This window comes from Cetorhinus maximus, unplaced genomic scaffold (genome assembly GCF_964194155.1).
Source record: "Cetorhinus maximus unplaced genomic scaffold, sCetMax3.hap1.1 HAP1_SCAFFOLD_603, whole genome shotgun sequence".
NCBI classification, from domain to species: domain Eukaryota; kingdom Metazoa; phylum Chordata; class Chondrichthyes; order Lamniformes; family Cetorhinidae; genus Cetorhinus; species Cetorhinus maximus.
In genome coordinates this window covers 149795-221883 of record NW_027596545.1, presented here as the reverse complement: position 1 = coordinate 221883, position 72089 = coordinate 149795, and the positions used below count along the sequence as shown (strand labels likewise).

The 72089-nt window shown below is 52.9% G+C and overlaps 2 protein-coding genes and 2 pseudogenes across 2 annotated transcripts; all 4 read left to right on the top strand.

Moving 5' to 3' along the window:
• Positions 1 to 12373: 12373 nt before the first annotated feature.
• Positions 12374 to 16346, top strand: LOC144674275 (erythroblast NAD(P)(+)--arginine ADP-ribosyltransferase-like). Its single transcript, XM_078535701.1, has 2 exons — positions 12374 to 12437; positions 15476 to 16346. Exons 1-2 carry the CDS (start codon positions 12374 to 12376, stop codon positions 16330 to 16332), a joined length of 921 nt encoding a protein of 306 aa, XP_078391827.1. The 3' UTR covers positions 16333 to 16346.
• An 11720-nt stretch (positions 16347 to 28066) lies between these two features.
• On the top strand, positions 28067 to 32496 carry LOC144674274 (erythroblast NAD(P)(+)--arginine ADP-ribosyltransferase-like; the record flags this gene model as incomplete). The annotated part of the gene is made up of 2 exons (XM_078535700.1): positions 28067 to 28130; positions 31640 to 32496. Coding segments are annotated over exons 1-2 (921 nt in total), but the record flags the coding sequence as incomplete, so codon positions are not given.
• A 12583-nt stretch (positions 32497 to 45079) lies between these two features.
• Positions 45080 to 48269, top strand: LOC144674267 (erythroblast NAD(P)(+)--arginine ADP-ribosyltransferase-like; annotated as a pseudogene).
• Positions 48270 to 59776: 11507 nt separating this feature from the next.
• On the top strand, positions 59777 to 66202 carry LOC144674272 (erythroblast NAD(P)(+)--arginine ADP-ribosyltransferase-like; annotated as a pseudogene).
• Positions 66203 to 72089: the final 5887 nt, after the last annotated feature.

Below are 72089 nucleotides of genomic sequence, written 5' to 3'. Positions count from 1 at the left end.
GGGATCAATGGACAGTGATCAGGAGCAGGAACACTGGCTGATTCCCCTATCTATTTCTCTCTCTCCCTCTCTCTCTCTAACCCAGGGATCACTGGACAATGATCGGGAGCAGGAACCCTGACTGATTTTCCCATTTCCATCTAACACCGGTACCACTGGTCAGTGATCAGGAGCAGGAACCCTGGCTGATTTCCCCTCTGTCTCAAACCCCAGGATCACTGGACAGTGATCAGGAGCAGGAACCCTGGCTGATTTCCCCTCTGTCTCAAACCCCAGGATCACTGGACAGTGATCAGGCAAAGGAATCCTGGCTGATTTCCCATCTCCATCTTACACAGGAACAACTGGACAGTGATCAGGAGCAGGAACCCTGGCTGATTTCCTGTCTCACTCTAACCCAGTGATCACTACACAGTGATCAGGAGCAGGAACCCTGGCTGATTTCCCCTCTCTCTCTAACCCAGGGATCACTTGACAGTGATCAGGAGCAGGAACCCTGGCTGATTTCCCCTATGTCTCTAATCAGGGATCACTGGACAGTGATCAGGCAAAGGAATCCTGGCTGATTTCCCATCTCCATCTTACACAGGAACAACTGGACAGTGATCAGGAGCAGGAAACCTGACTAATTTCCCCTCTCTCTCTAACCCAGGGATCACTGGACAGTGATCAGGAGCACGAAACCTGGCTGATTTACCCTCTGACTCTAAACCCAGGATCACTGGACAGTGATCAGGAGCAGGAACCCTGGCTGATTTCCCCTCTCTCTCTCTAACTCAGGGATCACTTGACAGTGATCAGGATCAGGAACATTGGCTGATTTCCCCTCTCTCTTTCTAACCCAGGGATCACAGGACAGTGATCAGGAGCAGGAACCCTGGCTGATTTTCCCATTTCCATCTAACACCGGTACCAATGGTCAGTGATCAGGAGCAGGAACCCTGGCTGATTTCCCCTCTGTCTCAAACCCCAGGATCACTGGACAGTGATCAGGCAAAGGAATCCTGGCTGATTTCCCATCTCCATCTTACACAGGAACAACTGGACAGTGATCAGGAGCAGGAAAACTGGTTGATTTCCCCTCTCTCTCTCTAACCCAGGGATCACTGGACAGTGATCAGGAGCTGGAAACCTGGCTGATTTCCCCTCTCTCTCTAACCCAGGTTCCACTTGTCAGTGATCAGGAGCAGGAACCCTGGGTGATTTCCCCTCTCTCTCTCAAACCCAGGGATCACTGGACAGTGATAAGGAGCAGGAACCCTGGGTGATTTCCCCTCTCTCTCTCTAACCCAGGGATCACTGGACAGTGATCAGGAGCAGGAACCATGGCTGATTTCACCTCTCTCTCTCTAATCCAGGGATCACTGGACAGTGATCAGGAGCAGGAACCCTGGCTGATTTCCCCTCTCTCTCTCTAACCCAGGGATCACTGGACAGTGATCAGGAGCAGGAACCCGGGCTGATTTCCCCTCTCTCTCTCTAACCCAGGGATCACTGGACAGTGATCAGGAGCAGGAACCCTGGCTGATTTCCACCTTCTCTCTAACCCGGGATCACTGGACAGTGATCAGGAGCAGGAACCCTGGCTGATTTCCCCTCTCTCTCTCTAACCCAGGGATCACTGGACAGTGATCAGGAGCAGGAACCCTGGCTGATTTCCACCTTCTCTCTAGCCCGGGATCACTGGACAGTGATCAGGAGCAGGAACCCTGGCTGATTTCACCTCTCTCTCTCTCTCTAACCCAGGGATCACTGGACAGTCATAAGGAGCAGGAACCCTGGCTGATTTCACCGCTCTCTCTCTCTCTAATCCAGGGATCACTGGACAGTGATAAGGAGCAGGAACCCTGGCTGATTTCACCTCTCTCTCTCTCTCTAACCCAGGGATCACTGGACAGTGATAAGGAGCGGGGGTCCTGGTTGATTTCTCCTCTTAACTTTAACCCAGGTATCACTGGACAGTGATCAGAACAGGAACACTGGCTGATTTCCCTTTCTGTCTCTTTCTCTCTCTCTGACCCAGATATTAGAGGACAGTGCTCGGGATGATTTCCGCTCTGTCTCTAGCCCTGGGATCACTGGACAGTGATCAGGAGCAGGAACCCGGGCTGATTTCCCCTCTCTCTCTCTCTAACCCAGGGATTACTGGTCATTGATCAGGAAAAGGAAGCCTGGCTGATTTCCCGTCTCTCTCTAACCCATTTCACAGTGTTCAAGAGCAGGAACCCTGGCTGATTTCCCCTCTCTCTCTAACCCAGGGATCACTGGACAGTGATCAGGAGCAGGAACCCTGGCTGATTTCCCCTCTCTTTCTAACCCAGGGACCACTGGACAGTGATCAGGAGCAGGAACCCTGGCTGATTTCCTCTCTCTCACTCTCTCTCACTCACTCTCTCTCTCATTTTCTCTCTTACACTCACTCACTCACTCTCTCTCACTCACTCTCTCTCACTCATTCTCTCTCACTCACTCTCTCTCACTCACTCTCTCTCACTCACTCTCTCCCTCTCACTCTCATTCCAACATCATTGGACAGTGATCGGCAGCAAGATCCCTGGCTGATTTCCCAACTCCATCTAACACAGGAACCAATGGACAGTGATCAGGAGCAGGAACCCTGGCTGATTTCCACCCTCTCTCTAACCCGGGATCACTGGACAGTGATCAGGAGCAGGAACCCTGGCTGATTTCCACCCTCTCTCTAACCCGGGATCACTGGACAGTGATCAGGAGCAGGTACCCTGGCTGATTTCCCCTCTCTCTCTCTAACCAGGGATCACTGGACAGTGATCAGGAGCTGGAAACCTGGTTGATTTCCCCTCTCTCTCTCTAACCCAGGGATCACTGGACAGTGATCAGGAGCAGGAACCCTGGCTGATTTCCCCTCTCTCTCTCAAACCCAGAGATCACTGGACAGTGATAAGGAGCAGGAACCCTGGCTGATTTCCACTCTCTCTCTAACCCTGTGAACACTGGACAGTGATCAGGAGCAGGAACCCTGGCTGATTTCCCCTCTCTCTCTCTAACCCAGGGATCACTGGACAGTGATCAGGAGCAGGAACCCTGGCTGATTTCCACCTTCTCTCTAACCCGGGATCACTGGAGAGTGATCAGGAGCAGGAACCCTCTCTGATTTCACCTCTCTCTCTCTCTCTAACCCAGGGATCACATGGTCAGTGATAAGGAGCAGGAACCCTGGCTGATTTCCCCTCTCTCTCTAACCCTGTGACCACTGGACAGTGATCAGGAGCAGGAACCCTGGCTAATTTCACCTCTCTCTCTCTCATCCAGGGATCACTGGACAGTGATCAGGAGCAGGAACCCGGGCTGATTTCCCCTCTCTCTCTCTCTAACCCAGGGATCACTGGACAGTGATCAGGAGCAGGAACCCTGGCTGATTTCCACCTTCTCTCTAACCCGGGATCACTGGACAGTGATCAGGAGCAGGAACCCTGGCTGATTTCCCCTCTCTCTCTCTAACCCAGGGATCACTGGACAGTGATCAGGAGCAGGAACCCTGGCTGATTTCCACCTTCTCTCTAACCCGGGATCACTGGACAGTGATCAGGAGCAGGAACCCTGGCTGATTTCACCTCTCTCTCTCTCTCTAACCCAGGGATCACTGGACAGTCATAAGGAGCAGGAACCCTGGCTGATTTCACCGCTCTCTCTCTCTCTAATCCAGGGATCACTGGACAGTGATAAGGAGCAGGAACCCTGGCTGATTTCACCTCTCCCTCTCTCTCTAACCCAGGGATCACTGGACAGTGATAAGGAGCGGGGGCCCTGGTTGATTTCTCCTCTTAACTTTAACCCAGGTATCACTGGACAGTGATCAGAACAGGAACACTGGCTGATTTCCCTTTCTGTCTCTTTCTCTCTTTCTGACCCAGATATTAGAGGACAGTGCTCGGGATGATTTCCGCTCTGTCTCTAGCCCTGGGATCACTGGACAGTGATCAGGAGCAGGAACCCGGGCTGATTTCCCCTCTCTCTCTAACCCAGGGATTACTGGTCATTGATCAGGAAAAGGAAGCCTGGCTGATTTCCCGTCTCTCTCTAACCCATTTCACAGTGTTCAAGAGCAGGAACCCTGGCTGATTTCCCCTCTCTCTCTAACCCAGGGATCACTGGACAGTGATCAGGAGCAGGAACCCTGGCTGATTTCCCCTCTCTTTCTAACCCAGGGACCACTGGACAGTGATCAGGAGCAGGAACCCTGGCTGATTTCCTCTCTCTCACTCTCTCTCACTCACTTTCTCTCTCATTTTCTCTCTTACACTCACTCACTCACTCTCTCTCACTCACTCTCTCTCACTCATTCTCTCTCACTCACTCTCTCTCACTCACTCTCTCTCACTCACTCTCTCCCTCTCACTCTCATTCCAACATCATTGGACAGTGATCGGCAGCAAGATCCCTGGCTGATTTCCCAACTCCATCTAACACAGGAACCAATGGACAGTGATAAGGAGCAGGAACCCTGGCTGATTTCCACCCTCTCTCTAACCCGGGATCACTGGACAGTGATCAGGAGCAGGAACCCTGGCTGATTTCCACCCTCTCTCTAACCCGGGATCACTGGACAGTGATCAGGAGCAGGAACCCTGGCTGATTTCCCCTCTCTCTATCTAACCCGGGATCACTGGACAGTGATCAGGAGCAGCAACCCTGGCTGATTTCACCTCTCTCTCGCTCTCTAACCCAGGGATCACTGGACAGTGATAAGGAGTGGGGGCCCTGGTTGATTTCTCTTCTCTAACTTTAACCCAGGTATCACTGGACAGTGATCAGAACAGGAACACTGGCTGATTTCCCTTTCTGTCTCTTTCTGTCTCTCTGACGCAGACATTAGAGGACAGTGATCGAGGTGATTTCCCCTCTCTCTCTAACCCAGGGATCACTGGTCATTGATCAGGAAAAGGAAGCCTGGCTGATTTCCCGTCTCTCTCTAACCCATTACACAGTGTTCAAGAGCAGGAACCCTGGTTGATTTCCTGTCTCTGTCTCTGACTCTGTCTCTGTCTCTGTCTTTGTCACTCTGTGCCAGACATCACTGGTCACTAATCAGGAGCAGGAACCCTGGCTGCTTTCCCATCTCCATCTAACACAGGTACCACTGGACAGTGATCAGGAACAGGAACCCTGGCTGATTTCCCCTCTCTCTCTAACCCAGGGATCACTGGACAGTGATCAGGAGCAGGAACCCTGGCTGATATCACATCTCCATCTAACCCAGGGATCACTGGACAGTGATCAGAAGCAGGAACCCTGGCTGATTTCCCCCCTCTCTCTCTAACCCAGGGATCACTGGACAGTGATCAGGAGCAGGAACCCTGGCTGATTTCCCCCCTCTCTCTCTAACCCAGGGATCACTGGACAGTGATCAGGAGCAGGAACCCTGGCTGATTTCCCCTCTCTCTCTCTAACCCAGGGATCACTGGACAGTGATCAGGAGAAGGAACCCTGGCTGATTTCCCCTCTCTCTCTAACCCGGGATCACCGGGCAGTGATCAGGAGCAGGAACCCTGGGTGATTCCCCCTCTCTCTCTAACCCAGGGATCACTGGACAGTGATCAGGAGCAGGAACCCTGGCTGATTTCCTCTCTCTCTCTCTAACCCATGGACCACTGGACAGTGATCAGGAGCAGGAACCCTGGCTGATTTCCTCTCTCTCTCTCTAACCCATGGACCACTGGACAGTGATCAGGAGCAGGAACCTTGCCTGATTCCCTCTCTCTCTCTAACCCAGGGATCACTGGACAGTGATCAGGAGCAGGAACCCTGGCTGATTCCCCCTCTCTCTCTAACCCATGGACCACTGGACAGTGATCAGGAGCAGGAACCTGTGTGATTTCCTCTCTCTCTCTAACCCAGGGACCACTGGACAGTGATCATAAGGAGGAACCCTGCCTGATTCCCTCTCTCACTCTCTCTCACTCTCTCTCAATCTCTCTCACCCTCTCTCACCCTCTCTCACCCTCTCTCACTCTCTCTCACTCTCTCTCACCCTCTCTCACCCTCTCTCAACCATTCTCACCCTCTCTCAACCTCTCTCACCCTCTCTCACCCTCTCTCACCCTCTCTCCCCCTGTCTCACTCTCTCTCACTCTCTATGACCCAGACATCACTGTACAGTGATCGGGAGCAGGAACCCTGGCTGATTTCCAATCTCCATCTAACCCAGAGACCACTGGACAGTGATAAGGAGCAGGAACCCTGGCTGATTTCCACAGTCAATCTAACCCGGGGATTCACTGGACAGTGATAAGGAACAGTGGTCCTGGCTGATATCTCCTCTCTCTCTAAACCCAGGTGCCCAAAGGACAGTGATCAGGGCCACGAGTCCTGTCGGATATCCCTTCTGTCTCTCTCTATCTCTCTCTAGCCCAGGGATCACATTACAGTGATCGGGAGCAGGAACCCTGGCTGATTTCCCCTCTCTCTCTCTAACCCAGGGATCACTGGACAGTGATCAGGAGCAGGAACCCTGGCTGATTTCTCCTCTCTATCTCTAACCCAGGGATCACTGGACAGTGATCAGGAGCAGGATCTCTGGCTGAATTCCCGCTCTCTTCTTATCACAGGTATCACTGGATAGTGATCAGGAGCAGGAACCCTGGCTGATAGCTCCTCTCTATCTCTAACCCAGGGATCACTGGACAGTGATCAGGAGCAGGAACCCTGGCAGATTTCCCTTCTCTCTCTCTCTAACCCAGGGATCACTGGACAGTGATCAGGAGCAGGAACCCTGGCTGATTTCCCCTCTCTCTCTAACCCAGGGATCACTGGACAGTGATCAGGAGTTGGAAACCTGGCTGATTTCCTCTCTCTTTCTAACCCAGGGATCACTGGACAGTGATCAGGAGCAGGAACCCTGGCAGATTTCCCCTCTCTCTCTAACCCAGGGATCACTGGTCAGTGATCAGGAGCAGGAACATTGGCTGATATCCCCTCTCTCTTTCTAACCCAGGGATCACTGGACAGTGATCGGGAGCAGGAACCCTGGCTGATTTCCCCTCTCTCTCTAACCCAGGGATCACTGGACAGTGATCAGGAACAGTTTTGATCTCCCTCTAGTGTCCGAACATTGCCAGGGCAGGTACAGGACATTGATAAGGAGTAAAGCTCCATCAACATTCTGCACATCCAACGCATCAAACCCACCTTCCTCTGATTTCCCCAACTCCCACTTTCTCCCCATCATCCTCAATCCCACCTGCTCCTCATATCCTTCATTCCCACTTTACGAAACATCCCTCAATCCCAGCATCTCCCCGTATCCCTCAATCCCACCTTCTCCCCGTATCCCTCCATCCCACATTCTCCCCATATCCCTCAATCCCACCTTCTCCCCATATCCCTCAATCCCACCTTCTCCCCATATCCCTCAATCCCACCTTCTGCCCACGCGCCCCAATCCCACCTTCTCCCCATATCCCTCAATCCCACTTTCTCCCCACGCCCCCCAATCCCACCTTCTCTCCATATCTCTCAATCCCACCTTCTCTCCATATCCCTCAATCCCACCTTCTCCCCATATCCCACAATCCCACCTTCTCTCCATAACCCTCAATCCCACCTTCTCTCCATATCCCTCAATCCCACCTTCTCTCCATATCCCTCAATCCCACCTTCTCCCCGTATCCCTCAATCCTACCTTCTCCCCATATCCCTCAATCCCACCTTCTCCCCATATCCCTCAATCCCACCTTCTCCCCACGCCCCTCAATCCCACCTTCTCCCCATATCCCTCAATCCCACCTTCTCCCCATGTCCCTCAATCCCACCTTCGCCCCACGCCCCTCATTCCCACCTTCTCCCCATGCCCCTCAATCCCACCTTCTCCCCACGCCCCTCAATCCCACCTTCTCCCCATATCCCTCAATCCCAACTTCTCCCCATATCCATCAATCCCACCTTCTCCCCATATCCCTCAATCCCACCTTCTCCCCACGCCCCTCAATCCCACCTTCTCCCCACGCCCCTCAATCCCACCTTCTCTCCATATCCCTCAATCCCACCTTCTCTACAAATCCCTCCATCCCACCTTCTCTCCATATCCCTCAATCCCAGCATCTCCCCGTATCCCAAAATCCCACCTTCTCCCCATATCTCTCAATCCCACCTTCTCCCCACGCCCCTCAATCCCACCTTCTCCCCACGCCCCTCAATCCCACCTTCTCTCCATATCCCTCAATCCCACCTTCTCTACAAATCCCTCCATCCCACCTTCTCTCCATATCCCTCAATCCCAGCATCTCCCCGTATCCCTCAATCCCACCTTCTCCCCATATCCCTCAATCCCAACATCCCCCCCACGCCCCTCAATCCCTCCTTCTCTCCATATCCCTCAATCCCACCTTCTCACCATTACGTGTGTTTTGGACACTATCATTTTTTGCCTCCATTTCTATTCACCTTCAGGTGAAGCACAGATTCTGTCTTTGAAACTGGATAAGGTTATTCCCTGGAAACTGGCTCCATTTTTCCGAGATGAAGGATCTCTCAGCACTCCGCCCTGTACGGAGAATGTCGTTTGGACTGTTATGGAGTGCCCCATGTCTATGAGTATCTCACAGGTACAGTTCTGTTAGCAACCCTCCGCACGTCCGCGACAGAGACCAGGGGAGAGATCGATGCATTGGGGTAACTTCAGATCATGTGGAGAGAGGAACAGGAGGAGGCCATTCAGCCCCTCGAGCCTGATATCTCTTCCAATCGGCCATGGCTCTGAACCCCCAGATTTTCAGCAGAGGGTCCGATGATCTTCTCCTGCCCCGAGAGACAGGTCAGGCATTTACCGACCTCACTGAGTGAGACTCAGTGCAGAGGAAGACTCTGGCTCATTCCAGGCAGTTTGTGGAGAGCTCACCTGAGATAACACAGCCTGATGTACACCATTGCATCGAGGTGGTCACAGACACCATGTTCCCAAAGACGTGGAATATCATCACCTTCCTACAGGATAACCACAGTCGAATGGATACAGCCTATGGGTAGCCTATGCTCATGTGTTAAGGGGTGATCGTGCTAACCACTCGCTCTAAAACAGGTCATTTCTTGAAATGCACTCAACTCCTCCTCACCTCCTCAACTCCTCCTCACCTCCTCAACTCCTCCTCACTGAACTGTACTAGCCATGTAAATACTGTGGCTACAAACGCAGTTCAGCGGTTGGGAATCCTGTGGTCAGTAACTCACTTCCTGTCTCCCCAAAGCCTGTCCACCATCTACAAGGCACAAGTCAGGAGTGTGATGGGATACTCCCCACTTGCCTGGATGAGTGCAGCTCCCACAACACTCAAGAAGCTCGACACCGTCCAGGACAAAGCAGCCCCGCTTGATGGGCACCACATCCACAAACATTCACTCCCTCCACCAACACAGCATCCGAGGGTTTCCAACCTCCAATCTCCAAGACCTCGTCTTGAGGGCACTCGCTTGAGGGGGCAGGCGGAGGCAGAGAGTGTGCGCTGGGCGCCGGCAGTCGGAGGGATGTTGGAGACCAGGGCCATGCTGGGTCGAAACCGGATGATGAGCCTATGGAGTTGTCCGTTAGGCGTCAGATGCTGGATGTGCAGTGGTATGTCCGGGAGGATCTGGTGGAGATCCGTGTGGGTCTGAGTGCCAGGCTCTCTGCTGTGGAGGAGTCCATGTGAAGCATGATCACTGCGTTAACCCTCACGGCCGAGCGTCCTGACTCCTCCATTGAGAGAGCGGCCACTCACATGGAGAGGCAGCACCAGCGACAGAATCAGGGGTTCCTGGGGATGCGCTCGGACCTGCAAGCCCTCAACACAGGCACTGACCTCAGGTGGTCAGTGCCCGTGTGGGAGATGGATGAGGCACCCAGCATCCCAGTGAGGTGCCCGTCCGTCAATGGTGAGCCGGGAGGTCCAGAACGACCTCGCGTTGGCGCACAAGCTGTCTGACATCTCTGCGGGCTCCTCTGTGACCTTCAGAGCCACTGGCATTGGGTGTCCACCCACACAGTCAGAGCTGATCCCAGTCCCACTCATCTGTCCAAATGGAGGTCACTGTCTCCCTGGAGAGACGAAGCCTCCTTCGGCACTGCACCTCGGACATATTGAGGTAGCTGCATCGCCGCCTGTAAACTCTGGCAGCAGGATAGCAGCGCTCTCTGCGGACCCTTCCGACTTAGACTACCAGCTGGCCCTGCTCCCCTTGTGCCAGCGCCTCTCCTCCCCACAGGTACCCTCCCCTGGAAGCTGCATTGGGATACCCGGCCTCCTCTCCCTTCTTCCCCTCTCTCCCTCCTCAGGCGGGGTGCGTCCAGCGGAGACCACAATCCCCATTCCCAGGGTGATGGAAGGCTGTCTGGTAACTGGAAGGGTCCCACACAGTCTGAATCCTCCGGGGTCCTTGGAGACACCAATGAGGCCTGAAATGAAGCCTGGAAATGCTCAGAATGAAACCCCGAATGGAGATGAAGCTACCAAGTACCAAAAACACACCAACAGCAAACGATCTCCTGAACTCCTCACGACTCGCGCTGGCAATGCTGCTGACCCTTTTTATCCCACCCGTGGAGGAGGGTTTTGAAATTGTCGGCTGCCCACCTGCCCGTTTTGCCCATGCGACAAGGGCAAATTCGCACTCAGGCAACGCGGAATCGGATTTTAACGGCTTAAGTGACCTTTTAATTGATGGCGGGTGGGGTTTTTCTGACTTTTCTCTCTTTCTAACTGGACTCCTGTTGCTAGGTAACAGCACAGTTTTTTTTTCTACCTTGTGCTTGTGAGACCTTCCCTTCAAGTGTCGTAAAACCTCATTAGTAATGCAGGTATACAAACAGAGCATGGAGATGCAATCTCCACTGAAAAATGAAACTGGGCCACTGGTTTCATCTTTTAACCCACAAATAGGGAAAAATATACATTAAACTATCTCTAGATCCTAACACCTTGAGCTAACTGACCCCTCCTGGACCATATAGAGTCCAGGATACACTCCCCGCTCGGATCAATTCCTGCCATATCTGTGAGCAGTGCTTCGTTCAACTTTGACCTTTCTCCTAGTTTGACCTCCTGGTTAAACCACTCAGTGAGAGACGTGCTCAGTTCCTGTCTCCACAAACTGTGCTGAAACCACAAGTGCTGGGCCATGACCAGGTCTCCACTTCACCTGTGTCTCTCCCCTATCTCATCTGCTCCATGAAACTGATTCTCTGTTTATATCTCGCTCTCTCATTCCCCCCACCACCAGCAATCCCAATCGCTCACCCGGGCTATCTCTCTGTCACATCCAGGACCTACAAACATCCCCATCTCTACAACCAAATCCAGCCCCTACAACCCTCCCTATCTCTGTAACCTCCAGCCCCTACAACACCCAATATCTCTACAACCTCTTCCAGCCGCTACAACCCCCGCAATCTCTGAAGTCTCCTCCAGCCCCTAAAACACCCCCTATCTCTGAAGCCTCCTCCTGACCCTACAACTCTCCCTATCTCTATAGCCTCCTTCAGCCCCTACGACCCTCCCTATCTCTGAAACCTCCTACAACCCTCCCTGTCTCTATAACCTCCTCCAGATCCTACAACCCTCCCTATCTCTGTAACCTCCTCCAGATCCTACAACCCTCCCTATCTCTGTAACCTCCTCCAGATCCTACAACCCTCCCTATCTCTGTAACCTCCTCCAGACCTTACAACACTCCCTATCTCTGTAACATCCTCCAGCCCCTGCAACCCTCCCTATCTCTGTAACCTTATCCAGACCCTACAATCCTCCCTGTCTCTGAAACATTCTACAGCCCTCCCTATCTCTGTAACCTCCTCCAGCCCCTACAACCCTACCTATCTCGGTAACCTCCTCCAGCCCCTACAAAGTCTCTCTGTCTCTGTAACCCTCCTCCAGCCCCTACAAACCCTCCCTGTCTCTGTAACCTTCTCCAACCCCAACAACCATCCCTGTCTCTGTAACCGCCTCCAGCCCCTACAACCCTCCCTATCTCGGAAACCTCCTCCAGCCCCTAAAACCCTCGCTGTCTCTGTAAACCTCCTCCAGCCCCTACAAACCCTCCCTGTCTCTTTAACCTTCTCCAGCACCTACAAACCTCCCTATCTCTGTAACCTCCTCCAGCCCCTACAACCCTCCCTAACTTTGTAACCTCCTCCAGCCCATACAACCATCCCTATCTCTGTAACCTCCTTCAGCCCCTCTTGTTTACACACGAATCGGGGTTCCAGGAAGTACAGTGCACCGAAGGATTGTGCACGTTTCTCAGTGTGTGGGTTAAACAAACTATCACAAAATGTAGGTGCAGCTCAGAGCCAGGTACTGGTCACGTACAAGATCAGAAATGAGAAAATCAGAGTGAGGTCCATTTCCAGGAATGTGAAAGTTTAATGCATCAAATGTGGAGATTATACAAGATGAGGTGGTTCATTTACGTTTACCTCCTGATAGGCTGTGAGTATTTACACACTGACTGCAAACCTCAAAAGAATCCGTCCCTTATCTTTGAGGTGGTTATCTTTACAACATTTTGGTCTCTATCTCACTGGGTTTTACTGTCCCTCTCTCTCTCTCGTAAACGTGACTCTGAAACTGGTGGGTTCGGGACCTGCACAGTGACAAGTCCAGACAGACATCCCCAGGCATTTTCTGATGGGGGTTCATACGGACTCGAAACGTTAACCTGGCTCCACTCTCCACACACGCTGCCACATCTGCTGAGTTATTCCAGCATCTTCCGTCTTTATTTCACATTTCCATCATCAGCAGGATTATGCTGCCTGTACTGAGGGAGTGCCGCACTGTCGGTGGGTCAGTACTGAGGGAGTGCAGCGCTGTCGGAGGGTCAGTGCTGAGGGAGTGCTGCACTGTCGGAGGGTCAGTACTGAGGGAGTGCAGCGCTGTCGGAGGGTCAGTACTGAGGGAGTGCCGCACTGTCAGAGGGTCAGTACTGAGGGAGTGCCGCACTGTCGGAGGGTCAGTACTGAGGGAGTGCTGCACTGTCGGAGGGTCAGTACTGAGGGAGTGCTGCACTGTCAGAGGGTCAGTACTGAGGGAGTGCCGCACTGTCGGAGGGTCAGTACTGAGGGAGTGCTGCACTGTCGGAGGGTCAGTGCTGAGGGAGTGCCGCACTGTCGGAGGAACAGTACTGAAGGAGTGCTGCACTGTCGGAGGGTCAGTGCTGAGGGAGTGCAGCACTGTCGGAGGGACGGCACTGAGGGAGTGCAGCACTTTTGGAGTGTCAGTGCTTAGGGAGTGCTGCACTGTCGGAGGAACAGTACTGAGGGAGTGCCGCACTGTCGGAGGGACGGTACTGAGGGAATATAGCACTGTTGGAGGGTCAGTACTGAGGGAGTGCTGCACTGTCGGAGGGACAGTAGAGAGGGAGTGCAGCAGTGTCGGGGGGAAGGTACTGAGTGAGTCCAGTGCTGTGGGAGGAACAGTATTAAGGGAGTACAGCACTGTTGGAGTGACGCTATTGTGGGAGTGCAGCACTATCGGTGGGTCAGTACTGAGGGAATGCAAGACTGTGGAAGGGACGGTACTGAGGGAGTGCTGCACTGTTGGAGGGACAGTATTGAGGGAGTGCAGCACTGTCGGATGGTCAGTGCTGAGGGAATGCTGCACTGTCGAAGGGTCAGTACTGAGGGAGTGCTGCACTGTCGGAGGGTCAGTACTGAGGGAGTGCTGCACTGTCGAAGGGTCAGTACTGAGGGAGTGCTGCACTGTCAGAGGATCAGTACTGAGGGAGTGCCGCACTGTCGGAGGGTCAGTAATGAGGGAGTGCAGCACTGTCGGAGGGTCAGTACTGAGGGAGTGTTGCACTGTCGGAGGGTCAGTACTGAGGGAGTGCCGCACTGTCGGAGGGTCAGTACTGAGGGAGTGCTGCACTGTCGGAGGGTGAGTAATGAGGGAGTGCCGCTCTGTCGGAGGGTCAGTACTGAGGGAGTGCTGCACTGTCGGAGGGTCAGTACTGAGGGAGTGTTGCACTGTCGGACGGTCAGTACTGAGGGAGTGGTGCACTGTCGGAGGGTCAGTAGTGAGGGAGTGCTGCACTGTCGGAGGCTCAGTACTGAGGGAGTGCCGCACTGTCGGAGGGTCAGTACTAAGGGAGTGCTGCACTGTCGGAGGGTCAGTACTGAGGGAGCGCCGCTCTGTCGGTTGGTCAGCACTGAGGGTTTGCAGCACTGTCGGAGGGTCAGTTCTGATGGAGTGCTGCACTGTCGAAGAGTCAGTACTGAGGGAGTGCTGCACTGTCAGAGGGTCAGCACTGAGGGAGTGCTGCACTGTCGGAGGGTCAGTACTGAGGGAGTGCTGCACTGTCGGAGGGTCAGTACAGAGGGAGTGTTGCACTGTCGGGGGGTCAGTACTGAGGGAGTGCTGCACTGTCGGAGGGTCAGTAGTGAGGGAGTGCTGCACTGTCGGAGTGTCAGTACTGAGGGAGTGCCGCACTGTCGGAGGGTCAGTACTAAGGGAGTGCTGCACTGTCGGAGGGTCAGTACTGAGGGAGCGCCGCACTGTCGGAGGTTCAGTACTGAGGGAGTGCCGCACTGTCGGAGGGTCAGTACTGAGGGAGTGCTGCACTGTCGGAGGGTCAGTACTGAGGGAGTGCTGCACTGTCGGAGGGTCAGTACTGAGGGAGCGCCGCTCTGTCGGAGGGTCAGTACTGAGGGAGTGCCGCACTGTCGGAGGGTTAGTACTGAGGAAGTGCTTCCTTGTAGAAGGGCCAGGAATCAGAGGACAATGCACTGCAATGCACTATCTCTGTAATCTTCCTTCAGACCCTACAACACTTGCTACATCTGACACCTCCCCCGGATTGTACAACCCTACTTATCTCTGTAACCTCATCCAGCCCCTACAAACATCCCTATCTCTGTAACCTCCTCCAGCCCCCTACAACCCTCCCTATCTCTGTAACCTCCTCCAGCCCCCTACAACCCTCCCTATCTCTGTAACCTCCTCCAGCCCCCTACAACCCTCCCTATCTCTGTAACCTCCTCCAGCCCCTACAACCCTCCCTATCTCTGTAAAATCCTCCAGCCTCTACAACCCTCCCTCACTCTGTAACCTCCTCCAGCCCCTACAACCCTATCTGTGTAACCTCCTCCAGCAACTACAACCCTCCCTATCTCTGTAACACTCCTACGACCCTCTGAGATCTCTGCACTCCTCCAATTCCGGCCACTTGACCATCCCCCCATTCCCATCGCTCCACCATCGGCAGCCGTGCCTTCAGCTGCCTGGGGTCCCCGAGCTCTGGAATTCCCTCCCTAATCCTCTCCACCTTTTTCCCTCCTGTCCGATTGCCTTTCCAATCTCTCTCTCTCTCTCTCTTTGAGCGATCTCTCCCTGAAATCCCCTTCTGTCTTTCCGTGTCATGGTGGGTTTCTGATACAAACTGTCACTGCTGTGAGGCGTTGGCTCATTGTGTTGTTGTGGAAGAGACTGTATCACTGGGACTTGTCTCACTCTCTCTCTCTGATTCACAGCACAGGGACTGGTCACCTCCCTGGTCAGCGATGGGGAAAGCTGTGGGATCCACACGGGTGGCAATGGGCTGGATATGGAAGAGAACTCGGCCGCGTATTGGTTCACACGGAGTGAAGATTGGGACAACTTGGCGATCGAGTGTTTGAATGAAGAACTGAAGAGAAACAAGACATTCATGAATGTTTGGGATTTGGCAAGAAAGTTTTGGAATGGGCGCACCATTCCCCACGGTCTCCTTAAGGAGCACATGATCGTGGTCACTATGTACACCCATGATGGACCATTGTACAAGGCATTTAACGATGAGGTTCATGAATATGGAAATATCAACATATACAACTCCAAATTTAAACTGAAGAGCTTCCACTATCTCCTAACCATCGCTCTCCAGGCATTGAGAGATCATTCCAAACAGTTACACGCTTATCGCGGGTTGAACATTCCCATGTCTGGGAGACGGGGCCAGGAGATGAGGTTTGGGAGATTCGCCTCCACCTCCCTCAACAGAAGAGTTGCCGAGAGATTTGGAAACAGGACTTTCTTTTTGCTAAACACGGCTTACGGTGTCAAGATCCCCAATTACTCGTTCTTTAAGGAGGAAGATGAGATCTTAATCCCTCCCTACGAGAAGTTTGAGATTGTAAAGGCCGAGGGCTCAGGGGGAAACTGCAACTTCACCCTCCGCTCGGGAGGCTACGAGGGAGATGAGGTGGGGCTGGAGAGGGACGGTAGTGACTGTCTGAGAGTTTACCGGGAGACCCTACCCTGGTGGGTCTGGTTTCTGATCGCCTTGGGGATCTTGGTCACTCTGGGGGGGTTAGGTGCATTTCTCTACAAGGGCTTCTCCCAGGAATAGATTCCAATTTCCCAACATCTCCCCGACCCTCAACCCCATCCAATACCCCTCACACACCCTCAACCCCTCCCCAACTCCCCAAACCTTAACCCCCATCCCTCCCCTCACACACCCTCAACCCCTCCCCACCTCCCCAACCCTCAACCCCCATCCCTCCCCTCACACACCCTCAACCCCTCCCCATCTCCCCAAACCTGAACCCCCATCCCTCCCCTCACACACCCTCAACCCCTCCCCATCTCCCCAAACCTGAACCCCCATCACTCCCCTCACACACCCTCAAACCCTCCCCACCTCCCCAACCCTCAACCCCCATCCCTCCCCTCACACACCCTCAACCCCTCCCCACCTCCCTAACCCTCAATCCCCATCCCTCCCCTCACATACCCTCAACCACTCCCCACCGCCCTAACGCTCAACCCCCATCCCTCCCCTCACACACCCTCAACCACTCCCCACCTCCCCAATCCTCAACCCCCATCCCTCCCCTCACACACCGTCAACCACACCCCACCTCCCCAACCCTCAACCCCCATCCCTCCCCTCACACACCCTCACCCCTCCCCTCCACCCCAACCCTCAACCCCCATCCATCTGCTCAACCCCTCCCCAACCCTCAACCCCCATCCCTTCCCTCACACACCCTCAACCCCTCCCCACCTCCCCAACCCTCAACCCCAATCCCTCCCCTCACACACCCTCAACCCCTTCCCACCTCCCCAACCCTCAACCCCCATCCCTCCCCTCATTCACCCTCAGATTGTCTCCACCTCCCCAGCCCTCAACCCCCATCCCTCCCCTCACACACGCTCATCCACTCACCACCTCCCCAACCCTCAACCCCCATCCCTCCCCTGACACACCCCAACCCCTCCCCACCTCCCCAATGCTCAAACCCCATCCCTCTCCTCACACACCCTCAATCCCTCCCCACGTCCGCGACCCTCAACCCCCATCCCTCCCCTCACACACCCTCAACCCCTCCCCACCTCCCCAACCATCAACCCCAATCCATCCCCTCAACCCCACCCCACCTCCCCAACCCTCAACCCCCATCCCACCCCTCACACACCCTCAATCCCTCCCCACCTCCGTGACCCTCAACCCCCCTCCCTCCCCTCACACACCCTCAACCCCTCCCCAACCTCGCACACCATCAACCCTCACCAGCCTAATGATCAAAACTCTGCCCTCACGCTCCCTAACCATGTTCCCCACATGGCAAACGATCAGGTCTGAGGGGCTGAATGGCCTCCTCCTCTTCCTATCTGTGCAAACTGTATATTAAGGTCATGTTTGATAGATTGACAGTGTTTTAAATGTTGAATTAACAATGTTGACCTCAAATTAAAATAATTTGTGCTCGATCCTTTTCACAAGCAATATGTCAATAAAAACTAACGAGCAACTATCCAAATATCTCTGATCATTGTAACTTATTGGAATCTTGCTGTGCACACTCTATACGTTGAACTGGTGAAGTGGGCAGGCAGATGGCAATTGCAGTTTAACGTAGAGAGTGAAGTGGTTCATTTTGGTAGGAAGAATTTGGAGAGACAATATCAAATAAAGGGTACAATTCTAAAGGGGGTCAGGGTGAATGAGCGGGTAATAAAGCAGACAGTATCCTGTGCTTTATTAATAGGGGTATAGATTACAAGGGCAGGGAGGTTATGTTAAACGTGTATAAAACACTGGCTCAGCCTCAACAAGAGAATTGTGTCCAGTTCCAGGCATCACACTTCAGGGAGGATGAAAAAGGCTTCAGCGAGAGGGCAGAAAAGATTCTGAGAATGGTTCCAGGGGTGAGGAAATTCAGGAATGGGAGATCAACGGGCTGTGATCAGGAGCAGGAACCCTGGCTAATTTCCCCTCTGTCTCTAACCCCAGGATGACAGGACAGTGATCAGGAAAAGGAATCCAGGCTGATTTCCCATCTCACTCAAACCCAGGGATCATTACACAGTGGATCAGGAGCAGGAAACCTGGCTTATTTCCCCCCTCTCTCTCTCTAACCCAGGGATCACTGGACAGTGATCAGGAGCAGGAACCCTGGCTGATTTCCCCTCTCTCTTTCTAACCCAGGGATCACTGGACAGTGATCAGGAGCAGGAACCCTGGCTGATTTCCCCTCTCTCTCTCTCTAACCCAGGGGTCACTGGACAGTGATCAGGAGCAGGAACCCTGGCTGATTTCCCCTCTCTCTCTCTAACCCAGGGATCACTGCACAGTGATCAGCAGCAGGAACCCTGGCTGATTTCCCCTCTCTCTCTAACCCAGGGATCACTGCACAGTGATCAGGAGCAGGAACCCTGGCTGATTTCCCCTCTCTCTCTAACACAGGGATCACTGGACAGTGATCAGGAGCAAGAACTCTGGCTGATTTACCCTCTGACTCTAAACCCGGGATCACTGGACAGTGATCGGGAGCAGGAACCCTGGCTGATTTCCCCTCTCTCTCTCTAACCCAGGGGTCACTGGACAGTGATCAGGAGCAGGAAACCTGGCTGATTTCCCCTCTCTCTCTAACTCAGGGATCACTGGACAGTGATCAGGATCAGGAACACTGGCTGATTTCCCCTCTCTCTCTCTAACTCAGGGATCACAGGACAGTGATCAGGATCAGGAACACTGGCTGATTCCCCTATCTATTTCTCTCTCTCCCCCTCTCTCTCTCTCTGACCCAGACATCACTGGTCAGTGATCAGGAGCAGGAACCCTGGCTGATTTTCCCATTTCCATCTAACACCGGTACCACTGGTCAGTGATCAGGAGCAGGAACCCTGGCTGATTTTCCCATTTCCATCTAACACTGGTACCACTGGTCAGTGATCAGGAGCAGGAACCCTGGCTGATTTCCCCTCTGTCTCAAACCCCAGGATCACTGGACAGTGATCAGGCAAAGGAATCCTGGCTGATTTCCCATCTCCATCTTACACAGGAACAACTGGACAGTGATCAGGAGCAGGAACCCTGGCTGATTTCCTGTCTCACTCTAACCCAGTGATCACTACACAGTGATCAGGAGCAGGAACCCTGGCTGATTTCCCCTCTGTCTCAAACCCCAGGATCACTGGACAGTGATCAGGAGCAGGAACCCTGGCTGATTTCCTGTCTCACTCTAACCCAGTGATCACTACACAGTGATCAGGAGCAGGAACCCTGGCTGATTTCCCCTCTCTCTCTAACCCAGGGATCACTGGACAGTGATAAGGAGCAGGAACCCTGGCTGATTTCCCCTCTCTCTCTAACCCAGGGACCACTGGACAGTGATCAGGAGCAGGAACCCTGGCTGATTTCCTCTCTTTCACTCTCTCTCACTCACTCTCTCTCTCATTTTCTCTCTTTCACTCACTCACTCACTCACTCTATCTAACTCACTCTCTCTCACTCTCTCTCTCTCACTCTGATTCTAACATCATTGGACAGTGATCGGCAGCAAGATCCCTGGCTGATTTCCCAACTCCATCTGACAGAGGAACCAATGGACAGTGATCAGGAGCAGGAACCCTGGCTGATTTCACCTCTCTCTCTCTAACCCAGGGATCACTGGACAGTGATCAGGAGCAGGAACCCGGGCTGATTTCCCCTCTCTCTCTAACCCAGAGATCACTGGTCATTGATCAGGAAAAGGAAGCCTGGCTGATTTCCCGTCTCTCTCTAACCCATTACACAGTGTTCAAGAGCAGGAACCCTGGATGATTTCCTGTCTCTGTCTCTGTCTCTGTCTCTGTCTCTGTCACTCTGTACCAGACATCACTGGACAGTGATCAGGAGCAGGAACCCTGGCTGCTTTCTCATCTCCATCTAACACAGGTACCACTGGACAGTGATCAGGAACAGGAACCCTGGCTGATTTCCCATCTGTATCTAACCCGGGATCACTGCACAGTGATCAGGAGCAGGAACCCTGGCTGATTTCCCCTCTCTCTTTCTAACCCAGGGATCACTGGACAGTGATCAGGAGCAGGAACCCTGGCTGATTTCCCCCCTCTCTCTCTAACCCAGGGGTCACTGGACAGTGATCAGGAGCAGGAACCCTGGCTGATTTCCCCTCTCTCTCTCTAACCCAGGGATCACTGCACAGTGATCAGCAGCAGGAACCCTGGCTGATTTCCCCTCTCTCTCTAACCCAGGGATCACTGCACAGTGATCAGGAGCAGGAACCCTGGCTGATTTCCCCTCTCTCTCTAACACAGGGATCACTGGACAGTGATCAGGAGCAAGAACTCTGGCTGATTTACCCTCTGACTCTAAACCCGGGATCACTGGACAGTGATCGGGAGCAGGAACCCTGGCTGATTTCCCCTCTCTCTCTCTAACCCAGGGGTCACTGGACAGTGATCAGGAGCAGGAAACCTGGCTGATTTCCCCTCTCTCTCTAACTCAGGGATCACTGGACAGTGATCAGGATCAGGAACACTGGCTGATTTCCCCTCTCTCTCTCTAACTCAGGGATCACAGGACAGTGATCAGGATCAGGAACACTGGCTGATTCCCCTATCTATTTCTCTCTCTCCCCCTCTCTCTCTCTCTGACCCAGACATCACTGGTCAGTGATCAGGAGCAGGAACCCTGGCTGATTTTCCCATTTCCATCTAACACCGGTACCACTGGTCAGTGATCAGGAGCAGGAACCCTGGCTGATTTTCCCATTTCCATCTAACACTGGTACCACTGGTCAGTGATCAGGAGCAGGAACCCTGGCTGATTTCCCCTCTGTCTCAAACCCCAGGATCACTGGACAGTGATCAGGCAAAGGAATCCTGGCTGATTTCCCATCTCCATCTTACACAGGAACAACTGGACAGTGATCAGGAGCAGGAACCCTGGCTGATTTCCTGTCTCACTCTAACCCAGTGATCACTACACAGTGATCAGGAGCAGGAACCCTGGCTGATTTCCCCTCTGTCTCAAACCCCAGGATCACTGGACAGTGATCAGGAGCAGGAACCCTGGCTGATTTCCTGTCTCACTCTAACCCAGTGATCACTACACAGTGATCAGGAGCAGGAACCCTGGCTGATTTCCCCTCTCTCTCTAACCCAGGGATCACTGGACAGTGATAAGGAGCAGGAACCCTGGCTGATTTCCCCTCTCTCTCTAACCCAGGGACCACTGGACAGTGATCAGGAGCAGGAACCCTGGCTGATTTCCTCTCTTTCACTCTCTCTCACTCACTCTCTCTCTCATTTTCTCTCTTTCACTCACTCACTCACACACTCTATCTAACTCACTCTCTCTCACTCTCTCTCTCTCACTCTGATTCTAACATCATTGGACAGTGATCGGCAGCAAGATCCCTGGCTGATTTCCCAACTCCATCTGACAGAGGAACCAATGGACAGTGATCAGGAGCAGGAACCCTGGCTGATTTCACCTCTCTCTCTCTAACCCAGGGATCACTGGACAGTGATCAGGAGCAGGAACCCGGGCTGATTTCCCCTCTCTCTCTAACCCAGTGATCACTGGTCATTGATCAGGAAAAGGAAGCCTGGCTGATTTCCCGTCTCTCTCTAACCCATTACACAGTGTTCAAGAGCAGGAACCCTGGATGATTTCCTGTCTCTGTCTCTGTCTCTGTCTCTGTCTTTGTCACTCTGTACCAGACATCACTGGACAGTGATCAGGAGCAGGAACCCTGGCTGATTTCCCCTCTCTCTCTAACCCAGGGATCATTGGAAAGAGATCAGGAGCAAGAACGCAGGCTGATTTCCCCTCTGTCTCTCTAACCCAGACATCACTGGACAGTCATCGGGAGCAGGAACCCTGGTTGATTTCACATCTCCATCTAACCCAGGGATCACTGGACAGTGATCAGGAGCAGGAACCCTGCCTGATTCCCCGTCTCTCTCTAACCCAGGGATCACTGGACAGTGATCAGGAGCAGGAACCCTGGCTGATTTCCCCTCTCTCTCTAACCCAGGGACCACTGGACAGTGATCAGGAGCAGGAACCCTGGCTGATTTCCCCTCTCTCTCTCTAACCCAGGGATCACTGGACAGTGATCAGGAGCAGGAAACCTGGCTGATTTCCCCTCTCTCTCTCTAACCCAGGGATCACTGGACAGTGATCAGGAGCAGGAACCCTGGCTGATTTCCCCAATCACTCTAACCCAGGGATCACTGGACAGTGATCAGGAGCAGGAACCCTGGCTGATTTCCCCTCTCTCTCTCTAACCCAGGGATCACTGGACAGTGATCAGGAGCAGGAACCCTGGCTGATTTCCCCTCTCTCTCTCTAACCTAGGGGTCACTGGACAGTGATCAGGAGCAGGAACCCTGGCTGATTCCCCCAATCTCTCTCTCTAACCCAGGGATCACTGGACAGTGATCAGGAGCAGGAGCCCTGGCTGATTTCCTCTCTCTCTCTCTAACCCAGGGATCACTGGACAGTGATCAGGAGCAGGAACCCTGGCTGATTTCCACTCTCTCTCTCTAACCCAGGGATCACTGGACAGTGATCAGGAGCAGGAACCCTGGCTGATTTCCCCTCTCTCACTAACCCAGGTATCACTAGACAGTGATCAGGAGCAGGATCTCTGGCTGAATTCCCGCTCTCTTCTTATCCCAGGTATCACTGGATAGTGATCAGGAGCAGGAACCCTGGCTGATTTCTCCTCTCTATCTCTAACCCAGGGATCACTGGACAGTGATCAGGAGCAGGAACCCTGGCTGATTTCTCCTCTCTATCTCTAACCCAGGGATCACTGGACAGTGATCAGGAGTTGGAAACCTGGCTGATTTCCTCTCTCTTTCTAACCCAGGGATCACTGGGCAGTGATCACGAGCAGGAACCTTGGCTGATTTCCCCTCTCTCTTTCTAACCCAGGGATCACTGGACAGTGATCGGGAGCAGGAACCTTGGCTGATTTCCTCTCTCTCTCTAACCCAGTGATCACTGGACAGTGATCAGGAGCAGTTTTGATCTCCCTCTAGTGTCCGAACATTGCCAGGGCAGGTACAGGACATTGATAAGGAGTAAAGCTCCATCAACACTCTACACATCCAACGCATCAAACCCACCTTCCTATGATTTCCCCAACTCCCACTTTCTCCCCATGATCCTCAATCCCACCTGCTCCACATATTCTTCATTCCCACCTTACGACACATCCCTCAATCCCAGCATCTCCCAGTATCCCTCAATCCCACCTTCTCCCCATATCCCTCAATCCCACCTTCTCCCCATATCACTCAATCCCACCTTCTCTCCATATCCCTCAATCCCACCTTCTCCCCGTATCCCTCAATCCCACCTTCTCCCCATATCCCTCAATCCCACCTTCTCCCCACGCCCCTTAATCTCACCTTCTCCCCATATCCCTCAATCCCACCTTCTCCCCATATCCCTCAATCCCACCTTCGCCCCACGCCCCTCATTCCCACCTTCTCCCCACGCCCCTCAATCCCACCTTCTCCCAACGCCCCTCAATCCCACCTTCTCCCCATATCCCTCAATCCCACCTTCTCCCCATATCCCTCAATCCCAACTTCCCCCCCACGCCCCTCAATCCCTCCTTCTCTCCATATCCCTCAATCCCACCATCTCTCCATATCCCTCAATCCCACCTTCTCTCCATATCCCTCAATCCCACCTTCTCTCCAAATCTCTCAATCCCACCTTCTCTCCATATCCCTCAATCCCAGCATCTCCCCGTATCCCTCAATCCCACCTTCTCCGCATATCCCTCAATCCCAACTTGCCACCCACGCCCCTCAATCCCTCCTTCTCTCCATATCCCTCAATCCCACCTTCTCACCATTACGTGTGTTTTGGACACTATCATTTTTTGCTTCCATTTCTGTTCACCTCCAGGTGAAGCACAGATTCTGTCTTTGAAACTGGATAAGGTTATTCCCTGGAAACTGGCTCCATTTTTCCGATATGAAGGATCTCTCAGCACTCCGCCCTGTACAGAGAATGTCGTTTGGACTGTTATGGAGCGCCCCATGTCTATGAGTATCTCACAGGTACAGTTCTGTTAGCAACCCTCCGCACGTCCGCGACAGAGACCAGGGGAGAGATCGATGCATTGGGGTAACTTCAGATCATGTGGAGAGAGGAACAGGAGGAGGCCATTCAGCCCCTCCAGCCTGATGTCTCTTCCATTCGGCCACGGCTCTTAACCCCAAGATTTCCAGCAGAGGGTCCGATGATCTTCTCCTGCCCCGAGAGACAGGTCAGGCATTTACCGACCTCACTGAGTGAGACTCAGTGCAGAGGAAAACTCTGGCTCATTCCAGGCAGTTTGTGGAGAGCTCACCTGAGATAACGCAGCCTGATGTACACCATTGCATCGAGGTGGTCACAGACACCATGTTCCCAAAGACGTGAAATATCATCACCTTCCTACAGGATAACCACAGTCGAATGGATACAGCCTATGGGTAGCCTATGCTCACGTGTTAAGGGGTGATCGTGCTAACCACTCGCTCTATAACCAGGTCATTTCTTGAAATGCACTCAACTGCTCCTCACCTCCTCAACTCCTCCTCACCTCCTCAACTCCTCCTCACCTCCTCAACTCCTCCTCATTGAACTGGACTAGCCATGTAAATACTGTGGCTACAAACGCAGTTCAGCAGTTGGGAATCCTGTGGTCAGTAACTCACCTCCTGTCTCCCCAAAGCCTGTCCACCATCTACAAGGCACAAGTCAGGAGTGTGATGGGATACTCCCCACTTGCCTGGATGAGTGCAGCTCCCACAACACTCAAGAAGCTCGACACCGTCCAGGACAAAGCAGCCCCGCTTGATTGGCACCACATCCACAAACATTCACTCCCTCCACCAACCCAGCATCCAAGGGTTTCACTACCTCCACTCTCCAAGACCTCGTCTTGAGGGCACTCGCTTGAGGGGGCAGGCGGAGGCAGAGAGTGTGCGCTGGGCGCCGGCAGTCGGAGGGCTGCTGGAGACCAGGGCCATGCTGGGTCGAAACCAGATGATGAGCCTATGGAGTTGGCCGTTAGGCGGCAGATGCTGGATGTCCAGTGGGATGTCCGGGAGGATCTGGTGGAGATCCGTGTGGGTCTGAGTGCCAGGCTCTCTGCTGTGGAGGAGTCCATGTGGAGCATGATCACTGCGTTAACCCTCACGGCCGAGCGCCCTGACTCCACCATTGAGAGAGCGGCCACTGTCATGGAGAGGCAGCTCCAGCGACAGAATCAGGGGTTCCTGGGGATGCGCACGGACCTGCAAGACCTCAACACAGGCACTGACCTCAGGTGGTCAGTGCCCGTGTGGGAGATGGATGAGGCACCCAGTATCCCAGTGAGGTGCCCGTCCATCAATGGTGAGCCGGGAGGTCCAGAACGACCTCGCGTTGGCGCACAAGCTGTCTGACATCTCTGCGGGCTCCTCTGTGACCTTCAGAGCCACTGGCATTGGGTGTCCACCCACACAGTCAGAGCTGATCCCAGTCCCACTCGTCTGTCCAAATGGAGGTCACTGTCTCCCTGGAGAGACGAAGCCTCCTTCGGCACTGCACCTCGGACATATTGAGGTAGCTGCATCGCCGCCTGTAAACTCTGGCAGCAGGATAGCAGTGCTCTCTGCGGACCCTTCCGACTTAGACTACCAGCTGGCCCTGCTCCCCTTGTGCCAGCGCCTCTCCTCCCCACAGGTACCCTCCCCTGGAAGCTGCATTGGGACACCCGGCCTCCTCTCCCTTCTTCCCCTCTCTCCCTCCTCAGGCGGGGTGCGTCCAGCGGAGACCACAATCCCCATTCCCAGGGTGATGGAAGGCTGTCTGGTAACTGGAAGGGTCCCACACGGTCTGAATCCTCCGGGGTCCTTGGAGACACCAATGAGGCCTGAAATGAAGCCTGGAAATGCTCAGAATGAAGCCCCGAATGGAGATGAAGCTACCAAGTACCAAAAACACACCAACAGCAAACGATCTCCTGAACTCCTCACGACTCGCGCTGGCAATGCTGCTGACCCTTTTTATCCCACCCGTGGAGGAGGGTATTGAAATTGTCGGCTGCCCACCTGCCCGTTTTGCCCATGCGACAAGGGCAAATTTGCACTCTGGAAACGCGGAATCGGATTTTAACGGCTTAAGTGACCTTTTAATTGATGGCGGGTGGGTTTTTTTCTGACTTTTCTCTCTTTCTAACTGGACTCCTGTTGCTAGGTAACAGCACAGTTTTTTTTCTACCTTGTGCTTGTGAGACCTTCCCTTCAAGTGTCGTAAAACCTCATTAGTAATGCAGGTATACAAACAGAGCTTAGAGATGCAATCTCCACTGAAAAATGAAACTGGGCCACTGGTTTCATCTTTTAACCCACAAATAGAGAAAAATATACATTAAACTATCTCTAGATCCTAACACCTTGAGCTAACTGACCCCTCCTGGACCATATAGAGTCCAGGATACACTCCCCGCTCGGATCAATTCCTGCCATGTCTGTGAGCTATGCTTCGTTCAACTTTGACCTTTCTCCTCGTCTGACCTCCTGGTTAAACCACTCAGTGAGAGACGTGCTCAGTTCCTGTCTCCACAAACTGTGCTGAAACCACAAGTGCAGGGCCATGACCAGGTCTCCACTTCACCTGTGTCTCTCCCCTATCTCATCTGCTCCATGAAACTGATTCTCTGTTTATATCTCGCTCTCTCATTCCCCCCAACACCAGCCATCCCAATCGCTCAACCGGGCAGTCTCTCTGTCTCATCCAGGACCTACAACCCTCCCTATCTCTACAACTAACTCCAGCCCCTACAACACCCACTATCTCTACAACCTCTTCCAGCCGCTACAACCCCCGCAATCTCTGAAGTCTCCTCCAGCCCCTACAACACCCCTTTTCTCTGAAGCCTCCTCCTGTCCCTACAACTCTCCCTATCTCTATAACCTCCTCCAGATCCTACAACCCTCCCTATCTCAGCAACCTCCTCCAGATCCTACAACCCTCCCTATCTCTGTAACCTACTCCAGATCCTACAACCCTCCCTATCTCTGTAACCTCCTCCAGCCCCTACAACCCACCCTATCTCTGTAACCTCCTCCAGCCCCTACAACCCTCCCTATCTCGGTAACCTCCTCCAGCCCCTACAAAGTCACTCTGTCTCAGTAACCCTCCTCCAGCACCTATAAACCCTCCCTGTCTCTGTAACATTCTCCAACCCCAACAACCCTCCCTATCTCTGTAACCTCCTCCAGCCCCTACAACCCTCCCTATCTCGGAAACCTCCTCCAGCCCCTACAAACCCTCCCTGTCTCTGTAAACCACCTCCAGCCCCTACAAACCCTCCCTGTCTCTGTAACCATCTCCGGCCCCTACAACCCTCCCTATCTCTGTAACCTCCTCCAGGCCCTACAACCCTCCCTAACTCTGTAACCTCCTCCAGCCCCCTACAACCCTCCCTATCTCTGTAACCTCCTCCAGCCCCTACAACCCTCCCTATCTCTGTAACCTCCTCCAGCCCCTACAACCCTTCCTATCTCTGTAACCTCCTCCAGCCCATACAACCCTCCCTATCTCTGTAACCTCCTCCAGCCCCTACAACCCTCCCTATCTCTGTAACCTCCTCCAGCCTCTCTTGTTTACACACGAATCGGGGTTCCAGGAAGTACAGTACACCGAAGGGTGGTGCACGTTTCTCATTGTGTGGGTTAAACAAACTATCACAAAATGTAGGTGCAGCTCAGAGCCAGGTACTGGTCACGTACAAGATCGGAAATGAGAAAATCAGAGTGAGGTCCATTTCCAGGACTGTGAAAGTTTAATGCATCAAATGTGGAGATTATCCAAGATGAGGTGGTTCATTTACGTTTACCTCCTGATAGGCTGTGAGTATTTACACACTGACTGCAAACCTCAAAAGAATCCGTCCCATAACTTTGAGGGAGTTATCTTTACAACATTTTGGTGTCTATCTCACTGGGTTTTACTGTCCCTCTCTCTCTCTCGTAAACGTGACTCTGAAACTGGTGGGTTTGGGACCTGCACAGTGACAAGTCCAGACAGACATTCCCAGGCATTTTCTGATGGGGGTTCATACGGACTCAAAACGTTAACCTGGCTCCACTCTCCACACACGCTGCCACATCTGCTGAGTTATTCCAGCATCTTCCGTCTTTATTTCACATTTCCATCATCAGCAGGATTACGCTGCCTGTACTGAGGGAATGCAGCACTGTCGGAGGGTCAGTACTGAGGGGGTGCAGCACTGTCGGAGGGACAGTACTGAGAGAGTGCTGCACTGTCGGAGGGACAGTATTGAGGGATGCCGCACTGTCAGACGGAAAGTACTGAGGGAGTGCAGCACAGTCGGAGAGTCAGTGCTGAGGGAGTGCAGCACTGTCAGAGGGACAGTACTGAGGGAGCGCCGCACTGTCGGAGGGTCAGTACTAAAGAAATGCTGCACTGTCAGTGGGTCAGTACTGAGGGAGTGCCGCACTGTCAGAGGGTCAGTACTAAAGAAATGCTGCACTGTCAGTGGGTCAGTACTGAGGGAGTGCCGCACTGTCGGAGGGTCAGTACTGAGGGAGTGCCGCACTTTCGGAGGGTCAGTACTGAGGGAGTGCTTCCTTGTAGAAGGGCCAGGAATCAGAGGACACTGCACTGCAATGCACTATCTCTGTAACCTTCCTCCAGACCCTACAACCCTCCCTATCTCTGTAACCTCCTCCAGTCCCTCTTGTTTACACACGAATCGGGGTTCCAGGAAGTACAGTGCACCGAAGGATTGTGCAGGTTTCTCAGTGTGTGGGTTAAACAAACTATCACAAAATGTAGGTGCAGCTCAGAGCCAGGTACTGGTCACGTCCAAGATCGGAAATGAGAAAATCAGAGTGAGGTCCATTTCCAGGACTGTGAAAGTTTATTGCATCAAATGTGGAGATTATACAAGATGAGGTGGTTCATTTACGTTTACCTCCTGATAGGCTGTGAGTATTTACACACTGACTGCAAACCTCAAAAGAATCCGTCCCTTAACTTTGAGGTGGTTATCTTTACAACATTTTGGTCTCTATCTCACTGGGTTTTACTGTCCCTCTCTCTCTCTCGTAAACGTGACTCTGAAACTGGTGGGTTTGGGACCTGCACAGTGACAAGTCCAGACTGACATCCCCAGGCATTATCTGATGGGGGTTCATACGGACTCGAAATGTTAACCTGGCTCCAGTCTCCACACACGCTGCCAGATCTGCTGAGTTATTCCAGCATCTTCCGTCTTTATTTCACATTTCCATCATCAGCTGGATTATGCTGCCTGTACTGAGGGAGTGCAGCACTGTCGGAGGGACAGTACTGAGGGAGTGCCGCACTGTCGGACGGTTAGTACTGAGGGAGTGCAGCACTGTCGGAGGGTCAGTACTGAGGGAGTGCCGCACTGTCGGAGGGTCAGTACTGAGGGAGTGCCGCACTGTCGGAGGGCCAGTACTGAGGGAGTGCTGCACTGTCGGATTGACAGTATTGAGGAAGAGCAGCACTTTCGGTGGGTCAGTACTGAGGGAGCGCCGCACTGTCGGAGGGTCAGTACTGAGGGAGTGCTGCACTGTCAGTGGGTCAGTACTGAGGGAGTGCTGCACTGTCAGTGGGTCAGTACTGAGGGAGTGCTGCACTGGCGGAGGGTCAGTACTGAGGGAGTGCTGCACTGTCAGTGGGTCAGTACTGAGGGAGTGCCGCACTGTCGGAGGGTCAGTACTGAGGGAGCGCCGCACTGTCGGAGGGTCAGTACTGAGGGAGTGCTGCACTGTCAGTGGGTCAGTACTGAGGGAGTGCTGCACTGTCAGTGGGTCAGTACTGAGGGAGTGCTGCACTGGCGGAGGGTCAGTACTGAGGGAGTGCTGCACTGACAGTGGGTCAGTACTGAGGGAGTGCCGCACTGTCGGAGGGTCAGTACTGAGGGAGCGCTCCACTGTCAGAGGGTCAGCACTGAGGGAGTGCTGCACTGTCGGAGGGTCAGTACTGAGGCAGCACCGCACTGTCGGAGGTTCAGTACTGAGGGAGTGCCGCACTGTCGGAAAGTCAGTACTGAGGGACTGCTTCCTTGTAGAAGGGCCAGGAATCAGTGGACATTGCACTGCAATGCACTATCTCTGTAACCTTCCATCAGACTCTACAGCCCTCCATATCTCTGTAACCTCCTCCAGCCCCTACAACACTCCCTATCTCTGTAACCTCCTCCAGCCCCTCTTGTTTACACACGAATCGGGGTTCCAGGAAGTACAGTGCACCGAAGGATTTTGCACGTTTCTCAGTGTGTGGGTTAAACAAACTATCACAAAATGTAGGTGCAGCTCAGAGCCAGGTACTGGTCACGTACAAGATCGGAAATGAGAAAATCAGAGTGAGGTCCATTTCCAGGAATGTGAAAGTTTATTGCATCAAATGTGGAGATTATCCAAGATGAGGTGGTTCATTTATGTTTACCTCCTGATAGGCTGTGAGTATTTACACACTGACTGCAAACCTCAAAAGAATCCGTCCCTTAACTTTGAGGTGGTTATCTTTACAACATTTTGGAGTCTATCTCACTGGGTTTTACTGTCCCTCTCTCTCTCTCGTAAACGTGACTCTGAAACTGGTGGGTTTGGGACCTGCACAGTGACAAGTCCAGACAGACATCCCCAGGCATTTTCTGATGGGGGTTCATACGGACTCGAAACGTTAACCTGGCTCCACTCTCCACACACGCTGCCAGATCTGCTGAGTTATTCCAGCATCTTCCGTCTTTATTTCACATTTCCATCATCAGCAGGATTATGCTGCCTGTACTGAGGGAGTGCAGCACTGTCGGAGGGTCAGTACTGAGGGAGTGCCGCACTGTCGGAGGGTCAGTACTGAGGGAGCGCAGCACTGTCGGAGGGTCAGTGCTGAGGGAGTGCAACACTGTCGGAGGGTCAGTACTGAGGGAGGGCCGCACTGTCGGAGGGTCAGTACTGAGGGAGTGCAGCACTGTCGGAGGGACAGTACTGAGGGGGTGCAGCACTATCGGATTGACAGTATTGAGGAAGTGCAGCACTGTCGGAGGGCCAGTACTGAGGGAGTGCTGCACTGTCAGTGGGTCAGTACTGAGGGAGTGCTGCACTGTCAGAGGGTCAGTACTGAGGGAATGCAGCTCTGTCGGAGGGTCAGTACTGAGGGAGTGCTGCACTGTCAGTGGGTCAGTACTGAGGGAATGCAGCTCTCTCAGTGGGTCAGTACTGAGGGAGTGCCGCACTGTCGGAGGGTCGGTACTGAGGGAGTGCCGCACTGTCGGAGGGTCAGTACTGAGGCGTTGGTTCATTGTGTTGTTGGGGAAGAGACTGTATCACTGGGACATGTCTCTCTCTCTCTCTCTGATTCACAGCACAGGGACTGGTCACTTCCCTGGTCAGCGATGGGGAAAGCTGTGGGATCCACACGGGTGGCAATGGGCTGGATATGGAAGAGAACTCGGCCGCGTATTGGTTCACACGGAGTGAAGATTGGGACAACTTGGCGATCGAGTGTTTGAATGAAGAACTGAAGAGAAACAAGACATTCATGAATGTTTGGGATTTGGCAAGAAAGTTATGGAATGGGCGCACCATTCCCCATGGTCTCCTTAAGGAGCACATGATCGTGGTCACTATGTACACCCATGATGGACCATTGTACAAGGCATTTAACGATGAGGTTCAGGAATATGGAAATATCAACATATACAACTCCAAATTTAAACTGAAGGGTTTCCACTATCTCCTAACCATCGCTCTCCAGGCATTGAGAGATCATTCCAAACAGTTACACGCTTATCGCGGGTTGAACATTCCCTTGTCTGGGAGACGGGGCCAGGAGATGAGGTTTGGGAGATTCGCCTCCACCTCCCTCAAGAGAAGAGTGGCCGAGGGATTTGGAAACAGGACTTTCTTTGTGCTAAACACGGCTTACGGTGTTAATATCCGCAATTACTCGTTCTTTAAGAGGGAAGATGAGATCTTAATCCCTCCCTACGAGAAGTTTGAGATTGTAAAGGCCGAGGGCTCAGGGGGAAACTGCAACTTCACCCTCCGCTCGGGAGGCTACGAGGGAGTTGAGGTGGGGCTGGAGAGGGATGGTAGTGACTGTCTGAGAGTTTACCGGGAGACCCTACCCTGGTGGGCCGGGTTTCTGATCGCCTTGGGGATCTTGGTCACTCTGTGGGGGTTAGGTGCATTTCTCTACAAGGGCTTCTCCCAGGAATATATTCCAATTTCCCAACATCTCCCCAACCCTCAACCCCCATCCAATACCCCTCATACACCCTCAACCCCTCCCCAACTCCCCAAACCTTAACCCCCATCCCTCCCCTCACACACCCTCAACCCCTCCCCAACTCCCCAACCCTCAACCCCATCCCTCCCCTCACACACCCTCAACCCCTCCCCACCTCCCCAACCCTCAACCCCCCTCCCTCCCCTCACATACCCTCAACCCCTCCCCAACCTCGCACACCATCAACCCTCACGCGCCTAATGATCTAAACTCTGCCCTCATAATCCCTAACCATGTTCCCTGCATGGCAAACGATCAGGTCTGAGGGGCTGAATGGCCTCCTCCTCTTCCTATCTGTGCAAACTGTATATTAAGGTCATGTTTGATAGATTGACAGTGTTTTAAATGTTGAATTAACAATGTTGACCTCAAATTAAAATAATTTGTGCTCTATCCTTTTCACAAGCAATATTTCAATAAAAACTAACGAGCAACTATCCAAATATCTCTGATCATTGTAACTTATTGGAATCTTGCTGTGCACACTCTATACGTTGAACTGGTGAAGTGGGCAGGCAGATGGCAATTGCAGTTTAACGTAGAGAGTGAAGTGGTTCATTTTGGGAGGAAGAATTTGGAGAGACAATATCAAATAAAGGGTACAATTCTAAAGGGGGTCAGGTTGAGTGAGCGGGTAATAAAGCAGACAGTATCCTGGGCTTTATTAATAGGGGTATAGATTACAAGAGCAGGGAGGTTATGTTAAACGTGTATAAAACACTGGCTCAGCCTCAGCAAGAGAATTGTGTCCAGTTCCAGGCATCACATTTCAGGGAGGATGAAAAAGGCTTCAGGGAGAGGGCAGAAAAGATTCAGAGAATGGTTCCAGGGATGAGGAAATTCAGGAATGGGAGATCAAAGGACAGTGATCAGGAGCAGGAACCCTGCTGATTTCCTCTCTCTCTCTCTAACCCAGGGATCACTGGACGGTGATCAGGAGCAGGAACCCTGGCTGATTTACCCTCTGACTCTAAACCCGGGATCACTGGACAGTGATCAGGAGCAGGAAACCTGGCTGATTTCCCCTCTCTCTCTCTAACTCAGGGATCACTGGCCAGTGATCAGGAGCAGGAACACTGGCTGATTTCCCTTCTCCCTCTCTAACTCAGGGATCACAGGACAGCGATCAGGAGCAGAAACACTGGCTGATTCCCCTATCTATTTCTCTCTCTCCCTCTCTCTCTCTAACCCAGGGATCACTGGACAATGATCGGGAGCAGGAACCCTGACTGATTTTCCCATTTCCATCTAACACCGGTACCACTGGTCAGTGATCAGGAGCAGGAACCCTGGCTGATTTCCCCTCTGTCTCAAACCCCAGGATCACTGGACAGTGATCAGGCAAAGGAATCCTGGCTGATTTCCCATCTCCATCTTACACAGGAACAACTGGACAGTGATCAGGAGCAGGAACCCTGGCTGATTTCCTCTCTCTCTCTCTAACCCAGGGATCACTGGACAGTGATCAGGAGCAGGAACCCTGGCTGATTTCCCCTCTTTCTCTCTAACCCAGGGATCACTGGACAGTGATCAGGAGCGGGAACCCTGGCTGATTTCCGCTCTCTCTCTCTAACCCAGGGATCACTGGACAGTGATCAGGAGCAGGAACCCTGGCTGATTTACCCTCTGACTCTAAACCTGGGATCACTGGACAATGATCAGGAGCAGTAACCCTGGCTGATTTACCCTCTGACTCTAAACCTGTGATCACTGGACAATGATCGGGAGCAGGATCCCTGGCTGATTTTCCCATTTCCATCTAACACCGGTACCACTGGTCAGTGATCAGGAGCAGGAACCCTGGCTGATTTTCCCATTTCCATCTAACACCGGTACCACTGGTCAGTGATCAGGAGCAGGAACCCTGGCTGATTTCCCCTCTGTCTCAAACCCCAGGATCACTGGACAGTAATCAGGCAAAGGAATCCTGGCTAATTTCCCATCTCCATCTTACACAGGAACAACTGGACAGTGATCAGGAGCAGGAACCCTGGCTGATATCCTCTCTTTCACTCTCTCTCACTCACTCTCTCTCACTCATTCTCTCTCACTCACTCTCTCTCACTCACTCTCTCTCACTCTCTCTCTCTCACTCTGATTCCAACATCATTGGACAGTGATCGGCAGCAAGATCCCTGGCTGATTTCCCAACTCCATCTAACACAGGAACCAATGGACAGTGATCAGGAGCAGGAACCCTGGCTGATTTCACCTCTCTCTCTCTAATCCAGGGATCACTGGACAGTGATCAGGAGAAGGAACCCGGGCTGATTTCCCCTCTCTCTCTAACCCTGTGACCACTGGACAGTGATCAGGAGCAGGAACCCTCGCTGATTTCCTCTCTCTCACTCTCTCTCACTCACTCTCTCTCTCATTTTCTCTCTTACACTCACTCACTCACTCACTCTCACTCACTCTCTCTCACTCATTCTCTCTCACTCACTCTCTCTCACTGATTCTCTCTCACTCACTCTCTCTCACTCACTCTCTCTCACTCACTCTCTCACTCTCACTCTGATTCCAACATCATTGGGCAGTGATCGGCAGCAAGATCCCTGGCTGATTTCCCAACTCCATCTAACACAGGAAACAATGGACAGTGATCAGGAGCAGGAACCCTGGCTGATTTCACCTCTCTCTAACCTGGAATCACTGGACAGTGATCAGGAGCAGGAACCCTGGCTGATTTCCACCTTCTCTCTAACCCAGGATCACTGGACAGTGATCAGGAGCAGGAACCCTGGCTGATTTCCCCTCTCTCTCTCTAACCCAGGGATCACTGGACAGTGATCAGGAGCAGGAACCCTGGATGATTTCCCCTCTTTCTCTCTAACCCAGGGATCACTGGACAGTGATCAGGAGCAGGAACCATGGCTGATTTCCACCTGCTCTCTAACCCGGGATCACTGGACAGTGATCAGGAGCAGGAACCCTGGCTGATTTCCCCTCTTTCTCTCTAACCCGGGGATCACTGGACAGTGATCAGGAGCAGGAACCATGGCTGATTTCCACCTTCTCTCTAACCCAGGGATCACTGGACAGTGATCAGGAGCAGGAACCCTGGCTGATTTCACCTCTCTCTCTCTCTCTAACCCAGGGATCACTGGACAGTGATAAGGAGCGGGGGCCCTGGTTGATTTCTCCTCTTAACTTTAACCCAGGTATCACTGGACAGTGATCAGAACAGGAACACTGGCTGATTTCCCTTTCTGTCTCTTTCTCTCTCTCTGACCCAGATATTAGAGGACAGTGCTCGGGATGATTTCCGCTCTGTCTCTAGCCCTGGGATCACTGGACAGTGATCAGGAGCAGGAACCCGGGCTGATTTCCCCTCTCTCTCTAACCCAGGGATTACTGGTCATTGATCAGGAAAAGGAAGCCTGGCTGATTTCCCGTCTCTCTCTAACCCATTACACAGTGTTCAAGAGCAGGAACCCTGGCTGATTTCCCCTCTCTCTCTAACCCAGGGATCACTGGACAGTGATCAGGAGCAGGAGCCCTGGCTGATTTCCCCTCTCTTTCTAACCCAGGGACCACTGGACAGTGATCAGGAGCAGGAACCCTGGCTGATTTCCTCTCTCTCACTCTCTCTCACTCACTCTCTCTCTCATTTTCTCTCTTACACTCACTCACTCACTCTCTCTCACTCACTCTCTCTCACTCATTCTCTCTCACTCACTCTCTCTCACTCACTCTCTCTCACTCACTCTCTCCCTCTCACTCTCATTCCAACATCATTGGACAGTGATCGGCAGCAAGATCCCTGGCTGATTTCCCAACTCCATCTAACACAGGAACCAATGGACAGTGATCAGGAGCAGGAACCCTGGCTGATTTCCACCCTCTCTCTAACCCGGGATCACTGGACAGTGATCAGGAGCAGGAACCCTGGCTGATTTCCACCCTCTCTCTAACCCGGGATCACTGGACAGTGATCAGGAGCAGGAACCCTGGCTGATTTCCCCTCTCTCTCTCTAACCCGGGATCACTGGACAGTGATCAGGAGCAGGAACCCTGGCTGATTTCACCTCTCTCTCGCTCTCTAACCCAGGGATCACTGGACAGTGATAAGGAGCGGGGGCCCTGGTTGATTTCTCTTCTCTAACTTTAACCCAGGTATCACTGGACAGTGATCAGAACAGGAACACTGGCTGATTTCCCTTTCTGTCTCTTTCTGTCTCTCTGATGCAGACATTAGAGGACAGTGATCAAGATGATTTCCCCTCTCTCTCTAACCCAGGGATCACTGGTCATTGATCAGGAAAAGGAAGCCTGGCTGATTTCCCGTCTCTCTCTAACCCATTACACAGTGTTCAAGAGCAGGAACGCTGGCTGATTTCCTCTCTCTGTCTCTGTCTCTGTCTCTGTCTCTGTCTCTGTCTCTGTCACTCTGTGCCAGACATCACTGGTCACTGATCAGGAGCAGGAACCCTGGCTGATTTCACATCTCCATCTAACCCAGGGATCACTGGACAGTGATCAGGAGCAGGAACCCTGGCTGATTTCCCCTCTCTCTCTCTAACCCAGGGATCACTGGACAGTGATCAGGAGCAGGAACCCTGGCTGATTTCCCCTCTCTCTCTCTAACACAGGGATCACTGGACAGTGATCAGGAGCAGGAACCCTGGCTGAATTCTCCTCCCTCTGTCTCTAACCCAGGGATCACTGGACAGTGATCAGGAGCAGGAACCCTGGCTGATTTCCCCTCTCTCTCTCTAACCCAGGGATCACTGGACAGTGATCAGGAGCAGGAACCCTGGCTGATTTCTCCTCCCTCTGTCTCTAACCCAGGGATCACTGGACAGTGATCAGGAGCAGGAACCCTGGCTAATTTCCCCTCTCTCTCGCTCTCTAACCCAGGGATCACTGGACAGTGATCAGGAGCAGGAACCCTGGCTGATTTCACCTCTCTCTCGCTCTCTAACCCAGGGATCACTGGACAGTGATAAGGAGTGGGGGCCCTGGTTGATTTCTCTTCTCTAACTTTAACCCAGGTATCACTGGACAGTGATCAGAACAGGAACACTGGCTGATTTCCCTTTCTGTCTCTTTCTGTCTCTCTGACGCAGACATTAGAGGACAGTGATCAAGATGATTTCACCTCTCTCTCTAACCCAGGGATCACTGGTCATTGATCAGGAAAAGGAAGCCTGGCTGATTTCCCGTCTCTCTCTAACCCATTACACAGTGTTCAAGAGCAGGAACCCTGGATGATTTCCTGTCTCTGTCTCTGACTCTGTCTCTGTCTCTGTCTCTGTCACTCTGTGCCAGACATCACTGGTCACTGATCAGGAGCAGGAACCCTGGCTGCTTTCCCATCTCCATCTAACACAGGTACCACTGGACAGTGATCAGGAACAGGAACCCTGGCTGATTTCCCCTCTGTATCTAACCCGGGATCACTGCACAGTGATCAGGGGCAGAAAACCTGGCTGATTTCCCCTCTCTCTCTAACCCAGGGATCATTGGAAAGAGATCAGGAGCAGAACGCTGGCTGATTTCCCCTCTCTCTCTCTAACCCAGACATCACTGGACAGTCATCGGGAGCAGGAACCCTGGTTGATTTCACATCTCCATCTAACCCAGGGATCACTGGACAGTGATCAGGAGCAGGAACCCTGGCTGATTTCACATCTCCATCTAACCCAGGGATCACTGGACAGTGATCAGGAGCAGGAACCCTGGCTGATTTCCCCTCTCTCTCTAACCCAGGGATCACTGGACAGTGATCAGGAGCAGGAACCCTGGCTGATTCCCCCTCTCTCTCTAACCCAGGGACCACTGGACAGTGATCAGGAGCAGGAACCTGTGTGATTTCCTCTCTCTCTCTAACCCAGGGACCACTGGACAGTGATCATAAGCAGGAACCCTGCCTGATTCCCTCTCTCACTCTCTCTCACTCTCTCTCAATCTCTCTCACCCTCTCTCACCCTCTCTCACCCTCTCTCACTCTCTCTCACTCTCTCTCACCCTCTCTCACCCTCTCTCAACCATTCTCACCCTCTCTCAACCTCTCTCACCCTCTCTCACCCTCTCTCACCCTCTCTCACCCTCTCTCACCCTGTCTCACTCTCTCTCACTCTCTATGACCCAGACATCACTGTACAGTGATCGGGAGCAGGAACCCTGGCTGATTTCCAATCTCCATCTAACCCAGAGACCACTGGACAGTGATAAGGAGCAGGAACCCTGGCTGATTTCCACAGTCAATCTAACCCGGGGATTCACTGGACAGTGATAAGGAACAGGGGTCCTGGCTGATATCTCCTCTCTCTCTAAACCCAGGTGCCCACAGGACAGTGATCAGGGCCACAAGTCCTGTCGGATATCCCTTCTGTCTCTCTCTATCTCTCTCTAGCCCAGGGATCACATTACAGTGATCGGGAGCAGGAACCCTGGATAGATTTCCCTCTCTCTCTAACCCAGGGATCACTGGACAGTAATCAGGAGAAGGAACCCTGGCTGATTTCCCCTCTCTCTCTCTAACCCAGACATCACTGGACAGTGATCAGGAGCAGGAACCCTGGCTGATTTCCCCTCTCTCTCTAACCCAGGATTCACTGGACAGTGATCAGGACCACGAACCCTGGCTGATTTCCTCTCTCTCTCACTAACCCAGACATCACTGGAGAGTGATCAGGAGCAGGAACGGTAACTGATTTCCTCTCCCTCTAACCCAGGTATCACTAGACAGTGATCAGGAGCAGGATCTCTGGCTGAATTCCCGCTCTCTTCTTATCACAGGTATCACTGGATAGTGATCAATAGCAGGAACCCTGGCTGATTTCTCCTCTCTATCTCTAACCCAGGGATCACTGGACAGTGATCAGGAGCAGGAACCCTGGCAGATTTCCCATCTCTCTCTCTCTAACCCAGGGATCACTGGACAGTGATCAGGAGCAGGAACCCTGGCTGATTTCCCCTCTCTCTCTAACCCAGGGATCACTGGACAGTGATCAGGAGTTGGAAACCTGGCTGATTTCCTCTCTCTTTCTAACCCAGGGATCACTGGACAGTGATCAGGAGCAGGAACCCTGGCTGATTTCACCTCTCTCTCTAACCCAGGGATCACTGGTCAGTGATCAGGAGCAGGAACATTGGCTGATATCCCCTCTCTCTTTCTAACCCAGGGATCACTGGACAGTGATCGGGAGCAGGAACCCTGCCTGATTTCCCCTCTCTCTCTAACCCAGGGATCACTGGTCAGTGATCAGGAGCAGGAACATTGGCTGATATCCCCTCTCTCTTTCTAACCCAGGGATCACTGGACAGTGATCGGGAGCAGGAACCCTGGCTGATTTCCTCTCTCTCTCTAACCCAGGGATCACTGGACAGTGATCAGGAACAGTTTTGATCTCGCTCTAGTGTCCCAACATTGCCAGGGCAGGTACCGGACATTGATAAGGAGTAAAGCTCCATCAACATTCTGCACATCCAACGCATCAAACCCACCTTCCTCTGATTTCCCCAACTCCCACTTTCTCCCCATCATCCTCAATCCCACCTGCTCCTCATATCCTTCATTCCCACTTTACGAAACATCCCTCAATCCCAGCATCTCCCCGTATCCCTCAATCCCACCTTCTCCCCGTATCCCTCCATCCCACCTTCTCCCCATATCCCTCAATCCCACCTTCTCCCCATATCCCTCAATCCCACCTTCTCCCCATATCCCTCAATCCCACCTTCTCCCCACGCCCCCCAATCCCACCTTCTCCCCATATCCCTCAATCCCACCTTCTCCCCACGCCCCCCAATCCCACCTTCTCTCCATATCTCTCAATCCCACCTTCTCTCCATATCCCTCAATCCCACCTTCTCCCCATATCCCACAATCCCACCTTCTCTCCATAACCCTCAATCCCACCTTCTCTCCATATCCCTCAATTCCACCTTCTCTCCATATCCCTCAATCCCACCTTCTCCCCGTATCCCTCAATCCTACCTTCTCCCCATATCCCTCAATCCCACCTTCTCCCCATATCCCTCAATGCCACCTTCTCCCCACGCCCCTCAATCCCACCTTCTCCCCATATCCCTCAATCCCACCTTCTCCCCATGTCCCTCAATCCCACCTTCGCCCCACGCCCCTCATTCCCACCTTCTCCCCATGCCCCTCAATCCCACCTTCTCCCCACACCCCTCAATCCCACCTTCTCCCCATATCACTCAATCCCACCTTCTCCCCATATCCATCAATCCCACCTTCTCCCCATATCCCTCAATCCCACCTTCTCCCCACGCCCCTCAATCCCACCTTCTCCCCACGCCCCTCAATCCCACCTTCTCTCCATATCCCTCAATCCCAGCATCTCCCCGTATCCCAAAATCCAACCTTCTCCCCATATCTCTCAATCCCACCTTCTCCCCACTCTCTTCAATCGCACCTTCTCCCCATATCCCTCAATCCCTCCTTCTCTCCATATCCCTCAATCCCACCTTCTCACCATTATGTGTGTTTTGGACACTAACATTTTTTGCATCCATTTCTGTTCACCTCCAGGTGAAGCACAGATTCTGTCTTTGAAACTGGATAAGGTTATTCCCTGCAAACTGGCTCCATTTTTCCGATATGAAGGATCTCTCAGCACTCCGCCCTGTACAGAGAATGTCGTTTGGACTGTTATGGAGTGCCCCATGTCTAAGAGTATCTCACAGGTACAGTTCTGTTAGCAACCCTCCGTACGTCCGCGACAGAGACCGGGGAGAGATCGATGCATTGGGGTAACTTCAGATCATGTGGAGAGAGGAACAGGAGGAGGCCATTCAGCCCCTCGAGCCTGATATCTCTTCCAATCGGCCATGGCTCTGAACCCCCAGATTTTCAGCAGAGGGTCCGATGATCTTCTCCTGCCCCGAGAGACAGGTCAGGCATTTACCGACCTCACTGAGTGAGACTCAGTGCAGAGGAAGACTCTGGCTCATTCCAGGCAGTTTGTGGAGAGCTCACCTGAGATAACACAGCCTGATGTACACCATTGCATCGAGGTGGTCACAGACACCATGTTCCCAAAGATGTGGAATATCATCACCTTCCTACAGGATAACCACAGTCGAATGGATACAGCCTATGGGTAGCCTATGCTCATGTGTTAAGGGGTGATCGTGCTAACCACTCACTCTATAAACAGGTCATTGCTTGAAATGCACTCAACTCCTCCTCACCTCCTCAACTCCTCCTCACCTCCTCAACTCCTCCTCACCTCCTCAACTCCTCCTCACCTCCTCCTCACCTCCTCACCTCCTCAACTCCTCCTCACTGAACTGGACTAGCCATGTAAATACTGTGGCTACAAACGCAGTTCAGCGGTTGGGAATCCTGTGGTCAGTAACTCACTTCCTGTCTCCCCAAAGCCTGTCCACCGTCTACAAGGCACAAGTCAGGATTGTGATGGGATACTCCCCACTTGCCTGGATGAGTGCAGCTCCCACAACACTCAAGAAGCTCGACACCGTCCAGGACAAAGCAGCCCCGCTTGATTGGCACCCCATCCACAAACTTTCACTCCCTCCACCAACACAGCACCCGAGGGTTTCCAACCTCCACTCTCCAAGACCTCGTCTTGAGTGCACTCGCTTGAGGGGCAGGTGGAGGCAGAGAGTGTGTGCTGGGCGCCGGCAGTCGGAGGGCTGCTGGAGACCATGACCATGCTGGGTCGAAACCAGATGATGAGCCTCTGGAGTTGTCCGACAGGCGGTAGATGCTGGATGTGCAGTGGGATGTCCGGGAGGATCTGGTGGAGATCCGTGTGGGTCTGAGTGCCAGGCTCTCTGCTGTGGAGGAGTCCATGTGGAGCATGATCACTGCGTTGACCCTCACGGCCGAGCGCCCTGACTCCACCATTGAGAGAGCGGCCACTCACATGGAGAGGCAGCTCCAGCGACAGAATCAGGGGTTCCTGGGGATGCGCTCGGACCTGCAAGACCTCAACACAGGCACTGACCTCAGGTGGTCAGTGCCCGTGTGGGAGATGGATGAGGCACCCAGTATCCCAGTGAGTTCCCCATTCGTCAGTGGTGAGCCGGGAGGTCCAGAACGATCTCGCGTTGGGGCACAAGCTGTCTGACATCTCTGCGGGCTCCTCTGTGACCTTCAGAGCCACTGGCATTGGGTGTCCACCCACACAGTCAGAGCTGATCCCAGTCCCACTCATCTGTCCAAATGGAGTTCTCTGTCTCCCTGGAGAGACGAAGCCTCCTTCGGCACTGCACCTCGGACATATTGAGGTAGCTGCATCGCCGCCTGGAAACTCTGGCAGCAGGATAGCAGCGCTCTCTGCGGACCCTTCCGCCTTAGACTACCAGCTGGCCCTGCTCCCCTTGTGCCAGCGCCTCTCCTCCCCACAGGTACCCTCCCCTGGAAGCTGCATTGGGATACCCGGCCTCCTCTCCCTTCTGCCCCTCTCTCCCTCCTCAGGGGGTGTGCGACCAGCGGAGACCACAATCCCCATTCCCAGGGTGATGGAAGGCTGCCTGGTACCTGGAAGGGTCCCACACGGTCTGAATCCTCCGGGGTCCTTGGAGACACCAATGAGGCCTGAAATGAAGCCTGGAAATGCTCAGAATGAAACCCCGAATGGAGATGAAGCTACCAAGTACCAAAAACACACCAACAGCAAACGATCTCCTGAACTCCTCACGACTCGCGCTGGCAATGCTGCTGACCCTTTTTATCCCACCCGTGGAGGATGGTATTGAAATTGTCGGCTGCCCACCTGCCCGTTTTGCCCATGCGACAAGGGCAAATTCGCACTCAGGCAACGCGGAATCGGATTTTAACGGCTTAAGTGACCTTTTAATTGATGGCGGGTGGGTTTTTTTCTGACTTTTCTCTCTTTCTAACTGGACTCCTGTTGCTAGGTAACAGCACAGTTTTATTTTCTACCTTGTGCTTGTGAGACCTTCCCTTCAAGTGTCGTAAAACCTCATTAGTAATGCAGGTATACAAACAGAGCTTAGAGATGCAATCTCCACTGAAAAATGAAACTGGGCCACTGGTTTCATCTTTTAACCCACAAATAGGGAAAAATATACATTAAACTATCTCTAGATCCTAACACCTTGAGCTAACTGACCCCTCCTGGACCAAATAGAGTCCAGGATACAATCCCCGCTCGGATCAATTCCTGCCATGTCTGTGAGCTATGCTTCGTTCAACTTTGAACTTTCTCCTCGTCTGACCTCCTGTTTAAACCACTCAGTGAGAGACGTGCTCAGTTCCTGTCTCCACAAACTGTGCTGAAACCACAAGTGCTGGGCCATGACCAGGACTCCACTTCACCTGTGTCTCTCCCCTATCTCATCTGCTCCATGAAACTGATTCTCTGTTTATATCTCGCTCTCTCATTCCCCCCACCACCAGCCATCCCAATCGCTCACCCGGGCAGTCTCTCTGTCACATCCAGGATCTACAACTCTCCCTATCTCTACAACCACCTCCAGCCCCTACAACACCCAATATCTCTACAACCTCTTCTAGCCGCTACAACCCTCCCAATCACTGTAACCTCCTCCAGCCACTACAACACACCCTATCTCTATAGCCTCCTTCAGCCCCTACAACCCTCCCTACCTTTATAGCCTCCTTCAGCCCCTACAACCCACCCTATCTCTGAAACCTCCTCAAGAACCTACAACACTCCCTATCTCTGTAACCTTCTCCAACCCCTACAAACTTCCCTATCTCTGTAACCTCCTCCAGCACCTACAACCCTCCCTATCTCTGTAAACTCCTCCAGCCCCTACATTCCTCCCTGTCTCTGAAACCTCCTGCAACCTTCCCTGTCTCTATAACCTATTCCAGATCCTACAACCCTCCCTATCTCGGTAACCTCCTCCAGATCCTACAACCCTCCCTATCTCTGTAACCTCCTCCAGATCCTACAACCCTCCCTATCTCTGTAACCTCCTCCAGACCCTACAACACTCCCTATCTCTGTAACCTCCTCCAGCCCTTATAACCCTCCCTATCTATGTTACCTCCTCCAGCAAAGTACAACAATCCCTATATCTGTAACCTCCTCCAGCCCTTATAACCCTGCCTATCTCTGTAACCTCCTCCAAACCCTACAACCCTCCCTATCTCTGTAACCTCCTCCAGACCCTACAACACTCCCTATCTCTGTAACCTCCTCCAGCCCTTATAACCCTCCCTATCTATGTTACCACCTCCAGCAAAGTACAACAATCCCTATATCTGTAACCTCCTCCAGCCCTTATAACCCTGCCTATCTCTGTAACCTCCTCCAAACCCTACAACCCTCCCTATCTCTGTAACCTCCTCCAGTCCCTACAACACTCCCTATCTCGGTAACCACCTCCAGCCCCTACAACCCACCCTATCTCTGTAACCTCCTCCAGCCCCTCTTGTTTACACACGAATCGGGGTTCCAGGAAGTACAGTGCACCGAAGGGTGGTGCACGTTTCTAAGTGTGTGGGTTAAACAAACTATCACAAAATGTAGCTGCAGCTCAGAGCCAGGTACTGGTCACGTACAAGACCAGAAATGAGAAAATCAGAGTGAGGTCCATTTCCTGGACTGTGAGTCCTTCTACGACTAAGTTTAATGCATCAAATGTGGAGATTATACAAGATGAGGTGGTTCATTTACGTTTACCTCCTGATAGGCTGTGAGTATTTACACACTGACTGCAAACCTCAAAAGAATTCGTCCCTTAACTTTGAGGTGGTTATCTTTACAACATTTTGGTGTCTATCTCACTGGGTTTTACTGTCCCTATCTCTCTCTCGTAAACGTGACTCTGAAACTGGTGGGTTTGGGACCTGCACAGTGACAAGTCCAGACAGACATCCCCAGGCAATTTCTGATGGGGGTTCATACGGACTCGAAACGTTAACCTGGCTCCACTCTCCACACACGCTGCCAGATCTGCTGAGTTATTCCAGCATCTTCCTTCTTTATTTCACATTTCCATCATCAGCAGGATTATGCTGCCTGTACTGAGGGAGTGCAGCACTGTCGGAGGGTCAGTACTGAGGGAGTGCAGCACCGTCGGAGGGTCAGTACTGAGGGAGTGCAGCACTGTCGGAGGGTTAGTACTGAGGGAGTGCAGCGCTGTCGGAGGGTTAGTACTGAGGGAGTGCCGCACTGTCGGAAGGTCAGTACTGAGGGAGTGCAGCACCGTCGGAGGGTCAGTACTGAGGGAGTGCCGCACTGTCGGAGGGTCAGTACTGAGGGAGTACAGCACTGTCGGAGGAACAGTACTGAGGGAGTGCTGCACTGTCGGAGGGTCGGTACTGAGGGAGTGCTGCATTGTCGGAGGGACGGTACTGAGTGCAGCGCAGCACAGTCAGAGGGACAGTACTGAGGGAGTGCAGCACTGTCGGAGGGTCAGTACTGTGGGAGTGCAGCACTGTCGGAGGGTCAGTACTGAGGGAGCGCCGCACTGTCAGAGGGTCAGTACTGAGGGAGCGCCGCACTGTCTGAGGGTCAGTACTGAGGGAGTGCTGCACTGTCGGAGGGTCAGTACTGAGGGAGTGCCGCACTGTCGGAGGGTCAGTACTGAGGGAGTGCTGCACTGTCGGAGGGTCAGTACTGAGGGAGTGCTGCATTGTCGGAGGGTCAGTACTGAGGGAATGCTGCACTGTCGGAGGGTCAGTACTGAGGGAGTGCTGCACTGTCGGAGGGTCAGTACTGAGGGAGTGCTGCACTGTCAGAGGGACAGTACTGAGGGAGTGCTGCACTGTCGGAGGGTCAGTACTGAGGGAGTGCTGGACTGTCGGAGGGTCAGTACTGAGGGAGTGCCGCACTGTCGGAGGGTCAGTACTGAGGGAGTGCTTCCTTGTAGTAGGGCCAGGTATCAGTGAACACCACACTGCAATGCACTCTCTCTGTAACCTTCCTTCAGACGCTACAACCCTTGCTACATCTGACCCCTCCCCCAGACTGTACAACCCTACTTATCTCTGTAACCTCCTCCAGCCCCTACAACCCTCCCTAACTCTGTAAAATCCTCCAGCCCCTACATCCCTCCCTATCTCTGTAACCTCCTCCCAATCCTCCAATCCTCCCAAACTCTGTAACATCCTATAGCCCCTCCAACCCTCCCTATCTCTTCAACCGTCTCCAGCCCCTACAACACTCCCCATCTCTGTAACCTTCTGCAGCCCCTACAATCCTCCCTGTCTCTGTAAAGCCTCCCAGCCCCTACAACCCTCCGTATCTCTGTAACCTTCTCCAGCACCTACAACCTTCCCTATCTCTGTAACCTTCTCCAGCACCTACAACCCTCCCTATCTCTGTAACCTTCTCCAGCACCTACAACCCTCCCTATCTCTGTAACCTTCTCCAGAACCTACAACCCTCCATATCTCTGTAACCTCCTCCAGCTCCTACTACCCTCCCTATCTCTCTAACCTCCTCCAGCCCCTACAACCCTCCCTATCTCTGTAACCTCCTCCAGCCCCTACAACCCTCCCTATCTCTGTAACCTCCTCCAGCCCGTACAACCCTCCCCATCTCTGCAACCCTCCTATGACCCTCCGAGATCTCTGCGTTCCTCCAATTCCGGCCTCTTGACCATCCCCCGATTCCCATCGCTCCACCATCGGCGGCTGAGCCTTCAGCTGCCTGGGGTCCCCTGAGCTCTGGAATTCCCTCCCTAAACCTCTCCACCTGTTTCCCTCCTGTCCGACTGCCTTTCCAATCTCTCTCTCTCTCTCTCTCTCTCTTTGAGCGATCTCTCCCTGAAATCCCCTTCTGTCTTTCCGTGTCATGGTGGGTTTGTGATACAAACTGTCACTGCTGTGAGGCGTTGGCTCATTGTGTTGTTGTGGAAGAGACTGTATCACTGGGATTTGTCTCACTCTCTCTCTCTGATTCACAGCACAGGGACTGGTCACTTCCCTGGTCAGCGATGGGGAAAGCTGTGGGATCCACACGGGTGGCAATGGGCTGGATATGGAAGAGAACTCGGCCGCGTATTGGATCACACGGAGTGAAGATTGGGACAACTTGGCGATCGAGTGTTTGAATGAAGAACTGAAGAGAAACAAGACATTCATGAATGTTTGGGATTTGGCAAGATAGTTTTGGAATTGGCGCACCATTCCCCACGGTCTCCTTAAGGAGCACATGATCGTGGTCACTATGTACACCCATGATGGACCATTGTACAAGGCATTTAACGATGAGGTTCAGGAATATGGAAATATCAACGAATACAACTCCAAATTTAAACTGAAGGGTTTCCACTATCTCCTAACCATCGCTCTCCAGGCATTGTGAGATCATTCCAAACAGTTACACGCTTATCGCGGGTTGAACATTCCCATGTCTGGGAGACGGGGCCAGGAGCTGAGGTTTGGGAGATTCGCCTCCACCTCCCACAAGAGAAGAGTGGCCGAGGGATTTGGAAACAGGACTTTCTTTGTGCTAAACACGGCTTACGGTGTCAAGATCCCCAATTACTCGTTCTTTAAGGAGGAAGATGAGATCTTAATCCCTCCCTATGAGAAATTTGAGATTGTAAAGGCCGAGGGCTCAGGGGGAAACTGCAACTTCACCCTCCGCTCGGGAGGCTACGAGGGAGTTGAGGTGGGGCTGGAGAGGGACGGTAGTGACTGTCTGAGAGTTTACCGGGAGACCCTACCCTGGTGGGTCTGGTTTCTGATCGCCTTGGGGATCTTGGTCACTCTGGGGGGGTTAGATGCATTTCTCTACAAGGGCTTCTCCCAGGAATAGATTCCAATTTCCCAACATCTCCCCAACCCTCAACCCCCATCCAATACCCCTCAAACACCCTCAACCCCTCCCCAACTCCCCAAACCTTAACCCCCATCCCTCCCCTCACACACCCTCAACCCCTCCCCATCACCCCAAACCTGAACCCCCATCCCTCCCCTCAACCCCTCCCCACCTCCCCTTACCTTCAATCCCCATCCCTCCACTCACATACCCTCAACCCCTCCCCACCTCCCCAACGCTCAGCCCCCATCCCTCCCCTCCCACACGCTCAACCACTCCCCACCTCCCCAACCCTCAACCACCATCCCTCCCCTCACACAACCTCAACCCCTCCCCACCTCCCCAACCCTCAACCCCCATCCCTCCCCTCAACCCCTCCACAACCGTCAACCCCGATCCCTCCCCTCACACACCCTCAACCCCTCCCCACCTCCACAACCCTCAACCCCCATCCTCCCCTCACACACCCTCAACACCTCCCCACCTCCCCAACCCTCAATCCCCATCCCTCCCCTCACACACCCTCAACCCCTCCCCACCTCCCCAACCCTCAACCCCCCTCCCTCCCCTCACACACCATCAACCCCTCCCCACCTTCCCAACCCTCAACCCCCATTCCTCCCCTCACACACCCTCAACCACTCACCACCTCCCCAACCCTCAACCCCCATCGCTCCTCTCACACACCCTCAACGCCTCCCCACCTCCCCAACCCTCAACCCCATCCCTCCCCTCAATCCCTCCCCACCTCCCCAACCCTCAATCCCCATCCCTCCCCTCACACACCCTCAACCACTCCTCACCTCCCCAACCCTCAACCCCCCTCCCTCCCCTCACATACCCTCAACCCCTCCCTACCTCCGCATCCCTCAACCCCCATCCCTCCCCTCACACACCCTCAACCCCTCCCCACATCCCCAACCATCAACCCCCATCCATCCCCTCAACCCCACCCTTCATCCCCAACACTCAACCCCCATCCTTCCACTCACACACCCTCAATCCCTCCCCACCTCCGCGAACCTCAACCCCCCTCCCTCCCCTCACACACCCTCAACCCCTCCCCAACCTCGCACACCATCAACCCTCACGCGCCTAATGATCTAAACTCTGCCCTCATAATCCCTAACCATGTTCCCCGCATGGCAAACGATCAGGTCTGAGGGGCTGAATGGCCTCCTCCTCTTGCTATCTGTGCAAACTGTATATTAAGGTCATGTTTGATAGATTGACAGTGTTTTAAATGTTGAATTAACAATGTTGACCTCAAATTAAAATAATTTGTGCTCTATCCTTTTCACAAGCAATATTTCAATAAAAACTAACGAGCAACTATCTCTGATCATTGTAACTTATTGGAATCTTGCTGTGCACACTCTATACGTTGAACTGGTGAAGTGGGCAGGCAGATGGCAATTGCAGTTTAACGTAGAGAGTGAAGTGGTTCATTTTGGGAGGAAGAATTTGGAGAGACAATATCAAATAAAGGGTACAATTCTAAAGGGGGTCAGGGTGAGTGAGCGGGTAATAAAGCAGACAGTATCCTGGGCTTTATTAATAGGGGTATAGATTACAAGAGCAGGGAGGTTATGTTAAACGTGTATAAAACACTGGCTCAGCCTCAGCAAGAGAATTGTGTCCAGTTCCAGGCATCACATTTCAGGGAGGATGAAAAAGGCTTCAGGGAGAGGGCAGAAAAGATTCAGAGAATGGTTCCAGGGATGAGGAAATTCAGGAATGGGAGATCAAAGGACAGTGATCAGGAGCAGGAACCCTGCTGATTTCCTCTCTCTCTCTCTAACCCAGGGATCACTGGACGGTGATCAGGAGCAGGAACCCTGGCTGATTTACCCTCTGACTCTAAACCCGGGATCACTGGACAGTGATCAGGAGCAGGAAACCTGGCTGATTTCCCCTCTCTCTCTCTAACTCAGGGATCACTGGACAGTGATCAGGAGCAGGAACACTGGCTGATTTCCCTTCTCCCTCTCTAACTCAGGGATCACAGGACAGCGATCAGGAGCAGAAACACTGGCTGATTCCCCTATCTATTTCTCTCTCTCCCTCTCTCTCTCTAACCCAGGGATCACTGGACAATGATCGGGAGCAGGAACCCTGACTGATTTTCCCATTTCCATCTAACACCGGTACCACTGGTCAGTGATCAGGAGCAGGAACCCTGGCTGATTTCCCCTCTGTCTCAAACCCCAGGATCACTGGACAGTGATCAGGCAAAGGAATCCTGGCTGATTTCCCATCTCCATCTTACACAGGAACAACTGGACAGTGATCAGGAGCAGGAACCCTGGCTGATTTCCTCTCTCTCTCTCTAACCCAGGGATCACTGGACAGTGATCAGGAGCAGGAACCCTGGCTGATTTCCCCTCTTTCTCTCTAACCCAGGGATCACTGGACAGTGATCAGGAGCGGGAACCCTGGCTGATTTCCGCTCTCTCTCTCTAACCCAGGGATCACTGGACAGTGATCAGGAGCAGGAACCCTGGCTGATTTACCCTCTGACTCTAAACCTGGGATCACTGGACAATGATCAGGAGCAGTAACCCTGGCTGATTTACCCTCTGACTCTAAACCTGTGATCACTGGACAATGATCGGGAGCAGGATCCCTGGCTGATTTTCCCATTTCCATCTAACACCGGTACCACTGGTCAGTGATCAGGAGCAGGAACCCTGGCTGATTTTCCCATTTCCATCTAACACCGGTACCACTGGTCAGTGATCAGGAGCAGGAACCCTGGCTGATTTCCCCTCTGTCTCAAACCCCAGGATCACTGGACAGTAATCAGGCAAAGGAATCCTGGCTAATTTCCCATCTCCATCTTACACAGGAACAACTGGACAGTGATCAGGAGCAGGAACCCTGGCTGATATCCTCTCTTTCACTCTCTCTCACTCACTCTCTCTCACTCATTCTCTCTCACTCACTCTCTCTCACTCACTCTCTCTCACTCTCTCTCTCTCACTCTGATTCCAACATCATTGGACAGTGATCGGCAGCAAGATCCCTGGCTGATTTCCCAACTCCATCTAACACAGGAACCAATGGACAGTGATCAGGAGCAGGAACCCTGGCTGATTTCCACCCTCTCTCTAACCCGGGATCACTGGACAGTGATCAGGAGCAGGAACCCTGGCTGATTTCCACCCTCTCTCTAACCCGGGATCACTGGACAGTGATCAGGAGCAGGAACCCTGGCTGATTTCACCTCTCTCTCGCTCTCTAACCCAGGGATCACTGGACAGTGATAAGGAGCGGGGGCCCTGGTTGATTTCTCTTCTCTAACTTTAACCCAGGTATCACTGGACAGTGATCAGAACAGGAACACTGGCTGATTTCCCTTTCTGTCTCTTTCTGTCTCTCTGATGCAGACATTAGAGGACAGTGATCAAGATGATTTCCCCTCTCTCTCTAACCCAGGGATCACTGGTCATTGATCAGGAAAAGGAAGCCTGGCTGATTTCCCGTCTCTCTCTAACCCATTACACAGTGTTCAAGAGCAGGAACGCTGGCTGATTTCCTCTCTCTGTCTCTGTCTCTGTCTCTGTCTCTGTCTCTGTCACTCTGTGCCAGACATCACTGGTCACTGATCAGGAGCAGGAACCCTGGCTGATTTCACATCTCCATCTAACCCAGGGATCACTGGACAGTGATCAGGAGCAGGAACCCTGGCTGATTTCCCCTCTCTCTCTCTAACCCAGGGATCACTGGACAGTGATCAGGAGCAGGAACCCTGGCTGATTTCCCCTCTCTCTCTCTAACACAGGGATCACTGGACAGTGATCAGGAGCAGGAACCCTGGCTGAATTCTCCTCCCTCTGTCTCTAACCCAGGGATCACTGGACAGTGATCAGGAGCAGGAACCCTGGCTGATTTCCCCTCTCTCTCTCTAACCCAGGGATCACTGGACAGTGATCAGGAGCAGGAACCCTGGCTGATTTCTCCTCCCTCTGTCTCTAACCCAGGGATCACTGGACAGTGATCAGGAGCAGGAACCCTGGCTAATTTCCCCTCTCTCTCGCTCTCTAACCCAGGGATCACTGGACAGTGATCAGGAGCAGGAACCCTGGCTGATTTCACCTCTCTCTCGCTCTCTAACCCAGGGATCACTGGACAGTGATAAGGAGTGGGGGCCCTGGTTGATTTCTCTTCTCTAACTTTAACCCAGGTATCACTGGACAGTGATCAGAACAGGAACACTGGCTGATTTCCCTTTCTGTCTCTTTCTGTCTCTCTGACGCAGACATTAGAGGACAGTGATCAAGATGATTTCACCTCTCTCTCTAACCCAGGGATCACTGGTCATTGATCAGGAAAAGGAAGCCTGGCTGATTTCCCGTCTCTCTCTAACCCATTACACAGTGTTCAAGAGCAGGAACCCTGGATGATTTCCTGTCTCTGTCTCTGACTCTGTCTCTGTCTCTGTCTCTGTCACTCTGTGCCAGACATCACTGGTCACTGATCAGGAGCAGGACCCCTGGCTGCTTTCCCATCTCCATCTAACACAGGTACCACTGGACAGTGATCAGGAACAGGAACCCTGGCTGATTTCCCCTCTGTATCTAACCCGGGATCACTGCACAGTGATCAGGGGCAGAAAACCTGGCTGATTTCCCCTCTCTCTCTAACCCAGGGATCATTGGAAAGAGATCAGGAGCAAGAACGCTGGCTGATTTCCCCTCTCTCTCTCTAACCCAGACATCACTGGACAGTCATCGGGAGCAGGAACCCTGGTTGATTTCACATCTCCATCTAACCCAGGGATCACTGGACAGTGATCAGGAGCAGGAACCCTGGCTGATTTCACATCTCCATCTAACCCAGGGATCACTGGACAGTGATCAGGAGCAGGAACCCTGGCTGATTTCCCCTCTCTCTCTAACCCAGGGATCACTGGACAGTGATCAGGAGCAGGAACCCTGGCTGATTCCCCCTCTCTCTCTAACCCAGGGACCACTGGACAGTGATCAGGAGCAGGAACCTGTGTGATTTCCTCTCTCTCTCTAACCCAGGGACCACTGGACAGTGATCATAAGCAGGAACCCTGCCTGATTCCCTCTCTCACTCTCTCTCACTCTCTCTCAATCTCTCTCACCCTCTCTCACCCTCTCTCACCCTCTCTCACTCTCTCTCACTCTCTCTCACCCTCTCTCACCCTCTCTCAACCATTCTCACCCTCTCTCAACCTCTCTCACCCTCTCTCACCCTCTCTCACCCTCTCTCACCCTCTCTCACCCTGTCTCACTCTCTCTCACTCTCTATGACCCAGACATCACTGTACAGTGATCGGGAGCAGGAACCCTGGCTGATTTCCAATCTCCATCTAACCCAGAGACCACTGGACAGTGATAAGGAGCAGGAACCCTGGCTGATTTCCACAGTCAATCTAACCCGGGGATTCACTGGACAGTGATAAGGAACAGGGGTCCTGGCTGATATCTCCTCTCTCTCTAAACCCAGGTGCCCACAGGACAGTGATCAGGGCCACGAGTCCTGTCGGATATCCCTTCTGTCTCTCTCTATCTCTCTCTAGCCCAGGGATCACATTACAGTGATCGGGAGCAGGAACCCTGGATAGATTTCCCTCTCTCTCTAACCCAGGGATCACTGGACAGTAATCAGGAGAAGGAACCCTGGCTGATTTCCCCTCTCTCTCTCTAACCCAGGGATCACTGGACAGTGATCAGGAGCAGGAACCCTGGCTGATTTCCCCTCTCTCTCTAACCCAGGATTCACTGGACAGTGATCAGGACCACGAACCCTGGCTGATTTCCTCTCTCTCTCACTAACCCAGACATCACTGGAGAGTGATCAGGAGCAGGAACGGTAACTGATTTCCTCTCCCTCTAACCCAGGTATCACTAGACAGTGATCAGGAGCAGGATCTCTGGCTGAATTCCCGCTCTCTTCTTATCACAGGTATCACTGGATAGTGATCAATAGCAGGAACCCTGGCTGATTTCTCCTCTCTATCTCTAACCCAGGGATCACTGGACAGTGATCAGGAGCAGGAACCCTGGCAGATTTCCCATCTCTCTCTCTCTAACCCAGGGATCACTGGACAGTGATCAGGAGCAGGAACCCTGGCTGATTTCCCCTCTCTCTCTAACCCAGGGATCACTGGACAGTGATCAGGAGTTGGAAACCTGGCTGATTTCCTCTCTCTTTCTAACCCAGGGATCACTGGACAGTGATCAGGAGCAGGAACCCTGGCTGATTTCCCCTCTCTCTCTAACCCAGGGATCACTGGTCAGTGATCAGGAGCAGGAACATTGGCTGATATCCCCTCTCTCTTTCTAACCCAGGGATCACTGGACAGTGATCGGGAGCAGGAACCCTGCCTGATTTCCCCTCTCTCTCTAACCCAGGGATCACTGGTCAGTGATCAGGAGCAGGAACATTGGCTGATATCCCCTCTCTCTTTCTAACCCAGGGATCACTGGACAGTGATCGGGAGCAGGAACCCTGGCTGATTTCCTCTCTCTCTCTAACCCAGGGATCACTGGACAGTGATCAGGAACAGTTTTGATCTCGCTCTAGTGTCCCAACATTGCCAGGGCAGGTACAGGACATTGATAAGGAGTAAAGCTCCATCAACATTCTGCACATCCAACGCATCAAACCCACCTTCCTCTGATATCCCCAACTCCCACTTTCTCCCCATCATCCTCAATCCCACCTGCTCCTCATATCCTTCATTCCCACTTTACGAAACATCCCTCAATCCCAGCATCTCCCCGTATCCCTCAATCCCACCTTCTCCCCGTATCCCTCCATCCCACCTTCTCCCCATATCCCTCAATCCCACCTTCTCCCCATATCCCTCAATCCCACCTTCTCCCCATATCCCTCAATCCCACCTTCTCCCCACGCCCCCCAATCCCACCTTCTCCCCATATCCCTCAATCCCACCTTCTCCCCACGCCCCCCAATCCCACCTTCTCTCCATATCTCTCAATCCCACCTTCTCTCCATATCCCTCAATCCCACCTTCTCCCCATATCCCACAATCCCACCTTCTCTCCATAACCCTCAATCCCACCTTCTCTCCATATCCCTCAATTCCACCTTCTCTCCATATCCCTCAATCCCACCTTCTCCCCGTATCCCTCAATCCTACCTTCTCCCCATATCCCTCAATCCCACCTTCTCCCCATATCCCTCAATGCCACCTTCTCCCCACGCCCCTCAATCCCACCTTCTCCCCATATCCCTCAATCCCACCTTCTCCCCATGTCCCTCAATCCCACCTTCGCCCCACGCCCCTCATTCCCACCTTCTCCCCATGCCCCTCAATCCCACCTTCTCCCCACGCCCCTCAATCCCACCTTCTCCCCATATCACTCAATCCCACCTTCTCCCCATATCCATCAATCCCACCTTCTCCCCACGCCCCTCAATCCCACCTTCTCTCCATATCCCTCAATCCCAGCATCTCCCCGTATCCCAAAATCCAACCTTCTCCCCATATCTCTCAATCCCACCTTCTCCCCACTCTCTTCAATCGCACCTTCTCCCCATATCCCTCAATCCCTCCTTCTCTCCATATCCCTCAATCCCACCTTCTCACCATTACGTGTGTTTTGGACACTAACATTTTTTGCTTCCATTTCTGTTCACCTCCAGGTGAAGCACAGATTCTGTCTTTGAAACTGGATAAGGTTATTCCCTGCAAACTGGCTCCATTTTTCCGATATGAAGGATCTCTCAGCACTCCGCCCTGTACAGAGAATGTCGTTTGGACTGTTATCGAGTGCCCCATGTCTATGAGTATCTCACAGGTACAGTTCTGTTAGCAACCCTCCGCACGTCCGCGACAGAGACCGGGGAGAGATCGATGCATTGGGGTAACTTCAGATCATGTGGAGAGAGGAACAGGAGGAGGCCATTCAGCCCCTCCAGCCTGATGTCTCTTCCAATCGGCCATGGCTCTGAACCCCCAGATTTTCAGCAGAGGGTCCGATGATCTTCTCCTGCCCCGAGAGACAGGTCAGGCATTTACCGACCTCACTGAGTGAGACTCAGTGCAGAGGAAGACTCTGGCTCATTCCAGGGAGTTTGTGGAGAGCCCACCTGAGATAACACAGCCTGATGTACACCATTGCATCGAGGTGGTCACAGACACCATGTTCCCAAAGATGTGGAATATCATCACCTTCCTACAGGATAACCACAGTCGAATGGATACAGCCTATGGGTAGCCTATGCTCATGTGTTAAGGGGTGATCGTGCTAACCACTCGCTCTATAACCAGGTCATTTCTTGAAATGCACTCAACTCCTCCTCACCTCCTCAACTCCTCCTCACCTCCTCAACTCCTCCTCACTGAATTGGACTAGCCATGTAAATACTGGGGCTACAAACGCAGTTCAGGGGTTGGGAATCCTGTGGTCAGTAACTCACCTCCTGTCTCCCCAAAGCCTGTCCACCATCTACAAGGCACAAGTCAGGATTGTGATGGGATACTCCCCACTTGCCTGGATGAGTGCAGCTCCCACAACACTCAAGAAGCTCGACACCGTCCAGGACAAAGCAGCCCCGCTTGATGGGCACCCCATCCACAAACATTCACTCCCTCCACCAACCCAGCATCCGAGGGTTTCCAACCTCCAATCTCCAAGACCTCGTCTTGAGGGCACTCGCTTGAGGGGGCAGGCGGAGGCAGAGAGTGTGCGCTGGGCGCCGGCAGTCGGAGGGCTGCTGGAGACCAGGGCCATGCTGGGTCGAAACCAGCTGATGAGCCTCTGGAGTTGTCCGTTAGGCGTCAGATGCTGGATGTGCAGTGGGATGTCCGGGAGGATCTGGTGGAGATCCGTGTGGGTCTGAGTGTCAGGCTCTCTGCTGTGGAGGAGTCCATGTGGAGCATGATCACTGCGTTGACCCTCACGGCCGAGCGCCCTGACTCCACCATTGAGAGAGCGGCCACTCTCATGGAGAGGCAGCACCAGCGACAGAATCAGGGGTTACTGGGGTTGCGCTCGGACCTGCAAGCCCTCAACACAGGCACTGACCTCAGGTGGGCAGTGCCCGTGTGGGAGATGGATGAGGCACACAGTATCCCAGTGAGGTGCCCGTCCATCAATGGTGAGCCGGGAGGTCCAGAACGACCTCGCGTTGGTGCACAAGCTGTCTGACATCTCTGCGGGCTCCTCTGTGACCTTCAGAGCCACTGGCATTGGGTGTCCACCCTCACAGTCAGAGCTGATCCCAGTCCCACTCGTCTGTCCAAATGGAGGTCACTGTCTCCCTGGAGAGAAGAAGCCTCCTTCGGCACTGCACCTCGGACATATTGAGGTAGCTGCATCGCCGCCTGGAAACTCTGGCAGCAGGATAGCAGCGCTCTCTGCGGACCCTTCCGCCTTAGACTACCAGCTGGCCCTGCTCCCCTTGTGCCAGCGCCTCTCCTCCCCACAGGTACCCTCCCCTGGAAGCTGCATTGGGATACCCGGCCTCCTCTCCCTTCTTCCCCTCTCTCCCTCCTCAGGCGGGGTGCGTCCAGCGGAGACCACAATCCCCATTCCCAGGGTGATGGAAGGCTGTCTGGTAACTGGAAGGGTCCCACACGGTCTGAATCCTCCGGGGTCCTTGGAGACACCAATGAGGCCTGAAATGAAGCCTGGAAATGCTCAGAATGAAACCCCGAATGGAGATGAAGCGACCAAGTACCAAAAACACACCAACAGCAAACGATCTCCTGAACTCCTCACGACTCGCGCTGGCAATGCTGCTGACCCTTTTTATCCCACCCGTGGAGGAGGGTTTTGAAAATGTCGGCTGCCCACCTGCCCGTTTTGCCCATGCGACAAGGGCAAAATCGCACTCTGGCAACGCGGAATCGGATTTTAACGGCTTAAGTGACCTTTTAATTGATGGCGGGCGGGTTTTTTTCTGACTTTTCTATGTTTCTAACTGGACTCCTGTTGCTAGGTAACAGCACAGTTTTTTTTCCTACCTTGTGCTAGTGAGACCTTCCCTTCAAGTGTCGTAAAACCTCATTAGTAATGCAGGTATACAAACAGAGCTTAGAAATGCCATCTCCACTGAAAAATGAAACTGGGCCACAGGTTTCATCTTTTAACCCACAAATAGGGAAAAATATACATTAAACTATCTCTAGATCCTAACACCTTGAGCAAACTGACCCCTCCTGGACCATATAGAGTCCAGGATACAATCCCCGCTCGGATCAATTCCTGCCATGTCTGTGAGCTATGCTTCGTTCAACTTTGACCTTTCTCCTCGTCTGACCTCCTGTTGAAACCACTCAGTGAGAGACGTGCTCAGTTCCTGTCTCCACAAACTGTGCTGAAACCACAAGTGCTGGCCCATGACCAGGACTCCACTTCACCTGTGTCTCTCCCCTATCTCATCTGCTCCATGAAACTGATTCTCTGTTTATATCTCGCTCTCTCATTCCCCCCACCACCAGCCATCCCAATCGCTCACCCGGGCAGTCTCTCTGTCACATCCAGGACCTACAAACATCCCCATCTCTACAACCAAATCCAGCCTCTACAACCCTCCCTATCTCTACAACTAACTCCAGCCCCTACAACACCCACTATCTCTACAACCTCTTCCAGCCGCTACAACCCCCGCAATCTCTGAAGTCTCCTCCAGCCCCTACAACACCCCCTATCTCTGAAGCCTCCTCCTGTCCCTACAACTCTCCCTATCTCTATAACCTCCTCCAGATCCTACAACCCTCCCTATCTCAGCAACCTCCTCCAGATCCTACAACACTCCCTATCTCTGTAACCTCCTCCAGATCCTACAACCCTCCCTATCTCTGTAACCTCCTCCAGCCCCTACAACCCTCCCTATCTCTGTAACCTCCTCCAGCCCCTACAACCCTCCCTATCTCGGTAACCTCCTCCAGCCCCGACAAAGTCTCTCTGTCTCAGTAACCCTCCTCCAGCACCTATAAACCCTCCCTGTCTCTGCAACATTCTCCAACCCCAACAACCATCCCTGTCTCTGTAACCGCCTCCAGCCCCCTACAACCCTCCCTATCTCGGAAACCTCCTCCAGCCCCTACAAACCCTCCCTGTCTCTGTAAACCTCCTCCAGCCCCTACAAACCCTCCCTGTCTCTGTAACCTTCTCCAGCCCCTACAACCCTCCCTATCTCTGTAACCTCCTCCAGGCCCTACAACACTCACTAACTCTGTAACCTCCTCCAGCCCCCTACAACCCTCCCTATCTCTGTAACCTCCTCCAGCCCCTACAACCCTCCCTATCTCTGTAACCTCCTCCAGCCCCTACAACCCTCCCTATCTCTGTAACCTCCTCCAGCCCCTCTTGTTTACACACGAATCGGGGTTCCAGGAAGTACAGTGCACCGAAGGGTGGTGCACGTTTCTCATTGTGTGGGTTAAACAAACTATCACAAAATGTAGGTGCAGCTCAGAGCCAGGTACTGGTCACGTACAAGATCGGAAATGATAAAATCAGAGTGAGGTCCATTTCCAGGACTGTGAAAGTTTAATGCATCAAATGTGGAGATTATCCAAGATGAGGTGGTTCATTTACGTTTACCTCCTGATAGGCTGTGAGTATTTACACACTGACTGCAAACCTCAAAAGAATCCGTCCCTTAACTTTGAGGGGGTTATCTTTACAACATTTTGGTGTCTATCTCACTGGGTTTTACTGTCCCTCTCTCTCCCTCGTAAACGTGACTCTGAAACTGGTGGGTTTGGGACCTGCACAGTGACAAGTCCAGACAGACATCCCCAGGCACTTTCTGATGGGGGTTCATACGGACTCGAAACGTTAACCTGGCTCCACTCTCCACACACGCTGCCACATCTGCTGAGTTATTCCAGCATCTTCCGTCTTTATTTCACATTTCCATCATCAGCTGGATTATGCTGCCTGTACTGAGGGAATGCAGCACTGTCGGAGGGTCAGTACTGAGGGGGTGCAGCACTGTCGGAGGGATAGTACTGAGGGAGTGCTGCACTGTCGGAGGGACAGTATTGAGGGATGCCGCACTGTCGGACGGAAAGTACTGAGGGAGTGCAGCACAGTCGGAGAGTCAGTGCTGAGGGAGTGCAACACTGTCGGAGGGACAGTACTGAGGGAGGGCCGCACTGTCGGAGGGTCAGTACTGGGGGAGTGCTGCACTGTCAGTGGGTCAGTACTGAGGGAGTGCCGCACTGTCAGAGGGTCAGTACTGAGGGAGTGCCGCACTGTCGGAGGGTCAGTACTGAGGGAGTGCTGCACTGTCAGTGGGTCAGTACTGAGGGAGTGCCGCACTGTCGGAGGGTCAGTACTGAGGGAGTGCCGCACTTTCCGAGGGTCAGTACTGAGGGAGTGCTTCCTTGTAGAAGGGCCAGGAATCAATGGACACTGCACTGCAATGCACTATCTCTGTAACCTTCCTCCAGACCCTACAACCCTCCCTATCTCTGTAACCTCCTCCAGTCCCTCTTGTTTACACACGAATCGGGGTTCCAGGAAGTACAGTGCACCGAAGGATTGTGCAGGTTTCTCAGTGTGTGGGTTAAACAAACTATCACAAAATGTAGGTGCAGCTCAGAGCCAGGTACTGGTCACGTCCAAGATCGGAAATGAGAAAATCAGAGTGAGGTCCATTTCCAGGACTGTGAAAGTTTAATGCATCAAATGTGGAGATTATACAAGATGAGGTGGTTCATTTACGTTTACCTCCTGATAGGCTGTGAGTATTTACACACTGACTGCAAACCTCAAAAGAATCCGTCCCTTAACTTTGAGGTGGTTATCTTTACAACATTTTGGTGTCTATCTCACTGGGTATACTGTCCCTCTCTCTCTCTCGTAAACGTGACTCTGAAACTGGTGGGTTTGGGACCTGCACAGTGACAAGTCCAGACAGACATCCCCAGGCATTTTCTGATGGGGGTTCATACGACTCGAAACGTTAACCTGGCTCCACTCTCCACACACGCTGCCAGATCTGCTGAGTTATTCCAGCATCTTCCGTCTTTATTTCACATTTCCATCATCAGCTGGATTATGCTGCCTGTACTGAGGGAGTGCAGCACTGTCGGAGGGACAGTACTGAGGGAGTGCCGCACTGTCGGACGGTTAGTACTGAGGGAGTGCAGCACTGTCGGAGGGTCAGCACTGAGGGAGTGCAGCACTGTCGGAGGGTCAGTACTGAGGGAGTGCAGCACTGTCGGAGGGTCAGTACTGAGGGAGTGCCGCACTGTCGGAGTGTCAGTACTGAGGGAGTGCCGCACTGTCGGAGGGCCAGTACTGAGGGAGTGCAGCACTGTCGGGGGGACAGTACTGAAGGAGTGCTGCACTGTCGGAGGGACAGTACTGAGGGAGTGCTGCACTGTCGGATTGACAGTATTGAGGAAGAGCAGCACTTTCGCTGGGTCAGTACTGAGGGAGCGCCGCATTGTCGGAGGGTCAGTACTGAGGGAGTGCTGCACTGTCAGTGGGACAGTACTGAGGGAGTGCTGCACTGTCAGTGGGTCAGTACTGAGGGAGTGCTGCACTGGCGGAGGGTCAGTACTGAGGGAGTGCCGCACTGTCGGAAAGTCAGTACTGAGGGACTGCTTCCTTGTAGAAGGGCCAGGAATCAGTGGACACTGCACTGCAATGCACTATCTCTGTAACCTTCCTTCAGACTCTACAGCCCTCCATATCTCTGTAACCTCTTCCAGCCCCTACAACACTCCCTATCTCTGTAACCTCCTCCAGCCCCTCTTGTTTACACACGAATCGGGGTTCCAGGAAGTACAGTGCACCGAAGGATTTTGCACGTTTCTCAGTGTGTGGGTTAAACAAACTATCACAAAATGTAGGTGCAGCTCAGAGCCAGGTACTGGTCACGTACAAGATCGGAAATGAGAAAATCAGAGTGAGGTCCATTTCCAGGAATGTGAAAGTTTATTGCATCAAATGTGGAGATTATCCAAGATGAGGTGGTTCATTTACGTTTACCTCCTGATAGGCTGTGAGTATTTACACAATGACTGCAAACCTCAAAAGAATCCGTCCCTTAACTTTGAGGTGGTTATCTTTACAACATTGTGGTGTCTATCTCACTGGGTTTTACTGTCCCTCTCTCTCTCTCGTAAACGTGACTCTGAAACTGGTGGGTTTGGGACCTGCACAGTGACAAGTCCAGACAGACATCCCCAGGCATTTTCTGATGGGGGTTCATACGGACTCGAAACGTTAACCTGGCTCCACTCTCCACACACGCTGCCAGATCTGCTGAGTTATTCCAGCATCTTCCGTCTTTATTTCACATTTCCATCATCAGCTGGATTATGCTGCCTGTACTGAGGGAGTGCAGCACTGTCGGAGGGACAGTACAGAGGGAGTGCCGCACTGTCGGAGGGTTAGTACTGAGGGAGTGCAGCACTGTCGGAGGGTCAGCACTGAGGGAGTGCAGCACTGTCGGAGGGTCAGTACTGAGGGAGTGCAGCATTGTCGGAGGGTCAGTACTGAGGGAGTGCCGCACTGTCGGAGGGTCAGTACTGAGGGAGTGCCGCACTGTCGGAGGGCCAGTACTGAGGGAGTGCAGCACTGTCGGGGGGACAGTACTGAAGGAGTGCTACACTGTCGGAGGGACAGTACTGAGGGAGTGCTGCACTGTCGGATTGACAGTATTGAGAAAGAGCAGCACTTTCGGTGGGTCAGTACTGAGGGAGCGCCGCACTGTCGGAGGGTCAGTACTGAGGCAGTGCTGCACTGTCAGTGGGTCAGTACTGAGGGAGTGCTGCACTGTCAGTGGGTCAGTACTGAGGGAGTGCTGCACTGGCGGAGGGTCAGTACTGAGGGAGTGCTGCACTGTCAGTGGGTCAGAACTGAGGGAGTGCCGCACTGTCGGAGGGTCAGTACTGAGGGAGCGCCGCACTGTCGGAGGGTCAGTACTGAGGGAGTGCTGCACTGTCAGTGGGTCAGTACTGAGGGAGTGCCGCACTCTCGGAGGGTCAGTACTGAGGGAGCGCTCCACTGTCAGAGGGTCAGCATTGAGGGAGTGCTGCACTGTCGGAGGGTCAGTACTGAGGCAGCACCGCACTGTCGGAGGTTCAGTACTGAGGGAGTGCCGCACTGTTGGAAAGTCAGTACTGAGGGACTGCTTCCTTGTAGAAGGGCCAGGAATCAGTGGACACTGAACTGCAATGCACTATCTCTGTAACCTTCCTTCAGACTCTACAACCCTCCCTATCTCTGTAACCTCCTCCAGCCCCTACAACCCTCCCTATCTCTGTAACCTCCTCCAGCCCCTCTTGTTTACACACGAATCGGGGTTCCAGGAAGTACAGTGCACCGAAGGATTTTGCACGTTTCTCAGTGTGTGGGTTAAACAAACTATCACAAAATGTAGGTGCAGCTCAGAGCCAGTTACTGGTCACGTACAAGATCGGAAATGAGAAAATCAGAGTGAGGTCCATTTCCAGGAATGTGAAAGTTTATTGCATCAAATGTGGAGATTATCCAAGATGAGGTGGTTCATTTACGTTTACCTCCTGATAGGCTGTGAGTATTTACACACTGACTGCAAACCTCAAAAGAATCCGTCCCTTATCTTTGAGGTGGTTATCTTTACAACATTTTGGTCTCTATCTCACTGGGTTTTACTGTCCCTCTCTCTCTCTCGTAAACGTGACTCTGAAACTGGTGGGTTTGGGACCTGCACAGTGACAAGTCCAGACAGACATCCCCAGGCAATTTCTGATGGGGGTTCATACGGACTCGAAACGTTAACCTGGCTCCACTCTCCACACACGCTGCCAGATCTGCTGAGTTATTCCAGCATCTTCCGTCTTTATTTCACATTTCCATCATCAGCAGGATTATGCTGCCTGTACTGAGGGAGTGCAGCACTGTCGGAGGGTCAGTACTGAGGGAGTGCCGCACTGTCGGAGGGTCAGTGCTGAGGGAGTGCAACACTGTCGGAGGGTCAGTACTGAGGGAGGGCCGCACTGTCGGAGGGTCAGTACTGAGGGAGTGCCGCACTGTCGGAGGGTCAGTACTGAGGGTGTGCCGCACTGTCGGAGGGACAGTTCTGAGGGGGTGCAGCACTATCGGATTGACATTATTGAGGAAGTGCAGCACTGTCGGAGGGCCAGTACTGAGGGAGTGCAGCACTATCGGAGGGTCAGTACTGGGGGAGTGCTGCACTGTCAGTGGGTCAGTACTGAGGGAGTGCTGCACTGTCAGTGGGTCAGTACTGAGGGAATGCAGCTCTGTCAGTGGGTCAGTACTGAGGGAGTGCCGCACTGTCGGAGGGTCAGTACTGAGGGAGTGCCGCACTGTCGGAGGGTCAGTACTGAGGGAGTACCGCACTGTCGGAGGGTCAGTACTGAGGGAGTGCTTCCTTGTAGAAGGGCCAGGATTCAGAGAACACTGCACTTCAATGCACTATCTCTGTAAGCTTCCTTCAGACGCTACAACCCTTGCGAAATCTGACACCTCCCCCAGTCTGTACAACCCTACTTATCTCTGTAACCTCCTCCAGCCCCTACAACCCTCCCTATCTCTGTAACCTCCTCCAGCCCCTACAACCCTCCCTATCTCTGTAACCTCCTCCAGCCCCTACGCCCCTCCCTATCTCTGTAACCTCCTCCAGCCCCTACAACCCTCCCTATCTCTGTAACACTCCTACGACCCTCTGAGATCTCTGCACTCCTCCAATTCCGGCCTCTTGACCATCCCCCCATTCCCATCGCTCCACCATCGGCGGCCGTGCCTTCAGCTGCCTGGGGTCCCCTGAGCTCTGGAATTCCCTCCCTAAACCTCTCCTCCTGTTTCCCTCCCGTCCGACTGCCTTTCCAATCTCTCTCTCTCTCTCTCTCTCTCTGAGTGATCTCTCCCTGAAATCCCCTTCTGTCTTTCCGTGTCATGGTGGGTTTCTGATACAAACTGTCACTGCTGTGAGGCGTTGGCTCATTGTGTTGTTGTGGAAGAGACTGTATCACTGGGATTTGTCTCACTCTCTCTCTCTGATTCACAGCACAGGGACTGGTCACTTCCCTGGTCAGCGATGGGGAAAGCTGTGGGATCCACACGGGTCGCAATGGGCTGGATATGGAAGAGAACTCGGCCGCGTATTGGATCACACGGAGTGAAGATTGGGACAACTTGGCGATCGAGTGTTTGATTGAAGAACTGAAGAGAAACAAGACATTCATGAATGTTTGGGATTTGGCAAGATAGTTTTGGAATTGGCGCACCATTCCCCACGGTCTCCTTAAGGAGAACATGATCGTGGTCACTATGTACACCCATAATGTACCATTGTACAAGGCATTTAACGATGAGGTTCAGGAATATGGAAATATCAACGAATACAACTCCAAATTTAAACTGAAGGGTTTCCACTATCTCCTAACCATCGCTCTCCAGGCATTGAGAGATCATTCCAAACAGTTACACGCTTATCGCGGGTTGAACATTCCCAAGTCTGGGAGACGGGGCCAGGAGCTGAGGTTTGGGAGATTCGCCTCCACCTCCCACAAGAGAAGAGTGTCCGAGGGATTTGGAAACAGGACTTTCTTTGTGCTAAACATGACTTACGGTGTCAAGATCCCCAATTACTCGTTCTTTAAGGAGGAAGATGAGATCTTAATCCCTCCCTACGAGAAATTTGAGATTGTAAAGGCCGAGGGCTCAGGGGGAAACTGCAACTTCACCCTCCGCTCGGGAGGCTACGAGGGAGTTGAGGTGGGGCTGGAGAGGGACGGTAGTGACTGTCTGAGAGTTTACCGGGAGACCCTACTCTGGTGGGTCTGGTTTCTGATCGCCTTGGGGATCTTGGTCACTCTGGGGGGGTTAGGTGCATTTCTCTACAAGGGCTTCTCCCAGGAATATATTCCAATTTCCCAACATCTCCCCAACCCTCAACCCCCATCCAATACCCCTCAAACACCCTCAACCGCACCCCAACTCCCCAAACCTTAACCCCCATCCCTCCCCTCACACACCCTCAACCCCTCCCCAACTCCCCAAACCTTAACCCCATCCCTCCCCTCACACACCCTCAACCCCTCCCCACCCCCCAACCCTCAACCCCATCCCTCCCCTCACACACCCTCAACCCCTCCCCACCTCCCCAACCCTCAACACCCATCCCTCCCCTCACACACCCTCAACACCTCCCCACCTCCCCAACCCTCAACATCATCCCTCCCCTCACACACCCTCATCCCCTCCCCACCTCCCCAACCCTCAACCCCCATTCCTCCCCTCAACCCCTCCCCACCTCCCCAACCCTCAACGCCCATCCCTCCCCTCACACACCCTCAACCCCTCCCCACCTCCCCAACCCTCAACCCCCCTCCCTCCCCTCACATACCCTCAACCCCTCCCCAACCTCGCACACCATCAACCCTCACGCGCCTAATGATCTAAACTCTGCCCTCATAATCCCTAACCATGTTCCCCGCATGTCAAATGATCAGGTCTGAGGGGCTGAATGGCCTCCTCCTCTTCCTATCTGTGCAAACTGTATATTAAGGTCATGTTTGATAGAATGACAGTGTTTTAAATGTTGAATTAACAATGTTGACCTCAAATTAAAATAATTTGTGCTCTATCCTTTTCACAAGCAATATTTCAATAAAAACTAACGAGCAACTATCCAAATATCTCTGATCATTGTAACTTATTGGAATCTTGCTGTGCAGACTCTATACGTTGAACTGGTGAAGTGGGCAGGCAGATGGCAATTGCAGTTTAACGTAGAGAGTGAAGTGGTTCATTTTGGGAGGAAGAATTTGGAGAGACAATATCAAATAAAGGGTACAATTCTAAAGGGGGACAGGTTGAGTGAGCGGGTAATAAAGCAGACAGTATCCTGGGCTTTATTAATAGGGGTATAGATTACAAGAGCAGGGAGGTTATGTTAAACGTGTATAAAACACTGGCTCAGCCTCAGCAAGAGAATTGTGTCCAGTTCCAGGCATCACACTTCAGGGAGGATGAAAAAGGCTTCAGGGAGAGGGCAGAAAAGATTCAGAGAATGGTTCCAGGGATGAGGAAATTCAGGAATGGGAGATCAAAGGACAGTGATCAGGAGCAGGAACCCTGGCTGATTTCCCCTCTCTCTCTCTAACCCAGGGATCACTGGACAGTGATCAGGAGCAGGAACCCTGGCTGATTTCCCCTCTCCCTCTCTAACCCAGGGATCACTGGACAGTGATCAGGAGCAGGAACCCTGGCTGATTTCCCCTCTCTCTCTAACCCAGGGATCACTGGACAGTGATCAGGAGCGGGAACCCTGGCTTATTTCCGCTCTCTCTCTCTAACCCAGGGATCACTGGACAGTGATCGGGAGCAGGAACCCTGACTGATTTTCCCATTTCCATCTAACACTGGTACCACTGGTCAGTGATCAGGAGCTGGAACCCTGGCTGATTTCCCCTCTGTCTCAAACCCCAGGATCACTGGACAGTGAGCAGGCAAAGGAATCCTGGCTGATTTCCCATCTCCATCTTACACAGGAACAACTGGACAGTGATCAGGAGCAGGAACCCTGGCTGATTTCCCCTCTCTCTCTCTCTCTAACCCAGGGATCACTGGACAGTGGTCAGGAGCGGGGGCCCTGGTTGATTTCTCCTCTTAACTTTAACCCAGGTATCACTGGACAGTGATCAGAACAGGAACACTGGCTGATTTCCCTTTCTGTCTCTTTCTCTCTCTCTGACCCAGACATTAGAGGACAGTGATCGGGATGTTTTCCGCTCTGTCTCCAGCCCTGGGATCACTGGACAGTGATCAGGAGCAGGAACCCGGGCTGATTTCCCCTCTCTCTCTAACCCAGAGATCACTGGTCATTGATCAGGAAAAGGAAGCCTGGCTGATTTCCCGTCTCTCTCTAACCCATTACACAGTGTTCAAGAGCAGGAACCCTGGATGATTTCCTGTCTCTGTCTCTGTCTCTGTCTCTGTCACTCTGTGCCAGACATCACTGGACAGTGATCAGGAGCAGGAACACTGGCTGCTTACCCATCTCCATCTAACACAGGTACCACTGGACAGTGATCAGGAGCAGGAACCCTGGCTGATTTCCACCCTCTCTCTAATCCAGGGATCACTGGACAGTGATCAGGAGCAGGAACCCTGGCTGATTTCCCCTCTCTCTATCTAACCCGGGATCACTGGACAGTGATCAGGAGCAGGAACCCTGGCTGATTTCACCTCTCTCTCGCTCTCTAACCCAGGGATCACTGGACAGTTTTAAGGAGCGGGGGCCCTGGTTGATTTCTCTTCTCTAACTTTAACCCAGGTATCACTGGACAGTGATCAGAACAGGAACACTGGCTGATTTCCCTTTCTGTCTCTTTCTGTCTCTCTGACCCAGACATTAGAGGACAGTGATCGAGATGATTTCCCCTCTCTCTCTAACCCAGGGATCACTGGTCATTGATCAGGAAAAGGAAGCCTGGCTGATTTCCCGTCTCTCTCTAACCCATTACACAGTGTTCAAGAGCAGGAACCCTGGATGATTTCCTGTCTCTGTCTCTGACTCTGTTTCTGTCTCTGTCTTTGTCACTCTGTGCCAGACATCACTGGTCACTGATCAGGAGCAGGAACCCTGGCTGCTTTCCCATCTCCATCTAACACAGGTACCACTGGACAGTGATCAGGAACAGGAACCCTGGCTGATTTCCCCTCTGTATCTAACCCGGGATCACTGGACAGTGATCAGGGGCAGAAAACCTGGCTGATTTCCTCTTTCTCTCTCTAACTCAGGGATCACTGGACAGTGATCAGGATCAGGAACACTGGCTGATTCCCCCTCTCTCTTTCTAACCCAGGGATCACTGGACAGTGATCGGGAGCAGGAACCCTGACTGATTTTCCCATTTCCATCTAACACTGGTACCACTGGTCAGTGATCAGGAGCAGGAACCCTGGATAGATTTCCCTCTCTCTCTAACCCAGGGATCACTGGACAGTGATCAGGAGCAGGAACCCTGGCTGATTTCCTCTCTCTCACTCTCTCTCACTCACTCTCTCTCTCATTTTCTCTCTTACACTCACTCACTCACTCTCTCTCACTCACTCTCTCTCACTCACTCTCTCTCACTCACTCTCTCTCTCATTTTCTCTCTTACACTCACTCACTCACTCTCTCTCACTCACTCTCTCTCACTCACTCTCTCTCACTCACTCTCTCTCACTCACTCTCTCTCACTCACTCTCTCTCACTCACTCTCTCTCACTCACTCTCTCACTCTCACTCTGATTCCAACATCATTGGGCAGTGATCGGCAGCAAGATCCCTGGCTGATTTCCCAACTCCATCTAACACAGGAACCAATGGACAGTGATCAGGAGCAGGAACCCTGGCTGATTTCCCCTCTCTCTCTAACCCAGGGATCACTGGAAAGTGATCAGGAGCAGGAACCCTGGCTGATTTCCCCTCTCTCTCTCTAACCCAGGGATCACTGGACAGTGATAAGGAGCGGGGGCCCTGGCTGATTTCACCTCTCTCTCTCTCTCTAATCCAGAGATCACTGGACAGTGATAAGGAGCAGGAACCCTGGCTGATTTCTCCTCTTAACTTTAACCCAGGTATCACTGGACAGTGATCAGAACAGGAACACTGGCTGATTTCCCTTTCTGTCTCTTTCTCTCTCTCTGACCCAGACATTAGAGGACAGTGATCGGGATGATTTCCGCTCTGTCCCTAGCCCTGGGATCACTGGACAGTGATCAGGAGCAGGAACCCGGGCTGATGTCCCCTCTCTCTCTAACCCAGGGATCACTGGTCATTGATCAGGAAAAGGAAGCCTGGCTGATTTCCCGTCTCTCTCTAACCCATTACACAGTGTTCAAGAGCAGGAACCCTGGCTGATTTCCCCTCTCTCTCTAACCCAGGGACCACTGGACAGTGATCAGGAGCAGGAACCCTGGCTGATTTCCACTCTCTCACTCTCTCTCACTCACTCTCTCTCAGTCATTCTCTCTCACTCACTCTCTCTCACTGATTCTCTCTCACTCACTCTCTCTCACTGATTCTCTCTCACTCACTCTCTCTCACTCACTCTCTCTCACTCACTCTCTCTCACTCACTCTCTCTCACTCACTCTCTCTCTCTCACTCTGATTCCAACATCATTGGACAGTGATCGGCAGCAAGATCTCTGGCTGATTTCCCAACTCCATCTAACACAGGAACCAATGGACAGTGATCAGGAGAAGGAACCCTGGCTGATTTCCACCCTCTCTAACCCGGGATCACTGGACAGTGATCAGGAGCAGGAACCCTGGCTGATTTCCCCTCTCTCTCTCTCTAACCCGGGATCACTGGACAGTCATCGGGAGCAGGAACCCTGGTTGATTTCACATCTCCATCTAACCAAGGGATCACTGGACAGTGATCAGGAGCAGGAACCCTGGCTGATTTCACCCCTCTCTCTCTAACCCAGGGATCACTGGACAGTGATGAGGAGCAGGATCCTGGCTGATTTCCTCTCTCTCTCTCTACCCCAGGGATCACTGGACAGTGATCAGGAGCAGGAACCCTGGCTGATTTCCCCTCTCTCTCTAACCCAGGGATCACTGGACAGTGATCAGGAGCAGGAACCCTGGTTGATTTCACATCTCCATCTAACCAAGGGATCACTGGACAGTGATCAGGAGCAGGAACCCTGGCTGATTCCCCCTCTCTCTCTAACCCATGGATCACTGGACAGTGATCAGGAGCAGGAACCCTGCCTGATTCCCCCTCTCTCTCTAACCCAGGGATCACTGTACAGTGATCAGGAGCAGGAACAATGGCTGATTCCCTCTCTCACTCTCTCTCACTCTCTCTCACTCTCTCTCACCCTCTCTCACCCTCTCTCACCCTCTCTCACCCTCTCTCACTCTCTCTCACCCTCTCTCACCCTCTCTCAACCATTCTCACCCTCTCTCAACCTCTCTCACCCTCTCTCACTCTCTATGACCCAGACATCACTGTACAGTGATCGGGAGCAGGAACCCTGGCTGATTTCCAATCTCCATCTAACCCAGAGACCACTGGACAGTGATAAGGAGCAGGAACCCTGGCTGATTTCCACAGTCAATCTAACCCGGGGATTCACTGGACAGTGATAAGGAACAGGGGTCCTGGCTGATATCTCCTCTCTCTCTAAACCCAGGTGCCCACAGGACAGTGATCAGGGCCACGAGTCCTGTCGGATATCCCTTCTGTCTCTCTCTATCTCTCTCTAGCCCAGGGATCACATTACAGTGATCGGGAGCAGGAACCCTGGATAGATTTCCCTCTCTCTCTAACCCAGGGATCACTGGACAGTGATCGGGAGCAGGAACCCTGGATAGATTTCCCTCTCTCTCTAACCCAGGGATCACTGGACAGTGATCAGGAGCAGGAAACCTGGTTGATTCCCCCAATCACTCTAACCCAGGGATCACTGGACAGTGATCAGGAGCAGGAACCCTGGCTGATTTCCCCTCTCTCTCTAACCCAGGGATCACTGGACAGTGATCAGGACCACGAACCCTGGCTGATTTCCTCTCTCTCTCACTAACCCAGGGATCACTGGACAGTGATCAGGAGCAGGAACCCTGGCTGATTTCCCCTCTCTCACTAACCCAGACATCACTGGACAGTGATCAGGAGCAGGAACCCTGGCTGATTTCCCCTCTCTCTCTCTAACCCAGGTATCACTGGATAGTGATCAGGAGCAGGAACCCTGGCTGATTTCTCCTCTCTATCTCTAACCCAGGGATCACTGGACAGTGATCAGGAGTTGGAAACCTGGCTGATTTCCTCTCTCTTTCTAACCCAGGGATCACTGGACAGTGATCAGGAGCAGGAACCTTGGCTGATTTCCCCT

Bases quoted from the DNA above. Each gene is read 5' to 3' on its own strand.
- LOC144674275 (XM_078535701.1), top strand. From the start codon at position 12,374: ATGCATCAAATGTGGAGATTATACAAGATGAGGTGGTTCATTTACGTT. The intron at 12,438-15,475 runs GTGAGTATTTAC...TCTGATTCACAG, and splicing joins CGTTTACCTCCTGATAGGCT to CACAGGGACTGGTCACCTCC.